The sequence below is a fragment of the Triticum urartu genome, chromosome 3A (assembly GCF_056163025.1).
Source record: "Triticum urartu cultivar PI428250 chromosome 3A, HENAU_Tu73, whole genome shotgun sequence".
Lineage (NCBI taxonomy): Eukaryota > Viridiplantae > Streptophyta > Magnoliopsida > Poales > Poaceae > Triticum > Triticum urartu.
In genome coordinates, this window is record NC_141875.1 from 130,936,041 (window position 1) to 131,008,129 (window position 72,089).

Here is a 72,089-nt window from a genome sequence, read left to right on the forward strand (position 1 = left end):
CAAGAGCTTCGTGATGAACTATAATATGCAAGGGATGGATAAGACAATTCCCGAGCTCTTCGCAATGCTAAAGGCAGCGGAGGTAGAAATCAAGAAGGAGCATCAAGTGTTGATGGTCAATAAGACCACCAGTTTCAAGAAAAAGGGCAAAGGGAAGAAGAAGGGGAACTTCAAGAAGAACATCAAGCAAGTTGCTGCTCAGGAGAAGAAACCCAAGTCTAGACCTAAGCCTGAGACCGAGTGCTTCTACTGCAAGCAGACTGGTCACTAGAAGCGGAACTGCCCCAAGTATTTGGCGGATAATAAGGATGGCAAGGTGAACACAGGTATATGTGATATACATGTTATCGATGTGTACCTTACTAATGCTCACCGTAGCACCTGGGTATTTGATACTGGTTCTGTTGCTAATATCTGCAACTCGAAACAGGGGCTACGGATTAAGCGAAGATTGGCTAAGGACGAGGTGACGATGCGTGTGGGAAATTGTTCAAAGTCGATGTGATCGCGGTCGGCACGGTGCCAGCGTTGAGCATGAACACTATATCTGGATCTTGTTTGATGCGAGATGGTTATTCATTTAAATCAGATAATAATGGTTGTTCTGTTTATATGAGTAATATCTTTTATGGTCATGCACCCTTGAAGAGTGGTCTATTTTTGTTGAATCTCGATAGTAGTGATACACATATTCATAATATTGAAGCAAAAAGATGCAGAGTTGATAATGATAGTGCAACTTATTTGTGGCACTGCCGTTTAGGTCATATCGGTGTAAAGCGCATGAAGAAACTCCATACTATGGACTTTTGGAACCACTTGATTATGAATCACTTGGTACTTGCGAACCGTGCTTCATGGACAAGATGACTAAAACGCCGTTTTCCGGAACTATGGAGAGAGCAACAGATTTGTTGGAAATCATACATATAGATGTATGTGGTCCGATGAATGTTGAGGCTCGTGGCGGATATCGTTATTTTCTCACCATCACAGATGATTTAAGCAGATATGGGTATATCTACTTAATGAAACATAAGTCTGAAACGTTTGAAAAGTTCAAAGAATTTCAGAGTGAAGCTGAAAATCATCTTAACAAGAAAATAAAGTTTCTACGATCTGATCGTGGAGGAGAATATTTGAGTGATGAGTTTGGTCTTGATTTGAAACAATGCGGAATAGTTTCACAACTCACGCCACCCGGAACACCACAGCGTAATGGTGTGTCCGAACGTCATAATCATACCCTACTAGATATGGTGCGATATATGATGTCTCTTACTGATTTACGGCTATCGTTTTGGGGTCATGCTTTAGAGACGGCCGCATTCACGTTAAATAGGGCACCATCGAAATCCATTGAGACGACGCCTTATGAACTATGGTTTGGCAAGAAACCAAAGTTGTCGTTTATGAAAGTTTGGGGCTGCGATGCTTATGTGAAAAAGCTTCAACCTGATAAGCTCGAACCCAAATCAGAGAAATGTGTCTTCATAGGATACCCAAAGGAGACTATTGGGTACACCTTCTATCACAGATCCGAAGGCAAGACTTTTGTTGCTAAATTCGGAGTTTTTCTAGAGAAGGAGTTTCTCTCGAAAGAAGTGAGTGGGAGGAAAGTAGAACTTGATGAGGTAATTGTACCTGTTCCCTTATTGGAAAGTAGTTCATCACAGAAACCGGTTTCTGCGACACCTACACCTATTAGTGAGGAAGTTAATGATGATGATCATGAAACTTTAGATCAAGTCGTTACTGAACCTCGTAGGTCACCCAGAGTAAGATCCGCACCAGAGTGGTATGGTAATCCTGTTCTGGAAGTTATGTTACTAGACCATGACGAACCTATGAACTATGAAGAAGCGATGGTGAGCCCAAATTCCGCAAAATGGCTTGAGGCCATGAAATCTGAGATGGGATCCATGTATGAGAACAAAGTGTGGACTTTGGTTGACTTTCCCGGTGATCGGCAAGCAATTGAAAATAAATGGATCTTGAAGAAGAAGACTGACGCTGACGGTAATGTTACTGTCTGTAAAGCTCGACTTGTTGCAAAAGGTTTTTGACAAGTTCAAGGGATTGACTACGATGAGACCTTCTCACCCGTAGCGATGCTTAAGTCTGTCTGAATCATGTTAGCAATTGCCACATTTTATGATTATGAAATTTGGCAAACGGATGTCAAAACTGCATTCCTAAATGGATTTCTAGAAGAAGGGTTGTATATGATGCAACCGGAAGGTTTTGTCGATCCAAAGGGAGCTAACAAAGTGTGCAAGCTCCAGTGATCCATTTATGGACTGGTGCAAGCCTCTCGGAGTTGGAATAAATGCTTTGATAGTGTGATCAAAGCATTTGGTTTTGTACAGCCTTTTGGAGAAGCCTGTATTCACAAGAAAGTGAGTGGGGGCTCTGTGGCATTTCTAATATTATATGTGGATGACATATTGTTGATTGGAAATGATATAGAATTTCTGGATAGCATAAAGGGATACTTGAATAAGAGTTTTTCAATGAAAGACCTCGGTGAAGCTGCTTATATATTGGGCATCAAGATCTATAGAGATAGATCAAGACGCTTAATTGGACTTTCACAAAGCACATACCTTAACAAAGTTTTGAAGAAGTTCAAAATGGATCAAGCAAAGAAAGGGTTCTTGCCTGTGTTACAAGGTGTAAAGTTGAGTAAGACTCAATGCCCGACCAATGCAGAAGATAGAGAGAAAATGAAAGATGTTCCCTATGCTTCAGCCATAGGCTCTATCATGTATGCAATGCTGAGTACCAGACCTGATGTGTGCCTTGCTATAAGTCTAGCAGGGAGGTACCAAAGTAATCCAGGAGGGGATCACTGAACAACGGTCAAGAACATCCTGAAATACCTGAAAAGGACTAAGGATATGTTTCTCGTTTATGGAGGTGATAAAGAGCTCATCGTAAACGGATACGTTGATGCAAGCTTTGACTGATCCGGACGATTCTAAATCGCAAACCGGATACGTGTTTACATTGAACGGTGGAGCTGTCAGTTGGTGCAGTTCTAAACAAAGCATTGTGGCAGGATCTACGTGTGAAGCGGAGTACATAGCTGCTTCGGAAGCAGCAGATGAAGGAGTCTGGATGAAGGAGTTCATATCCGATCTAGGTGTCATACCTAGTGCATCGTGTCCAATGAAAATCTTTTGTGACAATACTGGTGCAATTGCGTTGGCGAAGGAATCCAGATTTCACAAGAGAACCAAGCACATCAAGAGATGCTTCAATTCCATCCGGGATTTAGTCCAGGTGGGGGACATAGAAATTTGCAAGATACATACGGTTCTGAATGTTGCAGACCCGTTGACTAAGCCTCTTCCACGATCAAAACATGATCAGCACCAAGGCTCCATGGGTGTAAGAATCATTACTGTGTAATCTAGATTATTGACTCTAGAGCAAGTGGGAGACTAAAGGAAATATGCCCTAGAGGCAATAATAAATTTATTATTTATTTCCTTATATCATGATAAATGTTTATTATTCATGCTAGAATTGTATTAACCAAAACATGATACATGTGTGAATACATAGACAAACAGAGTGTCACTAGTATGCCTCTACTTGACTAGCTCATTGATCGTAGATGGTTATGTTTCCTAACCATAGACAAAGAGTTGTCATTTGATTAATGAGATGACATCATTAGGAGAATGATGTGATTGACTTGACCCATTCCGTTAGCTTAGCACTCAATCGTTTAGTATGTTGCTATTGCTTTCTTCATGACTTATACGTGTTCCTATGACTATGAGATTATGCAACTCCCGTTTACCGGAGGAACACTTTGTGTGCTACCAAACGTCACAACGTAACTGGGTGATTATAAAGGTGCTCTACAGGTGTCTCCGAAGGTACTTGTTGGGTTGGCGTATTTCGTGATTAGGATTTGTCACTCCGATTTTCGGAAAGGTATCTCTGGGCCCTCTCGATAATGCACATCACTTAAGCCTTGCAAGCATTGCAACTAATGAGTTAGTTGCGGGATGATGTATTACAGAACGAGTAAAGAGACTTGCCGGTAATGAGATTGAACTAGTTATTGAGATACCGACGATCGAATCTCGGGCAAGTAACATACCAATGACAAAGGAAACAACGTATGTTGTTATCCGGTCTGACCGATAAAGATCTTCGTAGAATATGTGGGAGCCAATATGAGAATCCAGGTTCTGTTATTGGTTATTCAGCGGAGATGTGTCTCGGTCATGTCTACATAGTTCTCGAACCCGTAGGGTCCGCACGCTTAACGTTTCGATGACAGCTATATTATGAGTTTATATGTTTAGATGTACCGAAGGTTGTTCGGAGTCCCGGATGTGATCACGGACATGATGAGGAGTCTCGAAATGGTCGAGACATGAAGATTGATATATTGGAAGCCTATGTTTGGATATCGGAAGTGTTCCGGGTGAAATCGGGATTTTACCGGAGTACTGAGAGGTTACTGGAACCCCCCGGGAGCTTAATGGGCCATAGTGGGCCTTGTGGAGAAGAGGAGAGGCGGCCAGGACAGGGCCGCGGCCCCCTCCCCCTAGTCCGAATAGGACAAGGAGAAGGGGACGGCGCCCCCCCTTTCCTTCCTCTCTCCCTCCTCTTTCCCCCTCCTCTCCTAGTCCAACAAGGAAAAGGGAGGGAGTCCTACTCCCGGTAGGAGTAGGACTCCTCCTGGCGCGCCCCCTCTAGGCTGGCCGCAGCTCCCCCTTGCTCCTTTATATACGGGGGCAGGGGGGTACCCTAGAGAGACACAATTGATCGTTTGATCTTTTAGCTATGTGCGGTGCCCCCTCCATGATAGTCCACCTCGATAATACTGTAGCGATGCTTAGGGGAAGCCCTACGTCAGTAGAACATCATCATCGTCACCACGCCGTCGTGCTGATGAAACTCTCCTTCAACACTCGGCTAGATCGGAGTTCGAGGGACGTCACCGGGCTGAACGTGTGCTGAACTCGGAGGTGCCGTGCGTTCGGTACTTAATCGGTCGGATCATGAAGACGTACGACTACATCAACCACGTTGTGCTAACACTTCCGCTTTCGGTCTACGAGGGTACGTGGACAACACTCTCCCCTCTCATTGCTATGCATCACCATGATCTTGCGTGTGTGTAGGATTTTTTTTGAAATTACTACGTTCCCCAACAATTTTCATCTGAGTTCTTATGCTCAAGTAACAATCTATTCACAATGTCAAGTATGAATCAGAAACTTCATTGAGAACTAGCAAACTATGATCTCGGTCATTGAAGCAATTGCAATTTATCATAACATCGTAAAGAGTCAATATAAGAGCTTTTCAGCAAGTCCACATACTCAACTATCATTTAGTCTTTCACAATTGCTAACACTCACGCAATACTTATGGGTATGGAGTTTTAATTGGACACAGAGAAAGATATGGGCTTATAGTGTTGCCTCCCAACCTTTTACCTCAAGGGTAATGTCAACAATAATAATTCATGCTAACTTACATCCAATTGGATATATATATCAGGATCTTTCCAACACAAGGCGCTTGCCAAAGGATAAAATGTAAAAAAGGAAAGGTGAATATCACCATGACTCTTGTATAAGGTAAGAGACAAAAGTAAAAGATAAGCTCTTCGCAGAGGGAAGCAAAGGTTGTCATGTGCTTTTATGGGTGGATGCACGAAATCTTAATGCAAAAGAACGTCACTTTATATTGCCACTTGTGATATGAACCTTTATTATACAGTCCATCACTTTTATTGCTTCCATATCACAAGATCGTATAAAGTTTATTTTCTCCACACTAATAAATCATACATATTTAGAGAGCAATTTTTATTGCATGCAACATGACAACTTACTTGAAGGATCTTACTCAATCCATAGGTAGATATGGTGGACACTCATGGCAAAACTGGGTTTAAGGGTATTCAAAAGCACAAGTAGTATCTCTACTTGGTGCAAAGAATTTGGCTAGCATGAGGGGGAAAGGCAAGCTCAACATGTTGGATGATCCATGGCAACATACTTTATCTTAGATATAAGAAAACATAACCCATTATGTGGTCTTCCTTGTCCAACATCAACTCTTTAGCAGGTCATATTTTAATGAGTGCTCACAATCATAAAAGATGTCCAAGATAGTATATTTTTATGTGAAAACCTCTCTTTCTTTATTACTTCCTACTAATTGTAACGATGACCAAAACTATGTTTGTCAACTCTCAACTACTTTTATTCATCATACTCTTTATATGTGAAGTCATTACTCTCCATAAGATCAATATGATCTCTTTACTTCTTTTTATTCTTTCTCTTTTCTTTTATTCCCTCACGATCATAGCAAGATAATCTAGCCCTTGACTCAACACTAATCTTTATTATATATAGCTCACGGACTCGATTACATAGAAGGATCATAAAGCAAAAATCAAAACTAAATCGTACTAAAACTTTATTCTACTAGATCAAGATATTACCAAAAGGATCGAAATAAGAAAAACGGTAAAGATAGGAGTGTGATGGTGATACGATACCGGGGCACCTCCCCCAAGCTTGGCAGTTGCCAAGGGGAGTGCCGATACCCGATACTCAGTTTTCCTTCCTCAGAGGTGGTGAGGAGGGTGATGATGAAGAGAACTGTGCCTTCAGCTTTTTCACATTGTAATTGAGAAGAGCAATTTCCTCCTTCAAATCATCGACCTCAGATTCCAGCTTCAAAATCTTGCTTTTCTGCCGAAAACGAGAAGGAATAGATCGGTTGTTAGACAGTTTAGCCCTCTTAGGGAGACTAGATTTCTTGAACTTCACGTGCATATCCCTAGGTTGAGGTAGAGGAACATCCTCCCCCTCTAAACTTGAATCATTGACCCTCCTCGAATGAGCATCCTCCTCATCATCCGTAGTTCGATCACAAGGAGATAGGTCCCCATAGGTCTTTGGGTCAGCAATGAGATGTGAGACATAGCTCTCTCCGTCGGAGTCCTGAGATGACATCTTGCTCTAAATCTACAACAGAAACATGTCGAAACAAAAAATAGAGGATATTTGCATGGTACGATGGTCAAAACCTTCGGGAGATTATATAATGAATTTTTACCGACTAAAAGAAGTATCGTGCAAGAAAACGGAGTCCGGAGAGCACACGAGATGCCCACGAGGCAGGGGGCACGCCCAGGGGGGTAGGGCGCGCCCTCCACCCTCGTGGAAGCCTGGTGTCCTTCCCGGACTACTTCTTATTTTCCTATTTTCTTAAATATTCCAGAACGGAGAAAAATTGCCATTAAAACTGTTTTGGAGTCGGTTTACTTACCGTACCACATACCTATTCCTTTTCGGAGTCTGAAATGTTCTGGAAAGTGTCCCTTATGTATTCCTCCGGGGTTATGGTTTCAATAACATTAGTTTCAACATTTATAGGATTACCTGAGATATAATGTTTGATTATTTGGCCGTTCACCACCTTTGGATTTGTGCCTTCGAAGTTGTTGATTTTTATGGCATCGGAACGATAAACCTCCTCGATAACGTAAGGACTTTCCCATTTAGAGAGAAGTTTTCCTACAAAAAATCTTAAACGAGAGTTGAATAGCAACACATAATCAGCTACATTAAACTCACGCTTTTGTATCCTTTTGTCAGGCCATCTTTTAACTTTTTCTTTAAATAGTTTGGCATTCTCATAGGTTTGGGTTCTCCATTCATCAAGTGAGCTAATGTCAAATAGTCTCTTCTCACCGGCAAGTTTGAAATCATAAATGAGCTCTTTAATGGCCCAATATGCCTTATGTTCTAGTTCGAGAGGTAAGTGACATGCCTTTCCATAAACCATTTTATACGGAGACATACCCATTGGATTTTTATATGCAGTTCTATAGGCCCATAAAGCATCATCAAGTTTCTTGGACCAATTCTTTCTAGATCTATTAACAGTCTTTTGCAAAATTAATTTGAGCTCTCTATTACTCAATTCTACTTGACCACTAGACTGTGGGTGATATGGGGATGCAATTCTATGATTAACATCATACTTAGCAAGAATTTTATGAAAAGCACCATGAATAAAATGTGAACCACCATCAGTCATTAAATATCTAGGGACTCCAAACCTCGGAAAAATAACTTCTTTAAGCATCTTAATAGAGGTGTTATGATCAGCACTACTAGTTGGAATAGCTTCTACCCACTTAGTAATGTAATCAACAGCAACTAAAATATGTGTATACCCATCAGAGGAAGGAAACGGTCCCATATATCAAAGCCCCAAACATCAAATGGTTCAATAACGAGTGAATAATTCATAGGCATTTCTTGACGTCTACTAATATACCAATTCTTTGACATTCATCACAAGATAAGACAAACTTACATGCATCTTTGAAGAGAGTAGGCCAATAAAAACCGGATTGCAATACCTTATGTGCAGTTCTATCTCCAGCGTGGTGTCCTTCATAAGCTTCGGAGTGACACTTGCGTAAGATCTGTTCCTATTCATGCTCAGGTATACAACGTTTGATAACACCATCTACTCCTTCTTTATAAAGGTGTGGGTCATCCCAGAAATAATGTCTTAAATCATAGAAAAACTTTTTCTTTTGCTCGTATGTGAAACTAGGTGGTATAAATTTAGCAACAATGTAATTAGCATAATCAGCATACCATGGAGCAGCACGAGAAGCATTTATGATAGCTAATTGTTCATCAGGAAATCTATCATCAATAGGTAGTGGGTCATCAAGAACATTCTCTAACCTAGACAAGTTGTCTGCAACGGGGTTCTCAGCTCCCTTTCTATCAATAATATGCAAATCAAATTCTTGTAGCAAGAGAACCCATCTAATAAGTCTAGGTTTAGCATCTTTCTTTTCCATAAGGTATTTAATAGAAGCATGATCAGTGCGAACAGTTACTCTAGAATCAACAATATAAGGTCTGAACTTATCACAAGCAAATACAACTACTAAAAATTCTTTTTCAGTAGTAGCATAATTTCTCTGGGCATTGTGTAGAGTTTTACTAGCATATTGGATAACATTTAATTTCTTATCAACTCTTTGTACTAGAACAACACCTACAGCATAATCGCTAGCATCACACATAATTTCAAAGGGTAAATGCCAATCAGGTGGCTGAACAATAGGTGCAGAAATCAAAGCTTTCTTAAGTATTTCAAATGCTTCTACACAATCATCATCAAAGACAAAAGGAATATCTTTTTGTAAGAGATTAGTTAGAGGCCTGGAGATTTTAGAGAAGTCCTTAATGAACCTCCTATAAAAACTGACATGACCAAGGAAACTTCTTATACCTTTAATGTCCTTGGGACACGACATCTTTTCAATATCATAAACTTTAGCTTTATCAACTTCAATACCTCTTTCAGAAATTTTATGCCCCAAGACAATACCTTCATTAACCATAAAGTGGTACTTCTCCCAATTCAAGACAAGGTTAGTTTCTTCACATCTCTGCAAAACTCGATCAAGGTTGCTAAAGAAATCATCAAAAGAAGTTCCATAAATGGAGAAATCATCCATGAAAACCTCAACAATCTTTTCACAAAAATCAGGGAATATAGCCATCATGCATGTTTGAAAGGTAGCAGGCATTACATAAACCAAAATGCATATGTCTATAAGCAAAGGTACCAAAAGGGCAAGTAAAAGTGGTCTTTTCTTGATCCTCTTTTGACACAGGTATTTGATAGAAACCAGAATAACCATCTAGAAAGCAAAAATGCGTATGTTTGGATAATCTTTCTAGCATTTGATCAATAAAAGGTAAAGGGTAATGATCCTTTTTAGTAGCTTTATTTAATTTGCGTAAATCAATTACAATTCTATAACCTGTAATAATTCTTTATGGGATCAATTCATCTCTATCATTGGGAACAACAGTAATACCTCCCTTCTTAGGGACACAATGGACAGGACTTACCCACTGACTATCAGCAACGGGATAAATTATACCTGCCTCCAGAAGCTTTTGTATTTCTTTTCTTACCACTTCTTTCATCTTAGGATTTAACCGTCGTTGGTGATCAACAACTGTTTTAGCGTCTTTCTCTAATTTTATTTTGTGTTGGCATAGAGTGGTACTAATGCCCTTAAGATCATCAAGAGTATATCCAATAGCAGCACGGTGATTCTTTAGAGTTTTCAATAATTTCTTTTCTTCATGCTCTAAAAGGTTAGCACTAATAATAACATGATATATCTTTTTCTCATCAAGATAAGCATATTTAAGAGTATCAGGTAATGGTTTAAGCTCAAACACGGGATCACCCTTGGGTGGAGGAGGATACCTTAGGATTTCAACAAGCAAGTTGTGTTTCAAAATAGGTCCCTGTTTAAAGAATACTTCATCTGTTTCCCTTGTTTCATTCATAAACATATCATTTTTATGGTCAAGCAAATATTGTTCTAAAGGATCATTAGGAGGCATGGCAATAGATGCAAGACCAATAACTTCATCTTTACTAGGCAATTCCTCGTCACAGGGTTGTCTACGAAATTTAGCAAAGTTAAACTCATGAGACATATCCCCCAAACCAATAGTAACAACATCCTTTTTGCAGTCTATTATAGCATTAACAGTATTCAAGAAGGGTCTACCAAATATGATGGGACAAAAGCTATCTTGTGGGGAACCAAGAATAAGAAAATCAGCAGGATATTTAATTTTCCCACACAAGACTTCAATATCTCTAACAATCCCAACTGGTGAAATAGTGTCTCTATTGGCAAGCTTAATTGTAACATCAATTTCCTCTAACTCAGCAGGTGCAATATCATGCATAATTTCTTTGTATAAAGAGTGAGGTATTGCACTTGCACTAGCACCCATATCACATAAGCCATGATAACAATGATCTCTTATCTTAATGGAAATAACATGCATGCCTACAACAGGTCTATGTTTATTTTTAGCATCAGGTCTAGCAATTCTAGCAGCTTCATTGCAGAAGTAAATAACATGCCCATCAATATTATCAGCCAAGAGATCTTTAACCATAGAAACACTAGGTTCAACTTTAATTTGTTCAGGGGGTTTGGGTGTTTTAATGTTACTTTTGTTGACCACAGTTGAAGCTTTAGCATGATCCTTTATTCTAACAGGGAAAGGTGGTTTCTCAATATAAGCAGTAGGAACGACATGATCATTATAAGTGATAGTCTTTTCTTCAACTTTAATAGGTGCAACTACTTTTACTTCAGTAGGAGGATTATATTTAAACCACTTCTCCTTAGGGAGATCAACATGAGTAGCAAAGTATTCACGAAAAGAAGCTACTATCTCAGAGTCAAGTCCATATTTAGTGCTAAATTCATGGAAAACATCGGTATCCATAAAAGATCTAACACAATCAAACTTAGGTGTTATACCTGACTCCTTACCTTCGTCGAGATCCCAATCTTCAGAGTTGCGTTTAATTCTTTCCAATAAATCCCATTTGAATTCAATAGTATTCATCATAAAAGAGCCAGTACAAGAAGTATCGAGCATGGAGTGATTATTGAGAGAAAGCCGAGCATAATTTTTTTGAATAATCATTTCTCTTGAGAGCTCATGATTGGGGCATGAATATAACATTGACTTAAGCCTCCCCCAAGCTTGAGTGATGCTTTCTCCTTCGTGAGGCCAATATATATATATATATAAAATTACGATCATGATGAACAAGATGCATAGGATAAAACTTCTGATGAAATTCCAATTTCAATCGGTTGTAGTTCCATGATCCCATATCATCACATAGCCTAAACCATGTCAATGCCTCTCCCTTCAAAGATAAAGGGAAGACCTTCTTCTTGATAACATCCTCGGTCATACCTGTAAGCATAAATAATCCAAAAACTTCATCCACATAGATTAGGTGCAAATCGGGATGTAATGTTCCATCTCCTGTAAAAGGATTAGCTAGCAGTTTCTCTATCATACCTGAAGGAATTTCAAAGCAAACATTTTCAGTAGGTTCAGTAGGTTGAGGAGCAACTCTTTGCTCTATTGGTCGGGGTGAAGATACCCCGAACAAGCCCCTTAGAGGATTACTTTTCATAGTAACAAGTGACAGTAAATTTCATCACACTATATAAATTTTCCCTTACCAAATTCCACCTACCAAAGGCGCTTCACTCCTTGGCAACAGCGCCAGAAAAGAGTCTTGATGACCCACAAGTGTAGGGGATCTATCATACTCCTTTCGATAAGTAAGAGTGTCGAACCCAGAGAGGAGCATAAGGAAATGACAAGCGGTTTTCAGTAAGGTATTCTCTGCATGCACTGTAATTATCGTTAACAGATAGTTTTGTGATAAGGTAATTTGCAACGGGCAACAAGTAATGAAAGTAAACAAGGTGCAGCAAGATGGCCCAATACTTTTTGTAGCAAAGGACAAGCCTGGACAAACTCTTATATAGAGAAAAGCGCTCCCGAGGACACATGGGAATTATCGTCAAGCTAGTTTTCATCACGCTCATGTGATTCACATTCGTTACTTTGATAATTTGGTATGTGGGTGGACTGGTGCTTGGGTGCTGTCCTTCCTTGGACAAGCATCCCACTTATGATTAACCCCTATTAAAGCATCCACAACTACAAAAGAAGTATTAAGGTAAACCTAACCATAGCCTGAAATCTATAGATCCAAATCAGCCCCTTACGAAGCAACTCATAAACTAGGGTTTAAGCTTCTGTCACTCTAGCAACCCATCACCTACTTATTACTTCCCAATGCCTTCCTCTAGGCCCAAACAATGGTGAAGTGTCATGTAGTCGACGTTCACATAACACCACTAGAGGAGAGACAACATATATCTCATCAAAATATCGAACGAATACCAAATTCAAATGACTACTTATATCAAGACTTCTCCCATGTCCTCAGGAACAAACGTAACTACTCAGAAATCATATTCATGTTCATAATCAGAGGGGTATTAATAAAGGATCTGAACATATGATCTTCCACCAAATAAACCAACTAGCATCAACTACAAGGAGTAATCAACACTACTAGCAACCCACAGGTACCAATCTGAGGCTTTGGGACAAAGATTGGATACAAGAGATGAACTAGGGTTTTAGAGGAGATGGTGCTGGTGAAGATGTTGATGGAGATTGAAAGTGCAACTATCCCTAGGTGGTTTTGGTAATTCATAACAACATATAGCTCATTGAGCTAATGCTATTCCAAGATGATTATTTCAGGAAAGCTCAATGATTGGCAATGGCATGGATGTGAAAGTGGAACCCTCAAAATGCTAAGGACAAAGGATTGGCTCAAGCTCAAAAGCTCAAGACTCTTCATTTTATATTTTAGTGATCCAAGATCACATTGAGTCTTTAGGAAAAGCCAATACTATTAAGGAGGGATGAGGTGTTGCTTAATGAGCCTCTTGCTTCATGTGCTTAGTGATATGCTCCAAAACCCTCAACTACTTTCCCATATCCACATATGACCTAAACCCTAAGCCAAACTCGGTCCTACCGATTCTTCCTATCCGGCGCCACCGAGTTTCACTTGTCATTAGCCACTGCCAAACCCTAGCAATTCGGTTCTACCGATAAGGATCTCGGTCTCACCGAGATGGGGTTGCAAACTCTCTGTTTCCCTTTCGTAACTTTTCGGTCTTACCGAAAGAGCGAATCGGTCCCACCGAGATTGCAATGTAAACTCAGTGTTTCCCCTTTGTAACTTTTCGGTCTCACCGAGTTCCACTCGGTCTCATCGAAAGAGCAAATCGGTCCCACCGAGTTTACCTGACCAACTCTCTGGTTAGCTAATTACCAAATTCGGTCTCACCGAGTTTGTGTAATCGGTCTCACCGAGATTATGTTATGCCCAAACCCTAACCATATCGGTCCTACCGAGTTGCATGTCAGTCCCACCGAAAATCACTAACGGTCACTAGGTTACATTTTCGGTCCGACCGAGCTTATTGATTCGGTCCCACCGAGATTGGAAAACTGTGTAACGGTTGGATTTTGTGTGGAGGCTATATATACCCCTCCACCTCCTTCTCATTCGATGAGAGAGCCATCAGAACACACACACCATTCCAACTCATATGTTCTGAGAGAGAACCACCTACTCATGTGTTGAGACCAAGACATTCCATTCCTACCATATGAATCTTGATCTCTAGCTTTCCCAAGTTGCTTTCCACTCAAATATTCTTTCCACCAAATCCAAATCCTATGAGAGAGAGTTGAGTGTTGGGGAGACTATCATTTGAAGCACAAGAGCAAGGAGTTCATTACCTACACACCATTTGTTACTTCTTGGAGAGTGGTGTCTCCTAGATTGGCTAGGTGTCACTTGGGAGCCTCCGACAAGATTGTGGAGTTGAACCAAGGAGTTTGTAAGGGCAAGGAGATCGCCTACTTCGTGAAGATCTACCGCTAGTGAGGCAAGTCCTGTGTGGGCGATGGCCATGGTGGGATAGACAAGGTTGCTTCTTCGTGGACCCTTTGTGGGAGGTTGCTTCTTCGTGGACCCTTCGTGGGTGGAGCCCTGTGTGGACTCGCGCAACCGTTACCCTTGGGTGGAGCCCTGTGTGGACTCGCGCAACCATTACCCTTCGTGGGTTGAAGTCTCCATCAACGTGGATGTAGGATAGCACCACCTATCCGAACCACGGGAAAAACATCCGTGTCTCCAATTGCGTTTGAATTCTCCAATCCCTTCCCTTTACATTCTTGCAAGTTGCATGCTTTACTTTCCGCTGCCAATATACTCTTTGCATGCTTGCTTGAATCATGTGATGATTGCTTGACTTGTCCTAAATTAGCTAAATCCTGCCAAGAACTAAAATTGAGAAAAGGTTAAGTTTTTATTTGGTCAAGTAGTCTAATCACCCCCCCTCTAGACATACTTTCGATCCTACAAGTGGTATCAGAGCTTTGGTCTCCATTTGCTTGATCTCCATAGCTTTTGGTGGTCATAGCCTTGGTTTGACAACCTAGGAGAGTATGGCGTCTAGCGAGGGAAATTATCACCGTAGAGGTCCTTACTTTGATGGTACTAATTTTGCTAGTTGGAAGCATAAAATGAAAATGCATATTCTTGGACATAACCCCGCCGTTTGGGCTATTGTGTGTGTTGGTTTGCAAGGTGACTTCTTTGATGGGAGAGAACCAAACCGTGAAGCTACCGCGGATGAGTTGAAGATGTTGCAATACAATGCTCAAGCTTGTGACATTCTCTTCAACGGATTGTGCCCCGAAGAATTCAACAAAATCAGCCGTCTTGAGAATGCAAAGGAAATTTGGGACACTTTGATTGATATGCATGAAGGTACCGACTCCGTCAAGGAATCCAAGTTGGATGTACTTCAAAGCCAACTTGACAAGTTCAAGATGAAGGATGGTGAAGGTGTCGCTGAGATGTACTCTAGGCTTGCTCTCATCACAAATGAGATTGCCGGCTTAGGAAGTGAAGAGATGACCGATAGATTCATCATCAAGAAGATTCTAAGAGCCTTGGATGGAAAATATGATACCGTGTGCACATTGATCCAAATGATGCCAAATTACAAAGATCTCAAGCCAACGGAGGTGATTGGAAGAATTGTTGCTCATGAGATGTCACTTAAGGATAAAGAGGAACTTCACAACAAATCAAGTGGTGCCTATAAAGCCTCATGTGAAGCCCCTACATCATCAAGTGAGAAACAAGACTTCAATGAAGAATTGAGCTTAATGGTGAAGAACTTCAAAAAGTTTTACAAGAGTAGAAGCAAGGATAGAAGCTCCAAGTCAAGGTCCTACAATGACAAAAGATCTTCCAGTCGAGAGCGAAACTGTTACAATTGTGGAAGACCCGGACACTATTCCAATGAGTGTACGGCTCCCTACAAGAGAAGAGAAGATTCTCCAAAAAGAAGAAGCAAAGGATCACCACCAAGAGAGAGAAGGAGTAGAGATGATCGTTATGAACGAAGATACTCATGGAGAGGCAAGGATTCGGAAAGGAAGGAAAAATCATCAAGGAGCTGCACAAGACGAAGACATCAAGCTCATGTTGGTGAATGGGTATCCGGCTCCGACTCCGACAGCCACTCCGAGAGAAGTTATCACTCGGACTCCGAAGATACTCAAGATGAAGGTGTTGCCGGTCTAGAACTTATGTCAACCAACTCCTACGACATATTTGACTCACCAAATGAAGGAATTGGAAGATGCTTCATGGCCAAAGGTCCTAAGGTAACACACCCCGAGTATGTTGATTTCAATAGTGATGAAGATGACTTGTTAGGTGATGATTTGCTTGTTGACAACTCTAGTGATGAATACTATGATGAAATGTCAATTAAACATGCTAATCAAGATAAAACGAATGACAATGATAAGGAGAAAATTGAGGCCCTAACTAAAGAGATAAACACTCTTAAGTTAGCTCATGAAACCATCTTCAAAGATCATCAAGAACTTTTAAGAGCTCATGAGAAATTACGCTTTGAAAAGCTCAATCTTGAGCAAGAGCATGAGTTCTTAAAAGCAATCAATGATGATCTCCGCAAGAAAAGTTCTTCTTACATTGCCAAGCGTTTGCTCTTATCCACTTACAGGCCTCAAGTCAAGTCTAACAAGAAAGATTCTTCCTCTAGTAGTAACAATGATCATGCTAAATCAAATATTGTTACTTCTAGTTGCTCTCTTGATTCCACTAATGATTCTCTTAGCCAAGTTACACTTGAGCAAGAAAATAGTTTATTGAAGGGAATTATAGAGAAAGGAGTGTACAAAAGCCTTACCGGGAGTAAGCAATTCGAGGAAATTGTGCGCAAGCAAGGAATGCACCAGAAGAATCAAGGTGTTGGTTTTGAGCGAAAGTTCAATGCCAATGGAGTTGAGTGGGAAGAAGATCAATACCCCAAGACAAAGTTTGTCCCTCAACAAGAGAAGTATACTTCTTTCAAGGGGACACAAGCTCAAGATGATCTTCCACCACAAGACTACAAGCAAAAAGGCAAGGACAAGCTTCAAGAGGAAATTGATGCATTTGAAGAAGCTCCGAATACCTTAGTCAAGTGGATTCCCAAGACTACTTCAAGCTCCACTTCATCAAGTACGACTACAACTCCAAGGATTCCCATCAAGATGATGTGGATCCAAAAGAAGAAGAACTAGAGAGTTCTTGAGGGTGACTCCGCCAACATACTTCACTCTTATCATTTTGGCAAGAACAAGTGCAATCAACTTCCACATCTTGCACTAGTTCAAGGAGTCACAAACCCTCTTGTTGGTAAGACAAGGGACAAGGTAACCTAAAAGTTTTCATGGACATCATCTTTTGTGTGCATCACTCTATGTCTATGGATATCCTTGTTTGTTCCTTGTGGGACTAACCCATGTAGGTATTGAAAGTGCAATTCACTCAAATGGATAGCTCCAAGAGATCTACATCAACATTGAGCATCCACATCTTCAATATCTACATGAAGTCATCATCGACAAAACCCAAGGTTAGTTCACCCCTCTTAGGGGGGATATCACATCTAGGGGGAGCTTTACTCTAAGACTTGAGCTAAAGCAACTTTAAAGATGTGAACACAACAATGCTTTATGTAAAAGTGGTAACCCCACTTGAGCTTAAACAATGAGTGTTACCTATGATCAAGTGATCTCACTTGACTCCTAAGTCAATATACTCATATATAGATGACCTAGTCATCGCAAATTGCTTGATAGATGCTAGAATTGGTTGTGCATGCCTTGTCACATATTTCATTTGCCATCTTATTGTGTGAGCATGCTGATTGCATATTTTACTCATTCGAGGACATCCACTTGTTGTTTTGATTGTTCGGCTTTATTTCTTTTTGCCAAGTGGATGGACAAGAATGCCTAAGAACCTCCTCTAGCTATCTATGCTTTTCTCGTCTCAAACTCTATTCATGCTGCATCACAAAATTTGATCAAGTCAGATTCGAACCACTCTGTGTGAGGAGCGCTCGGAGTCCCCGATTCGTCATAGACTTAAACTTCCAAAACCTCTTTATGATTCTCGGTCTGACCGATACTCCACTTTCGGTCCTACCGAGATCATTAAGTTGATCTAGGTTTTCGATCTCGGTGCAACCGATTTGAACCTTTCGGTCACACCGAGTTTCAGTAACTGCACGCAGTTATGAATCTCGGTGCCACCAAGTCGTTCCACTCGGTCACACCGACAGGGTCGGGCTATATATAGTCACGGGCAAAATTTGGAAATTTCTCCGAACCCCTTCGCCCGCGCGATAGCCTGCTCTGCCCTCGTGGTCTCCGGATCATCTTCTCGCCGCCAGCCGCCTCCAGTCGCTGGTCTCCATCGCCGTCAACGGGAATTCTGCCCCGCCGTTGCCGCCGTAGCAAGTCCCTGCCGAACTAGGGTATGGACTTATCTTTGTGCTACTCCTCAATCTGATTCCTAGCACATTGTGATCATATTGATTCTAGCCACGTTTGATAAACTTCTATCCAGTCAAAACGCCCGTAGATTAGGTTTGATTCGAAAATTCTAGGTTTAGGTTTCCGCCGAAACCATCTCAGACCCACCGAGTTGAAAAACTCGGTCCCACCGATTTGGCTTATGCCATTGCACAAGTGAGACTCGGTCTGACCGAGAATTACTTATTGGTGTGACCGATTTTTGAACTCTGTGAAACCCTAGCAGTCTCGGTGCCACCGAACTGTGACTCGGTCCTACCGAGTTCACTAGTTTAGGTTCCAAAACTGCTTCGGTATCACCGAGTTTGAAAATCGGTAGATCCGAGATGATTTCAGTAGGAAACTAAAACTAAGTTTTTGGATCATTCTTTTTGCAAAAATCTCTGCATTTTGTGATGCTCATTCTTTCTACCTCATCTATAATCTGTTCACAGGGTCAGCAGTCAATTTGCAGCATGTCTGATCATAGTGATAGCCAAAATCTATCAGAACTGCAAGTGGTGATGAGTGAGGGCACTAGTCCCTCCAGCTCTTCTGATGAAGGCAGCAGGAGCACTCCTAGCAACTTGCCAAAAGCTGCCACGAGACAGAGAAAGAAGAGGACTTCTGATTCCGAAGATGAAGACTATGTGGCAGAGGAAGAGGCCACTTCCAAGAGAGTTGAGCCAGCTCAAGGCACTAAGCCAGGCCTGAAAATCAAAAGGCCAGCAGGCAGGCAGCCCATGTCAAAGGCCAGAATGTCAACTGAGAAGCCCATAGAGCCAGTTGCAGCTGAGAGCAAGAAAAGAAAGGAAAGGGTGAAGAAGACTGTGGCTAGAGTGCTTGGCAAAGCTTCCATCATGGAAGAGGAAGAAGAAGAAGAAGTAGCTGCACCAGCACCCAAGGCACCCAAGCTAATGGGAGATGCCATAAAATCAGGGGGAGCTGCTTCCAAGGCCAAGCCAGCTCCAAAGCCAAAGCCAAAGAGGAACACAAGAAGCATTCCTGCAGCTGAAAAGAACAAGGCCCCAGTGCCTGAGACTGTTGCTGAAGAAGAAGAAGAAAATGTCCTAAGGAAGCTAAAGCCCAAGATCCCAGACCACAACGATGCTCATCCTGTGGCTGAGGACATGAAGCTCAGGAGAGATTCAGGGCTGAGAAAGTGTAGAGAAGCAGACCCGTATGCTTCAAGGAGAAAGACTGCCGTGGACTACAGGTTTCACACCAAGGAGCAGCAGGATTTTTATGAGACAGTGCTGTTAGATAAGAAGCCCATTGTCTGTGATATGCGATGGGTTGATTGGACATACATCAAGGACAATGAGGAGCACTATCCTGGAGTGCAAGACAGCTTCATAGCTTGTGGAGTAGCTGACTTTGTTGGGCAGAAGCTCACAAAGTGGAACGAGGAACTCATCTACTCCACAGCTCACTTTTATCCAGATGGGAGGATCACATGGATGTCTGAGGGTACAAGATACCAATCCACAGTTGCTGAGTGGGCACAGATCATTAATGCCCCAGAGGAGCAAGATGATGACTTGGATATCTATGCCAAGAAGAAGATGGACCACAACTCAATGTCAAATATGTACAAGGAGATCCCAAATGAAGCACTTGATACCTTCAAGTTTGGCTCAGTACATTACCTTCTGTCAGGGCTCCCGACGATCAATTGGATACTAAGGCACACCTTACTGCCCAAGTCTGGAGATCACAAGATGATCAGAGGCCATGCTATCAACTTGCTACATGTGTTTGATGTGCCTCAGAAGTTCAAGGTGATGAGCCTCATAGTGGAAACAATCAAGAGGACTACAGCAGACCAGAAGAGGAGGTGCGGATATGCCCCTCAGATTCAAGAGCTCATCAACTCCAAGATGGGCACGGGCATATATTTATTGGACAAGGAACATTTGCCCATCCGTCCAGATTTTGAGAACAATGAAGTTGTGATAACTGAGAACGAGCCATCGTGTGCACAAGCATATGCAAAGAAGGAGAAGGCGAGGAAGGAGAAAGCTGCCAAGATGCCTACTTAAGAGGAGGCATCTGAATACTTCTTGAAGACCAAACAAGAGCAGCTTGGTTACTTGATTGCATCCACGCTGAGGATTGAGCAAAGTCTGGCCACCCTCACTCAGAATCAGCAGAGCCTAGAGAGAATCATGGAACAGAAGTTCTATGACTTGGATGTCAAAGTAACGGAAGTCCAGTCTGCAGTGGAGCAGCTCCAGGAGGACATGCAGGAGAGGAGAGGCAGGACTACTACTCATGCCTTTGCCAGAGTGCCAAGAGGCCCGAGGTCATCTGCCGTGCCAGTTGCTGACACAAGAGCCACCACCTCAGCACCAGCCACAGCCTCAATTCCACCAGCTCCAGCATCTACTTCAGCTCCAACTCCAGCGTCTACTTCAGCATCTACCGAAGCCTTCGTCCTTGGAGTGATCCGGACTCCACCACCACCAGAAGATCAAGCCTGAGCGTCGATCTAGTGCTATGCATTTTCTAGGAACTTTTTGGTAACTTGTTGCCAAAGGGGGAGAAGATGTATAGATCATAGGCTTCGAGAGAGAGAGTGTTGCTTTTCTCTCTTGCTTTATTTGGTGGTTGTTTTTTGAACTTGTTTGCTTTTGAGTGCTTGAGATACTACGTCATTATTTGTGAGACATTGATGATCATGTGTTTGATCATAAGCTACACTTAATGCTTGCTTAATGCTATTATCTTATCTATCTTATGTGATCATTCATTATTCTTGGTGATAAGTGCATGTATTTCATTCTTATCATTTTAAGCGCTCCACCAAGATGTATGTGACATGGAAGAGTAACCCATGACTCTAACTCTTTGTGCATTTGCAGTCCAAAGCAAATTTTAAATATGCACAAATTTAGAGGGAGCTCTTACTTATCACATACTTCTCAAAGCGACGATATATTTCATGCTTATTATCATTTGTCGAAGCTTTGATCTATATGTTGTCATCAATTACCAAAAAGGGGGAGATTGAAAGTGCAACTATCCCTAGGTGGTTTTGGTAATTCATAACAACATATAGCTCATTGAGCTAATGCTATTCCAAGATGATTATTTCAGGAAAGCTCAATGATTGGCAATGGCATGGATGTGAAAGTGGAACCCTCAAAATGCTAAGGACAAAGGATTGGCTCAAGCTCAAAAGCTCAAGACTCTTCATTTTATATTTTAGTGATCCAAGATCACATTGAGTCTTTAGGAAAAGCCAATACTATTAAGGAGGGATGAGGTGTTGCTTAATGAGCCTCTTGCTTCATGTGCTTAGTGATATGCTCCAAAACCCTCAACTACTTTCCCATATCCACATATGACCTAAACCCTAAGCCAAACTCGGTCCTACCGATTCTTCCTATCCGGCGCCACCGAGTTTCACTTGTCATTAGCCACTGCCAAACCCTAGCAATTCGGTTCTACCGATAAGGATCTCGGTCTCACCGAGATGGGGTTGCAAACTCTCTGTTTCCCTTTCGTAACTTTTCGGTCTTACCGAAAGAGCGAATCGGTCCCACCGAGATTGCAATGTAAACTCAGTGTTTCCCCTTTGTAACTTTTCGGTCTCACCGAGTTCCACTCGGTCTCACTGAAAGAGCAAATCAGTCCCACCGAGTTTACCTGACCAACTCTCTGGTTAGCTAATTACCAAATTCGGTCTCACCGAGTTTGTGTAATCGGTCTCACCGAGATTATGTTATGCCCAAACCCTAACCATATCGGTCCTACCGAGTTGCATGTCAGTCCCACCGAAAATCACTAACGGTCACTAGGTTTACATTTTCGGTCCGACCGAGCTTATTGATTCGGTCCCACCGAGATTGGAAAACTGTGTAACGGTTGGATTTTGTGTGGAGGCTATATATACCCCTCCACCTCCTTCTCATTCGATGAGAGAGCCATCAGAACACACACACCATTCCAACTCATATGTTCTGAGAGAGAACCACCTACTCATGTGTTGAGACCAAGACATTCCATTCCTACCATATGAATCTTGATCTCTAGCTTTCCCAAGTTGCTTTCCACTCAAATATTCTTTCCACCAAATCCAAATCCTATGAGAGAGAGTTGAGTGTTGGGGAGACTATCATTTGAAGCACAAGAGCAAGGAGTTCATTACCTACACACCATTTGTTACTTCTTGGAGAGTGGTGTCTCCTAGATTGGCTAGGTGTCACTTGGGAGCCTCCGACAAGATTGTGGAGTTGAACCAAGGAGTTTGTAAGGGCAAGGAGATCGCCTACTTCGTGAAGATCTACCGCTAGTGAGGCAAGTCCTGTGTGGGCGATGGCCATGGTGGGATAGACAAGGTTGCTTCTTCGTGGACCCTTTGTGGGAGGTTGCTTCTTCGTGGACCCTTCGTGGGTGGAGCCCTGTGTGGACTCGCGCAAGCGTTACCCTTGGGTGGAGCCCTGTGTGGACTCGCGCAACCATTACCCTTCGTGGGTTGAAGTCTCCATCAACGTGGATGTAGGATAGCACCACCTATCCGAACCACGGGAAAAACATCCGTGTCTCCAATTGCGTTTGAATTCTCCAATCCCTTCCCTTTACATTCTTGCAAGTTGCATGCTTTACTTTCCGCTGCCAATATACTCTTTGCATGCTTGCTTGAATCATGTGATGATTGCTTGACTTGTCCTAAATTAGCTAAAATCTGCCAAGAACTAAAATTGGGAAAAGGTTAAGTTTTTATTTGGTCAAGTAGTCTAATCACCCCCCTCTAGACATACTTTCGATCCTACAGAGATTGACCCCCTCCCGATGAGAGGATCGTTGGTGATGACGATGGCGATGATTTTCCCCTCCCAGAGGGAAGTTTCCCCAACAAAATAGCTCTGCTGGAGCCCTAGATTGGTTCCGCCTCATGGTGGCGGAGTTTCTTCCCGAAAGCTTGCTTGTGATTTTTTCGAGGGAAAGAGACTTCATATAGCCAAAGATGGGCACCGGAGGCCTGCCAGGGGGCCCACGAGGCAGGGGGCGCGCCTAGGGGGGTAGGGCGTGCCCCCACCCTCGTGGATGGTGGGTGGCCCCCCTCTGGTACTTTCTTTGCTCAGTATTTTTTATTAATTCCAAAAATAACTTCAGAGAGTTTCAGGACTTTTGGAGTTGTGCAGAATAGGTCTCTAATATTTGCTCCTTTTCCAGCCCAGAATTCCAGCTGTCGGCATTCTCCCTCTTCATGTAAACCTTGTAAAATAAGAGAGAATAGGCATATGTATTGTGACATAACATGTAATAATAGCTCATAATGCAATAAATATCGATATAAAAGCATGATGCAAAATGGACGTATCAGTACCCTTCTTCCCCAATGAGGTAGAGCTTTTGGATCTGAGATTTCCCCATTCTTTTGAGCTCTATCCTCCTCCCCCACAAGACAAGGGTTTAGATAGCTTCGGGCCCCGAGAAACATCATCCGGTAATAGCCCTGCATGCTGTTTGTGGCTAGGTCTCATTATGCTCATGAGGGAGTCGCCGCATAAACCGACTCTCCTGATTGTCTCTAGCCTTAAAGATTACCCTCCCTCTTGGGGTGCCCTGTCCCTCCTTATATAAGTTGAAGGGGTGGGTTACATGTAGAGTCCTAGTCGGATTAAGACTCAACCTATTCTGACTTCTCATCACGGGCTTCTCCCCGTGGTCTTCTTAACGTCTTGGGCTTATTAACCCCAGGCGACTCTGTCTGCCAGTTTACAACTGTCTGCCAGGTCATAACTGTCTGCCAGGTTATAACTGTCTGCTGGGTTATAACTGTCTGCCGGGTTATAACTGTCTGCCTGGTCATAACTATTTGTCAACTTACAACTATCCACCGGGTTAAAGATTATCTGCCGGCTTACAACTGTCCGCCGGGTCTCGTTAGCCGGGTCTCACCAGTCGGGTTAGGATCTGAGATGACTTAAGCCTCAGGGTGGCTTATCCTTATGAGCCGGGTCTTGGTTGTGGGGAATATCCCCAACATTAGCCCCTAGTTTAGCTTTGAATTTATTCGTGCTAAACTCTTAAAATAAGAATATGTAAAAAGGACCGGCTCACTCAATAAATACCAGTTAATCAACTCCTGAAAATTATGAATCTCTGTCATATCAATAAACTGACGTTGGCTCCTTGGAGAAAAAGTAACCCTTATTATCTTCAACTGTCTTGACTTGATAAAATTCGTCTGACGTTGTGCCAATTTTCAATACTTCTTCCTCGTATCCATATTACCTGTAGCCCCCAAGTCTTAATTAGGGAATGTAGTAATAGCTTAAGACTTGCTTCAATATGAATGTCGCAACCTTGAATAAATTCGGGTTTTTCATCTCAATCACTAGTCAAAACTGAATATTCCACATATGTAGCCCCCAAGTGCCGGGTTGTCATGCTTGCAGCAACCTGGGACTTGTAATTGCCTTATGCTCATAAAAACTTCAACCAGTGTAGCCCCCAAGAGCCGGCTCAACAAGACTTTATATATACTTCATAGACAATAACATCACATGATGTAACCCCCACCATGGGGCTCAAATCCACGTCCACAAGGTTAAGAGCCTTGTGCTCTACCAACTGAGTAATGGACCCTTCAATATAATGGAGTAAGGCTTGTGTATTTTGAATTTTTGACAGGAGCAATTGGTAGCCCCCAAGGGCCAGCTCATTACAATGTGATGAGTCGAGTCTTCAATAAGGCAAGTAAAAAATGACCTTGCATTAGCCCCAAGTGTCATGGTGCATGCTTTCAGCGACATGGGACTTCCATATTTGATTTAATCATGATCTGAATAATGTAGCCCCAAAGTGTTGGGTCATAAGCCTGCAGCGACTCGGGACTATCTCTTCCATTGTAAGTAAATCATATCCACTGTCTGTATGATATTGCTGAATGCCTTGCATATCAATATCAAACCATACTCCTTGGTGCAAGCTGGTATTCTTGGGTGAGGAAATAATAGCCATTACTCTGAAGCGGCTTTGTAAACCTCAATCATAATACTGGTTATTGATAACCATAATAAAAATCCAGCCATGTTATCTATTAAAGATTTGAATAATATAACCTGGTTTGAAAACCGGTTCCTACAATATAAACCAGTATATCCATGCATATATGATGCATGCTATGATGATGCAATGATGATGCAATATATGATGATGATGTATGTGTATGACAACAGAGTAAAAAATGTCAGCTTTTGAAGCTTGAATCTTACTTCAATGAAACTAGCATGATAGCCATTGGAGTATCCTCGCTTTCTGTAAGCCGGCTCTCACTTGACCCAATCGATGTTTTAACTTGGATAAGTTCAGGGTCCATATGGATTGACTTATCGAGAGTACACAGAGTTCATAGTAGCATCATGCAAACATGCAGGTTTAACCAAGTTTCAATGAAGGTGGCTTCATAACCTTGGGTCATCCTCGCTATCCGTAAGCCGGCCCTCGCATGACAAACCGCCGTTTTAACCGTAACGAGTTCAGGGTCTTATTTAAAAGATTGACTGTTAAGAGTACGGCGGGTCATTCAGGATTACCTGGTGGAGAAGCATCTTGCATATAGGCAGGATAACCCGGAAATTTTTGGTGAATGCACCTGGCATTCCAAACCAATTAAAAGGTTATGTCCTCTTTGGTGAATACACCTATGTTTGAATAGGATAACCCGAAAACTTTGGTGGATACTTCTGGTGTCCCAAGCCAGTCAAGAGGGTAGTAACGCTATGTTCTCTTTGGTGAATACACCTATGTTTGAACAGGAAGCCCCCAAGTGATCTTTACAGCCCAGCCTATAAGCCGGATCAAAGGGTATTCATAGCTATGTTCAGTGAGTAGGAAGCCCCCAAGTATCAATAATATGATAAGCCAATAAGGCAAGATGCCCATGTTTGAATCACGCATCATGGAAGTAAGTTCTCTTTGGCAACCTTTAACTTTTCCTGAGAACTCAAACTTGCGAGAGATTAATTCTTTTTGAGCCGGAATTCTTAAACCGGATATTGAGAGCTTCAAAACTTTGTGAGAGATAGATTTCCCTTGAGCCAGATTTAAACCGGATATTTGAGAGCTTCAGTGAGAGACATATTTCCCTTGAGCCGGATTTTAAACCGGATATTGAGAGCTTCAACGCTTTGTGAGAAACAGATTTCTCTTGAACCGGATTTTAAACCGGAATCCTTCATTTTAAGCTAGAAATTTTCTGACGGCCTTTAAATTTTCATCAATATAGCAGTAGCCTCCAGGACCGGGTTATCTTCCCTCCAACGGCCCGAGGTTCTTAATTTTGCTAAAACTAGCAAGATTTGCTGAGTCATATCATTGTAGCCCCCGAGTCTTAAGGCGACTCGAGGAGTTGGCTTGAGACTCTTCATATTTGACGGTGATATGAACCGGCATATAGTTGAACAGCGGATTGCTGGAATATGTTGAATCTCGATGGGTTATAAATGACCCTATCCATTGATCCATCCGGTGTAGGCAAGGGCCATAGCTTGATGGTCTCCTTTGCAATTTTGAATTCTACATAAGAATTTGCACAAACAAGAGTAACTATTCTCAAAGAAAATAAAAATGTAGCAATAGAAACTTGACGGGATGGATTTCACCTGATATGTTTGACCAAAAAATTATCAGCCGTAGGGTTGTAGCAATGATGACAGAGGTGGCGGGTAAAAGCGTAGTACCGGGCGGCTCAGAAGTGATCCTCCGGGTCATGCTGACCCCCTTTTTTCGTGGCCTCTAAGGTCTCTGTTTACCCCACCGGGTCACCTCTTCTTTCACAAGAGGTGAGCCACGGCAACAATGTTTGAGGCCAGGGCTAGCTCAATCCAGCAACTTGTGGCAGTAGAAGACGCGTCGGCGGATCATGGCCAGCGGTTCAACAGCACGGAGCGGCGGCTGAATCCCACGATGGCTCGCCGGTGACGAAGACGAGGGCGGCTCGGAGGCCGCGTGGGTGAGGTAAGGCCCCGCTGGTGAGGCGGAATGAGACCCGGGCGGCTCAGACGTGCCGGCTCAACGGCGGCTCGGAGTGGGCCAACCAAGGCGGAGGCAGTTGACACAGGAAACCAGCGCGGGGCGCGAGGTGACGGAAAAGAAATGAAGTACGGCTGCAGCTGGCAGGGTCGAGCGGCGGCTCGGAAGAAACAAGGTGCGGCGGCGGCTCAGGCGAAGCGAGGCCTTGGCAGCGACGACAGAGACCGGCAACTCGGGTCCGCACCTGACGGACGGAGGTGACAACAATGATGAACCGCAAAAGAAGAGGCCCATGGTGTGGGAGTGAAGAGGAGACGGATCTTTGCAGCGGCTTAAAAACCCGACAGTGGAAGAATCCCGTGAGGCAAGGTGGAAGGCGATCCCTGACGGCTCGGCATGCGCCAGCGGTGGCAGCTGTAGCGTGAGGCCGGGCGGCTCATAGTGCCGTCGGACAGGTCGACTCTCAGGCGCTGGTAGAAGTGATGGCGACTTGGCGATTCCACGGTTAGTTTGTTTGATGAAGCTGGTCGAGGGGGAAAATACTGCTGCGGAGGTCAGGTTATAGCGAGGCAGAGCTGCCCGGCGGCTCGGGAGACGGGCGCGTGGGCACTGCTCCTGGCGACGGGTCGGAGCCCACGGGCGAGTGGTGGCGGGCGGGTCAGCGAGCCCCGATGAGCAGTGGCAGGCGAGTTAGCGAGCCCCGGCGAGGGTCGGCCCACATAGGCAGAGGTGAGCAGCGGTCAAGCAGCGGCTTAGGGAGGACTTCACCGAGGAGAGACGATGGCAGGCCGGCTCACAGCAATGGAGGTAGCGGAGATGGCGCGGCATCGGTGGGTCGACAAAGTAAACCATGTCGGAGGCGAAGAAACGGTGGCTCAACGCGGTGGAGAGGTGGCTGACAGTGCCGACTTTGGAGTGAGGGGTGGTTTGGTGCATGGGCCGCGGTGGTGGAGCCAGCGTGGATGAGTTTCACGCAGGGCAAGGCAGCAACGGTAGTGCCCTAACTTTTTTGCACGGGTCGGCTCGGCGCGCGGCCGTATCCATAGCAACAGATACGAGGCAGGGCGGTTCCAAACAAGGCCGTGGAGGTGACGATTTGGCGACGGCAGCTCACGGGCCACTACAATTTGTTGGGGAACATAGTAATAATTTAAAATTTTCCTACGTGTCACCAAGATCAATCTAGGTGATGATAGCAACGATAGAGAGGGAGTGCATCTTCATACCCTTGAAGATCGCTAAGCGGAAGCGTTACAAGAACGCGATTGATGGAGTCGTACTCGCGGCGATTCAAATCGCGGAAGATCCGATCCAAGTGCCGAACGGATGGCACCTCCGCATTCAACACACGTACAGCCCGGGGACGTCTCCTCCTTCTTGATCCATCAAGGGGAGAGGAGAAGTTGAGGGAGAGCTCCGGCAGCACGACGACGTGGTGGTGGAGCTTGCGGTTCTCCTGCAGGGCTTTGCCAAGCACTACAGAGGAGGAGGTGTTGGAGGAGGGAGGGGATGCGCCAGGGGAAGGGGTGCGGCTGCTCTCTCTCCCCCTCACTATATATAGGGGGAAGGGGGAGGAGGAGGCGCCCTAGGGTTTCCCTAGGGGAGGGGCGGCGGCCACAGGGGAAACCCTAGATGGGTTTGAGCGTCCCCACCCCTAGGAAACTTGCCCCCCAAGCCGGGAGGGGTGGCTGCCCTAGGGGAGCCACCCCCACCTCTCCAGGTTACATGAGATGGGGTGGGAGGGGCGCTCAACCCCTTAGTGGGCTGATGTGCCCCCTCCCCTTGGCCCATAAGGTCCCCCAACGCTTGCCGGGGCCTGCAAAACCCCTTTCGGACACACTGGTCGTCACCCGGTACCCCCGGAACAATTCCTAACTCCAATACCCTTCGTCCAATATATCGATCTTCACCTCTGGACCATTCTAGAGTTCCTCGTCATGTCCAGGATCTCATTCGGGACTCCGAACAACCTTCGGTAACCATATACTATTTCCCATAACAACTCTAGCGTCACCGAACCTTAAGTGTGTAGACCCTACGGGTTCAGGAACCATGCAGACATGGCCGAGACACCTCTCCGGCCAATAACCAATAGCGGGATATGGATACCCATATTGGCTCCCACATGTTCCACGATGATCTCATCGGATGAACCACAATGTCGGGGATTCAATCAATCCCGTATACAATTCCCTTTGTCCATCGGTATGTTACTTACCCGAGATTCGATCGTCGGTATCCTCATACCTCGTTCAATCTCGTTACCGGCAAGTCTCTTTACTCGTTCTGTAACACATGATCCCATGACTAACTCCTTAGTCACATTGAGCTCATTATGATGATGCATTACCGAGTGGGACCAGAGATACCTCTCCGTCATACAGAGTGACAAATCCCAGTCCCGATTCATGCCAACCCAACAGACACTTTCAGAGATACCTGTAGTGCACCTTTATAGCCACCCAATTACATTGTGACGTTTGATACACCCAAAGCACTCCTACGGTATCCGGGAGTTGCACAATCTCATGGTCTAAGGAAATGATACTTCACATTAGAAAAGCTCTAGCAAACGAACTACACGATCTTGTGCTATGCTTAGGATTGGGTCTTGTCCGGCACATCATTCTCCCAATGATGTGATCCCGTTATCAACGACATCCAATGTCCATGGTCAGGAAACCACGACCATCTATTGATCAACGAGATAGTCAACTAAAGGCTTACCAGGGACATGTTATGGTCTATGTATTCACACATGTATTACGGTTTTCCGTTAATACAATTATAACATGAATAATAGACAATTATCATGAACAAGGAAACATAATAATAACCATTTTATTATTGCCTCTAGGGCATATTTCCAACAGTCTCCCACTTGCACTAGAGTCAGTAATCTAGTTCACATCGCCATGTGATCAACACTCATAGTTCACATCTCCATGTTACTAACACCCAAGAGTTTACTAGAGTCAATAATCTAGTGCACATCAACATGTGATTAACACTTAATGAGTTCTAGGGTTTGATCATGTTATGCTTACGAGAGAGGTTTTAGTCAACGGGTCTGCAACATTCAGATCTGTGTGTTCTTCGCAAATCTCTATTTCATATTGTAGATGTTGCTACTATGCTCCACTTGGAGCTATTCCAAATTGTTGCTCCACTATACGTATCGGGTTTGCTACTCAGAGTCATTCGGATAGGTGTTAAAGCTTGCATCGACGTAACCCTTCATGCCGAACTCTTCATCACCTCCATAATCGAGAAAAATTTCCTTATTCCCAAGGACAATGTTGACCGCTATCCAATGATCCACTCCTGGATCACTCTTATACCCCCTTGCCAGACACATGGAAAGGCACATCATGGTACATAGCATGGCATATCGTATAGAGCCTATGGCTAAGGCATAGGGGACGACTTTCGTCCTTTCTCTTTCTTCTACCGTGGTCGAGCTTCAAGTCTTAACTTCACACTTTACAACTTAGGCAATAACTCCTTCTTTGACTGATCCATCTGGAACTCCTTCAAGATCATGTCAAAGTATGTGCTCTGTGAAAGTCTTATCAGGCATCTTGATCTATGTCTATAGATCTTGATACCCAACATGTTAGCAATTTTACATAGGTCTTCCTTTGAAAAACTCCATTCAAATAACCCTTTATGATTTCCATAAATTCTACATCATTTCTGATCAACAATATGTCATCCACATATAGTTATCAAAATGTTGTAGTGCTCCCACTCACTTTCTTGCAAATACAAGTTTCTTGCAAACTTTGTATAAACCCAAATGCTTTAATCACCTCATCAAAGCGCATGTTCCAACTCCGAGATGCTTGCTCCAGTCCATAGAAGGATCGCTGGAGTTTGCATACCTTTTAGCATCCTTAGGATCGACAAAACCCTCTGGTTGTATCACATACAACCTTTCCTCATGGAAACCATCAAGGAAACTTTGTTTTGACATCCATCTGCCAGATTTCGTAAATGAAAAATGCAGCAACTGCTAACATAATTCTAACAGACTTTAGCATCTCTATGATTGAGAAAGTCTCATCACAGTCAACTCCTAACTTGTCGGAAACTTATTTGAGACAAGTCGAGCTTCATAAATGGTGACATTACCATCATCGTCTGTCTTCTTCTTAAAGATCCATTTATTCTAAATGGCTTTCCGATCATCGGGCAAGTCCACCAAAGTCCATACTTTGTTCTTATACATGGATCCTATCTCGGATTTCATGGCTCCTAGCCATTTGTTGGAATCCGGGCCCACCATCGCTTCTTCATAGCTCATAGGTTCATCGTTGTCCAACAACATGACCTTTAAGACAGGGTTACCACTCAGAAGTTGTACACACCCTTGTCGACCTACGAGGTTTGACAGTAACTTGATCTAAAGATCCATCATGATCATCATTAGCTTTCTCTTCAACTGAGGTAGGTGCCATAGAAACATCTTTTGTGCTGTGCTACTCTCTGGTTGAAGTAAAGGTTCAACAACCTCATCAAGTTCTATCTTCCTCACACTCAATTCCGTTGAGAGAAACTCTTTCTTGAGAAAGGACCTGTTCATAGCGACAAACACCTTGCCCTCAGATCTGAGATAGAAGGTATACCGAATCGTCTTGTTTGGGTATTCTATGAAGACACCATTTTCTGCTTTGGGTTCTAGCTTTTCTGGCCGAAGCCTATCGACATAAGCATCATAGCCCCAAACCTTAAGAAACAAGAACTTAGGTTTCTTGCCAAACCATAGTTCATATGGTGTCATCTTCACGGACTTAGGTGGTGCCCTATTTAAAGTGAATGTAATTGTCTCTAGTGCATAACCCCAAAATGATAGCGATAGATCGGTAAGAGACATCATAGATCACACCATATCCAATAGGGTGCGATTACGACGTTCGACACACCATTACGCTATGGTGTTCCAGGTGGCGTCAACTATGAAACTATTCCACCTTGTCTTTAGTGATTGCCAAACTCATAACTCAGATACTCTCCCCTTGATCAGATCATAGGAAATTGATCTTCTTGTTATGATGATTCTCAACTTCACTCTGAAATTGCTTGAACTTTTCAAATGTTTCAGACTTATGCTTCATTAAGTAAATATACCCATATCTACTCAATTCATCGGTGAAGGTGAGAAAATAATGATATCCACTGCGTGCGTCAACACTCATCGGACCACACACATCAGCATGTGTGATTTCCAACAAGTCACTTGCCCGTTCCATTGTTCCAAAAAACGGGGTTTTAGTCATCTTGCCTATGAGGCATGGTTCACATGTGTCAGGTGATTCAAAATCAAGTGACTCCAAAAGACCATTAGCATGGAGGTTCTTCATGCGCTTTACACCAATATACCTAAGCAGCAGTGCCACAAGAACGTGGTACTATCATTATCAACTCTACATCTTTGGGCATCAATGTTATGAACATGTGTATCACTACGACCGAGATTCAATAAACCATTCACATTGGGTGCATGACCATAGAAGGTATTATTCATGTAAACATAATAACCATTATTCTCTGACTTAAATGAATAATCGTATTGCCATAAACATGATCTAATCATGTTCATGCTCAACGCAGACACATATGCAAACAACATTTATCTGGGTTCAACACTAATCCCGTAGGTAGAGGGAGTGTGCGATGGTGATCACATCAACCTTGGAAACACTTCCAACACACATCGTCACCTCGCCCTTAGCTAGTCTCCGTTTATTCTGTAGCTTTTGTTTCGAGTTACCAATATTAGCAACTAAACCGGTATCTAATACCCATTTGCTACTAGGAGTACTAGTAAGGTACACATCAACAACACATATACCAAATATAGTTTTGTTGAAGTTACCAGCCTTCTTATCTACCAAGTATTTGAGGCAATTCTGCTACTAGTGACCGTTCCCCTAATAGAAGCACTTCGTCTCGGGTTTGGGTTCTTGGGTTTATTCACTGGAGGGGCAACTGGCTTGCCATTCATGAAGTTTCCCTCCTTCCCTTGCCCTTCTTTGAAACCAGTGGTCTTGTTAACCATCAACACTTGATGCTCCTTCTTGATTTCTACCATTACGACCTGAAGCACGACGAACAGCTCCGAGATCATCATCCCCTGCATGTTATAGTTCATCACGAAACTCTAGAAGCTTGGTGATAGTGACTGGAGAACTTTTGTCAATCACTCTTTTATCTGGAGATTAACTCCCACTTTATTCAAGTGATTGAAGTACCCAGACATTCTGAGCACCTGCTCACTGGCTAAGCTATCCCCCTCCATCTTGTAGGCAAAGATCTTGTTAGAGGTCTCAATGAAGGAAATATGCCCTAGAGGCAATAATAAAGTTATTATTTATTTCCTTATATCATGATAAATGTTTATTATTCATGCTAGAATTGTATTAACCGGAAACATAATACATGTGTGAATACATAGACAAACAGAGTGTCACTAGTATGCCTCTACTTGACTAGATCGTTAATCAAAGATGGTTATGTTTCCTAACCATGAACAAGGAGTTCTTATTTGATTAACGGGATCACATCATTAGGTGAATGATCTGATTGACATGACCCATTCCATTAGCTTAGCACCCGATCATTTAGTATGTTGCTATTGCTTTCTTCATGACTTATACATGTTCCTGTGACTATGAGATTATGCAACTCCCGTTTGCCGGAGGAACACTTTGTGTGCTACCAAACGTCACAACGTAAATGGGTGATTATAAAGGTGCTCTACAGGTGTCTCCAAAGGTACATGTTGGGTTGGCGTATTTCGAGATTAGGATTTGTCACTCCGATTGTCGGAGAGGTATCTCTGGGCCCTCTCGGTAATGCACATCACATAAGCCTTGCAAGCATTGCAACTAATGAGTTAGTTGCGAGATGATGTATTACGGAACGAGTAAAGAGACTTGCCGGTAACGAGATTGAACTAGGTATTGAGATACCGACGATCGAATCTCGGGCAAGTAACATACCGATGACAAAGGGAACAACGTATGTTGTTATGCGGTCTGACCGATAAAGATCTTCGTAGAATATGTAGGAGCCAATATGAGCATCCAGGTTCCGCTATTGGTTATTGACCGGAGACGTGTCTCAGTCATGTCTACATTGTTCTCGAACCCGTAGGGTCCGCACGCTTAAGGTTTCAATGACAGTTATATTATGAGTTTATGAGTTTTGATGTACCGAAGTTAGTTCGGAGTCCCAGATGTGATCACGAACATGACGAGGAGTCTCGAAATGGTCGAGACATAAAGATTGATATATTGGACGGCTTTATTCGGACACCGGAAGTGTTCCGGGTGATTTCGGAGAAAACCGAAGAGCCGGAGGGTTACCGGAACCCCCCCGGGAGAAGTAATGGGCCATATGGGCCTTAGTGGAGAGAGAGAGGGGCAGCCAAAGGTGGGCCGCGTGCCTCCTCCCCCCTGGTCCGAATTGGACTAGGAGAGGGGGGGGGGCGGCGCCCCCCTTTCCCTCTCCCTCCCCACTTCTTTCCCCCTCCTAGTAGGAGTCCTACTCCTACTAGGAGGAGGACTCCTCCTTGGCGCGCCATAGAGGGCCGGCCGGCCTCCTCCCCTTGATCCTTTATATACGGGGGCAGGGGGCACCCCTTGACACACAAGTTGATCCACGTGATCATATTCTTAGCCGTGTGCGGTGCCCCCTTCCACCATAGTCCTCGATAATATTGTAGCGGTGCTTAGGCGAAGCCCTGCGACGGTAGTGCATCAAGATCGTCACCACGCCGTCGTGCTGACGGAACTCTTCCCCGACACTTTGCTGGATCGGAGTCCGGGAATCGTCATCGAGCTGAACGTGTGCTAGAACTCGGAGGTGCCATAGTTTTGGTGCTTGATCGGTCGGGCCGTGGAGACGTACGACTACATCAACCAAACGCTTCCAGTGTCGATCTACAAGGGTACGTAGATCACACTCTCCCCTCTCGTTGCTATGCATCACCATGATCTTGCGTGTGCATAGGAATTTTTTTTGAAATTACTACATTCCCCAACAGTGGTATCAGAGCCTAGGTTTTATATGTTGATGTTATATGCACGAGTAGAACACAAGTGAGTTGTGGGCGATATAAGTCATACTGCTTACCAGCATGTCATACTTTGGTTCGGCGGTATTGTTGGACGAAGCGGCCCGGACCGACATTACGCGTACGCTTACGCGAGACCGGTTCTCCCGACGTGCTTTGCACATAGGTGGCTTGCGGGTGACAGTTTCTCCAACTTTAGTTGAACCGAGTGTGGCTACGCCCGGTCCTTGCGAAGGTTAAAACAACACCAACTTGACAAACTATCGTTGTGGTTTTGATGCGTAGGTAAGATTGGTTCTTGCTTAAGCCCGTAGCAGCCACGTAAAACTTGCAACAACAAAGTAGAGGACGTCTAACTTGTTTTTGCAGGGCATGTTGTGATGTGATATGGTCAAGACATGATGCTAAATTTTATTGTATGAGATGATCATGTTTTGTAACCGAGTTATCGGCAACTGGCAGGAGCCATATGGTTGTTGCTTTATTGTATGCAATGCAATCGCGCTGTAATGCTTTACTTTATCACTAAGCGGTAGCGATAGTCATGGAAGCATAAGATTGGCGAGACGACAACAATGCTACGATGGAGATCAAGGTGTCGCGCCGGTGACGATGGTGATCACGACGGTGCTTCGAAGATGGAGATCACAAGCACAAGATGATGATGGCCATATCATATCACTTATATTGATTGCATGTGATGTTTATCTTTTATGCATCTTATCTTGCTTTGATTGACGGTAGCATTATAAGATGATCTCTCACTAATTATCAAGAAGTGTTCTCCCTGAGTATGCACCGTTGCGAAAGTTCTTCGTGCTGAGACACCACGTGATGATCGGGTGTGATAGGCTCTACGTTCAAATACAACGGGTGCAAAACAGTTGCACACGCGGAATACTCAGGTTATACTTGACGAGCCAAGCATATACAGATATGGCCTCGGAACACGGAGACCGAAAGGTCGAGCGTGAATCATATAGTAGATATGATCAACATAGTGATGTTCACCAATGAAACTACTCCATCTCACGTGATGATCGGACATGGTTTAGTTGATTTGGATCACGTAATCACTTAGAGGATTAGAGGGATGTCTATCTAAGTGGGAGTTCTTTAAGTAAATTAATTGAATCTAAATTTATCATGAAACTTAGTGCCTGATAGCATCTTGCTTGTTTATGCTTGATTGTAGATAGATGGCTCGTGCTGTTGTTCCGTTGAATTTTAATGCGTTCCTTGAGAAAGCAAAGTTGAAAGATGATGGTAGCAATTACACGGACTGGGTCCGTAACTTGAGGATTATCCTCATTGCTGCACAGAAGAATTACGTCCTGGAAGCACCGCTGGGTGCCAGGCCTGCTGCTGGAGCAACACCAGATGTTATGAACGTCTGGCAGAGCAAAGCTGATGACTACTCGATAGTTCAGTGTGCCATGCTTTACGGCTTAGAATCGGGACTTCAACAACGTTTTGAACGTCACGGAGCATATTAGATGTTTCAGGAGTTGAAGTTAATATTTCAAGCAAATACCCGGATTGAGAGATATGAAGTCTCCAATAAGTTCTATAGCTGCAAGATGGAGGAGAACAGTTCTGTCAGTGAGCATATACTCAAAATGTCTGGGTATAATAATCACTTGATTCAATTGGGAGTTAATCTTCCAGATGATTGCGTCATTGACAGAATTCTCCAATCACTGCCACCAAACTACAAGAGCTTCGTGATGAACTATAATATGCAAGGGATGAATAAGACTATTCCCGAGCTCTTCGCAATGCTGAAAGCTGCGGAGGTAGAAATCAAGAAGGAGCATCAAGTGTTGATGGTCAACAAGACCACTAGTTTCAAGAAAAAGGGCAAAGGGAAGAAGAAGGGGAACTTCAAAAAGAACGGCAATCAAGTTGCTGCTCAAGAGAAGAAACCCAAACCTGGATCTAAGCCTGAAACTGAGTGCTTCTACTGCAAGTAGACTGGTCACTGGAAGCGGAACTGCCCCAAGTATTTGGCGGATAAGAAGGATGGCAAGGTGAACAAAGGTATATGTGATATACATGTTATTGATGTGTACCTTACTAATGCTCGCAGTAGCACCTGGGTATTTGATACTGGTTCTGTTGCTAATATTTGCAACTCGAAACAGGGACTACGGATTAAGCGAAGATTGGCTAAGGACGAGGTGACGATGCGCGTGGGAAACGGTTCCAAAGTCGATGTGATCGCAGTCGGCACACTACCTCTACATCTACCTTCGGGATTAATATTAGACCTAAATAATTGTTATTTGGTGCCAGCGTTAAGCATGAACATTATATCTGGATCTTGTTTGATGCGAGACGGTTATTCATTTAAATCTGAGAATAATGGTTGTTCTATTTATATGAGTAATATCTTTTATGGTCATGCACCCTTAAAGAGTGGTCTATTTTTGTTGAATCTCGATAGTAGTAACACACATATTCATAGTGTTGAAGCCAAAAGATGCAGAGTAGATAATGATAGTGCAACTTATTTGTGGCACTGCCGTTTAGGTCATATCGGTGTAAAGCGCATGAAGAAACTCCATACTGATGGACTTTTGGAACCACTTGATTCTGAATCACTTGGTAGTTGCGAACCGTGCCTCATGGGCAAGATGACTAAAACACCGTTCTCCGGTACTATGGAGAGAGCAATAGATTTGTTGGAAATCATACATACAGATGTATGTGGTCCGATGAATATTGAGGCTCGTGGCGGATATCATTATTTTCTCACCTTCACAGATGACTTAAGCAGATATGGGTATATCTACTTAATGAAACATAAGTCTGAAACGTTTGAAAAGTTCAAAGAATTTCAGAGTGAAGTTGAAAATCATCGTAACAAGAAATAAAGTTTCTACGATCTGATCGTGGAGGAGAATATTTGAGTTACGAGTTTGGTGTACATTTGAAACAATGCGGAATAGTTTCGCAACTCATGCCACCCGGAACACCACAGCGCAATGGTGTGTCCGAACGTCATAATCATACTTTACTAGATATGGTGCGATCTATGATGTCTCTTACTGATTTACCGCTATCGTTTTGGGGTTATGCTTTGGAGACGGCCGCATTCACGTTAAATAGGGCACCATCAAAATCTGTTGAGACGACGTCTTATGAACTATGGTTTGGCAAGAAACCAAAGTTGTCGTTTCTAAAAGTTTGGGGCTGCGATGCTTATGTGAAAAAGCTTCAACCTGATAAGCTCGAACCCAAATCGGAGAAGTGTGTCTTCATAGGATATCCAAAGGAGACTATTGGATACACCTTCTATCACAGATCCGAAGGCAAGACTTTTGTTGCTAAGTTCGGAAACTTTCTGGAGAAGGAGTTTCTCTCGAAAGAAGTGAGTGGGAGGAAAGTAGAACTTGATGAGGTAACTGTACCTGCTCCCTTATTGGAAAGTAGTGCATCACAGAAAACTGTTTCAGTGACACCTACACCAGTCAGTGAGGAAGCTAATGATGATGATCATGAAACTTCAGAACAAGATACTACTGAACCTCGTAGATCAACCAGAGTGAGATCCGCGCCAGAGTGGTACGGTAATCCTGTTCTGGAAGTCATGCTACTAGATCATGATGAACCTACGAACTATGAAGAAGCGATGGTGAGCCCAGATTCCGCAAAATGGCTTGAAGCCATGAAATCTGAGATGGGATCCATGTATGAGAACAAAGTATGGACTTTGGTTGACTTGCCCGATGATCGGCAAGCAATTGAGAATAAATGGATCTTCAAGAAGAAGACTGACGCTGATGGTAATATTACTGTCCATAAAGCTCGACTTGTCGCAAAAGGTTTTTGGCAAGTTCAAGGAATTGACTACGATGAGACCTTCTCACCCGTAGCGATGCTTAAGTCTGTCCGAATCATGTTAGCAATTGCCGCATTTTATGATTATGAAATTTGGCAGATGGATGTCAAAACTGCATTCCTGAATGGATTTCTGGAAGAAGAGTTGTATATGATGCAACCAGAAGGTTTTGTCGATCCAAAGGGAGCTAACAAAGTGTGCAAGCTCCAGCGATCCATTTATGGACTGGTGCAAGCCTCTCGGAGTTGGAATAAACGCTTTGATAGTGTGATCAAAGCATTTGGTTTTATACATACTTTTGGAGAAGCCTGTATTTACAAGAAAGTGAGTGGGAGCTCTATAGCATTTCTGATATTATATGTGGATGACATATTACTAATTGGAAATGATATAGAATTTCTGGATAGCATAAAGGGATACTTGAATAAGAGTTTTTCAATGAAAGACCTCGGTGAAGCTGCTTACATATTAGGCATTAAGATCTATAGAGATAGATCAAGACGCTTAATTGGACTTTCACAAAGCACATACCTTGACAAAGTTTTGAAGAAGTTCAAAATGGATCAAGCAAAGAAAGGGTTCTTGCCTGTGTTACAAGGTGTGAAGTTGAGCAAGACTCAATGCCCGACCACTGCAGAAGATAGAGAGAAAATGAAAGATGTTTCCTATGCTTCAGCCATAGGCTCTATCATGTATGCAATGCTGTGTACCAGACCTGATGTGTGCCTTGCTATAAGTCTAGCGGGGAGGTACCAAAGTGATCCAGGAGTGGATCATTGGACAGCGGTCAAGAACATCCTGAAATTCCTGAAAAGGACTAAGGATATGTTTCTCATATATGGAGGTGACAAAGAGCTCATCGTAAAAGGTTACCTTGATGCAAGCTTTGACACTGATCCGGCCGATTCTAAATCGCAAACCGGATACGTGTTTACATTAAACGGTGGAGCTGTCAGTTGGTGCAGTTCTAAACAAAGCGTTGTAGCGGGATCTACATGTGAAGCGGAGTACATTGCTGCTTCGGAAGCAGCAAATGAAGGAGTCTGGATGAAGGAGTTCATATCCGATCTAGGTGTCATACCTAGTGCATCGGGTCCAAACAAAATCTTTTGTGACAATATTGGTGCAATTGCCTTGGCAAAGGAATCCAGATTTCACAAGAGAACCAAGCACATCAAGAGACACTTCAATTCCATCTGGGATCTAGTCCAGGTGGGAGACATAGAGATTTGCAAGATACATACGGATCTGAATGTTGCAGACCCATTGACTAAGCCTCTTCCACGAGCAAAACATGATCAGCACCAAGGCTCCATGGGTGTTAGAATCATTACTGTGTAATCTAGATTATTGACTCTAGTGCAAGTGGGAGACTGAAGGAAATATGCCCTAGAGGCAATAATAAAGTTATTATTTATTTCCTTATATCATGATAAATGTTTATTATTCATGCTAGAATTGTATTAACCGGAAACATAATACATGTGTGAATACATAGACAAACAAAGTGTCACGAGTATGCCTCTACTTGACTAGCTCGTTAATCAAAGATGGTTATGTTTCCTAACCATGAACAAGGAGTTGTTATTTGATTAACGGGATCACATCATTAGGTGAATGATCTGATTGACATGACCCATTCCATTAGCTTAGCACCCGATCGTTTAGTATGTTGCTATTGCTTTCTTCATGACTTATACATGTTCCTGTGACTATGAGATTATGCAACTCCCGTTTGCCGGAGGAACACTTTGTGTGCTACCAAATGTCATAACGTAAATGGGTGATTATAAAGGTGCTCTACAGGTGTCTCCAAAGGTACATGTTGGGTTGGCGTATTTCGAGATTAGGATTTGTCACTCCGATTGTCGGAGAGGTATCTCTGGGCCCTCTCGGTAATGCACATCACATAAGCCTTGCAAGCATTGCAACTAATGAGTTAGTTGCGAGATGATGTATTACGGAACGAGTAAAGAGACTTGCCGGTAACGAGATTGAACTAGGTATTGAGATACCGACGATCGAATCTCGGGCAAGTAACATACCGATGACAAAGGGAACAACGTATGTTGTTATGCGGTCTGACCGATAAAGATCTTTGTAGAATATGTAGGAGCCAATATGAGCATCCAGGTTCCGCTATTGGTTATTGACCGGAGACGTGTCTCGGTCATGTCTACATTGTTCTCGAACCTGTAGGGTCCGCACGCTTAAGGTTTCAATGACAGTTATATTATGAGTTTATGAGTTTTGATGTACCGAAGTTAGTTCGGAGTCCCAGATGTGATCACGAACATGACGAGGAGTCTCGAAATGGTCGAGACATAAAGATTGATATATTGGACGGCATGAGCCTGAAATACCAATTTCAGCTCTTGGAACATCTCATATGTTCTATGGCGTTCAAAACACTTTTGGAGCCCCAACTCTAAGCCCTAAAGCATGGCGCACTAAACTATTAGGTAGTCATCAGATCAGGTCTGCCAGATGTTCACAACATCCACAGACGATGCCAGAGGGGTTGGCACACCGAGCGGTGCATCAAGGATAGAAGCCTTCTGTGTAGCAATGAGGACAATCCTCAGACTACAGCGCTAGTCCGCACAATTGCTTAATCTTTCAACTTAGTCTTTCTCTAGGAACGTATTAAAACAGAGAGCTAAAGTGCAAGCTATTAATATAGAACATAATTTGCAAAGACAATTTTGACAATGTTCATGATAATTAAGTTCATCCAATCAAATTGTTTAATGAACTCCCACTCAGATAGACATCCTTCTAGTCATCTAAGTGATACATGATCCGAATCGACTAGGCCGTGTCCGATCATCACGTGAGACAGACTAGTCATCAACAGTGAACATCTCCATGTTGATCGTATCTACTATACGACTCATGTTCGACCTTTCGGTCTCTCGTGTTCCGAGGACATGTCTGTACATGCTAGGCTCGTCAAGTCAACCTAAGTGTTTTGCATGTGTAAATCTGGCTTACACCCGTTGTATGCGAACGTTAGAATCTATCACACCCGATCATCACGTGGTGCTTCAAAACAACAAACCTTCGCAATGGTGCATAGTTAAGGGGAACACATTTCTTGAAATTTTAGTGAGGGATCATCTTATCTATGCTACCGTCGTTCTAAGCAAATAAGATGTAAACATGACAAACATCAAATGCAAATCATAAAGTGACATGATATGGCCAATATCATCTTGCGCCTTTGATCTCCATCTTCGAGGCGCGGCATGATCACCTTCGTCACCGACATGACTCCATGATCTCCATCATCATGATCTCCATCATCGTGTCTTCATGAAGTTGTCTCGCCAACTATTACTTCTACTACTATGGCCAACAGTTAGCAATAAAGTAAAGTAATTACATGGCGTTTTCATTGACACGCAGGTCATACAAGACAACTCCTATGGCTCCTGCCAGTTGTCATCCTCATCGACATGCAAGTCGTGATTCCTATTACAAGAACATGATCAATCTCATACATCACATATTCCATTCATCACATCCTTTTGGCCATATCACATCACCTAGCATACCCTGCAAAAACAAGTTAGATGTCCTCTAATTGTTGTTGCATGTTTTACGTGGCTGCTATGGGTTTCTAGCAAGAACGTTTCTTACCTACGCAAAAGCCACAACGGTGATATGCCAATTGCTATTTACCCTTCATAAGGACCCTTTTCATCGAATCCGATTCGACTAAAGTGGGAGAGACAGACACCCGCTAGCCACCTTATGCATCAAGTGCATGTCGGTCGGTGGAACCAGTCTCACGCATACGTAGGTGTAAGGTCGGTCCGGGCCGCTTCATCCCACAATGCCGCCGAATCAAGATAAGACTAGTAACGGTAAGAAAATTGACCAAATCATCGCCCACAACCACGTTCTGTTTGACTCGTGCATAGAATCTATGCATAGACCTAGCCAGGGGCGGATCTGGAGCTAATCTTACCCTGAAGCACCACTTAACTATGGCATAAATTTTTCAAGCGAGGATGCAATGAATAAAGAAATGTTTCAGATCTTGTAACACGAATTACAGAACATAATATAAGTCAGTTTATAAAAAACAAAATGTAAGAGGTAAACGGCTTTATAAAACAGTAAAACAAATGACAATTTACTTCAAAAGGATGTCTTGCAATCTCAGATTCCAAAACACCTCATCACACACCAAGACTCAATAACCTACAGTATAAAAACTAGTATTGAATTTTCAAGTAGAAGTGTGGAACATAATAAAATGCACAAATGAAAGTACGTTAATTTGCTTTTTTTTACGAATTACCTTTAGTAAACTCTTTTCCTTCTAGCCATGAAATACTCAACCACTTGATCATTGGTGACCTTTTTCATCTCTTCTTTCTCCACATAACAAATAACATCATCACTCAAGCTGTCATCATTGAGGCGACTGCGCAAGTCAGTTTTGACCAATTTCATTGCTGAAAAGCACCTCTCAACTGTAGCAGTAGCAATAGGCAACACAATTACTAGTTTCAACAACCGATAAAATAAAGGATACATAATATGTCTCCTTGTTTGCACCATTTTTTTGAAAGCTCGGTGATTGTTGCTATGTTGGAAAAGCTATCATCTGTGCGCACATCAGCAATATAGAGACGTAGATCCTTATCAAGATCCCTCAAATCCCCGGAATCAAAATCCTGAGGGTATAGTTTAGCCAAACTCATGAGATTATCCATATTGAAATCACGAAATGAGTCTCTTGGACTCAAAGCGGCTGACAAAACAAGCAAATTAGAGGATGCCTCACTGAACCTGCAGTCAAGCTCTTGAACTAGCCAATCAAAAACATCGTTGAAGCAATCAACCTAATAGTGATGTTTGTTGGTAATTCCAGTTACCTGCCTTCTCTTTTTTTGGATTAACATATGCTTCTTCCATGTCCAACTCTACAATATCATGTTTCTCACAAAACACATGAACATCACCTAGCATAGATTCCCATCCATCTTCTCTAAGTTCATTCAAAACTGTTCTAGTTGACTTGACACATTTCATGGCATTTACTATGTCTTGATCCTTCCGCTGCAATGCTAATGACAATGTGTTGGTAGTACTGAGTATTGTCAACATGAGATGCAAGTAGAAGACAAAGTCAAAAGATTGAAAGTACACTAGAAGACCGATTGCTTGGTCTCTATTTGTTCTGTCAGTGTCTTGTTCTTCAATAAATTCAAGAACTTTAATAACTGACCTGAACATGGCAACCAAACTCTTAAGTGTTTTAGCATGTGAACCCCAACGAGTGTCTCCGGGTCTTTGAAGACACTGCTCTTGATTCTGACCTGTTCCTGTTGTAAGCTGCCCACACCCTAAAGCCTTGCTCACTTCTTCAAGATTTATATCTCTAATCATGTCTCTTCTCTTGGAAGAACCACCCACAACATTTAACAAGGTAGAAATCATACCGAAGAAATTACTAATTCCTTTATGCTTTCTTACAACAGCCACAACAACTAACTGGAGTTGGTGAGCAAAGCAATGAACATAATAAGCTGTGCTACTTTCTCTCATGATTAATGATTTCAGACCATTAAACTCACCTCGCATGTTGCTGGCACCATCATACCCTTGTCCTCTAACTTGATTGTAGCTCAGCTTATATTTTGCAAAAAGAGAATCAATTGAACTATTGAGGTACGAAGAAGTTGTTTCTTTCACATGAACAAGACCAACAAAGCTTTCTTTAGAATCTCCGGAACTATCAACATACCGCAAGGCCACGGCCATTTGTTCTTTGCAAGAGGCATCTCTGGACTCATCAACAAGCAAGCAAAACACATTATTCTGAACTTCTTTGAGAATATATTGGACTATCACATGGGAAAAACCTTCAGCAATATCTTTCTGGACTTGAGGAGCAGCCATAACAGCATTCTTTGCAGCATCTTTTCCCATAGCCTTGCCAAGAACTGGGTCATGCTCAGCTAAGAAATCACGAACTTCCAAGAAATTACCTTTATTGTGCGAGTTCTTTGACTCATCATGGCCCCAGAAAGGCAACCCTTGCTTCAATAATAGTCTAGCCGTGTTAATTGCGGCATTCAGTCGAGTAAAATATGCAACCTTCGAAGCTTCACCTCGAAATTTCATAGCAACATCAATCTGTTCATCTCTTTTTAGTAGAGCGGTACATTTTTTCATTGCTTGATCATGGACACTACCTGGCTCGCCAACATGATCTTTTAGCCTTGATGGTACGCTCCAGGTATCCCAACCATTCAGAACAAATGCCTCATACCCAGCTTCTTTCTTGTGGCCATGATCCCTAAATAAGAAACAACAAAAGCAATATGCTTTTTTCTTCTCTTTGCTGTATTCAAGCCAACTCTCATGATCATCAAACCATTCAGGATTGAACCTTCTCCTCTTAGTCCCAAAGTTAGAATATGGAAAATCGATATCTTTTGGCTGACAAGGTCCATTAAGCAAATACTTTCTTCTTACCAAGTCTTTCAAATATGGATGATAATGTTCTATCAATTTCCTCTTGCCTGGATCATATTGAATCTCCTCCTCCCAATTCATGTCTTCTGGAGCATCTTGTGATGGTGCCTTTCTTTTGAGAAGAAACTTGTCCATTGTCTGCATTTAACAAATAAAATTACAACAAAGAACAAAAATTGATCTACTAGCTACAAGTTAATACATGCAATTGTTTGCAGCTTATAAAAGCATTTATGAAGAACGACACACAAATGGGGTACCAAGCAGAATGCGAATCAAGTATGACTAATTGACTACAATTAGGTAAAATACTCAAAGTGATGTTCCTACTTCGCTAAGGCAATAATAAGGCCTAAAACAGAGGGGGTCCGAGGAGGAAATTTTTTACGGCGTGCGACATAGTCGGCTAGTCGCGTCTCGCGTTGGAGGAGTTCGGCGTCCGGCGTCGTGCCGTTGATCGGCGGCCTTCTGGTTGCCGGCGCCTGGCTGGCCGCTGCTGCACGAACACTGTCCGCCCAGCCACCAGGAACAGATCATGGGAGATGAGAAGACTATAGGATTGGGATCTGGGGTCGCTGTTTTTTTTTCTCGAGTAGAAAACTGAAAAGTCACGATCACGTACTAGAAAACCGAACACCCAGCCGCGCAGCCGTACCTGAATCCGCGAGTTGGGCTGCGAGAGCGTACGCGCGTGCCTCGGAGCTGGTGCGGCCTGGTTCATTGGTTTCATGGGCCACCCTGATGCACACTCGATGGGCCACCCTGTTGCCTCGGGCCATATACCTTATAATTAGCACTAAATTTCTTTGGACCCTGTAGCCTATGCTACAGGGTTGGCCCATTGGGCTCCGCCCTGGACCTAGCTCATGATGCCACTGTTGGGGAACGTAGTAATAATTTAAAATTTTACTACGTGTCACCAAGATCAATCTAGGTGATGCTAGCAACGAGAGAGAGAGGGAGTGCATCTTCATACCCTTGAAGATCGCTAAGCGGAAGCGTTACAAGAACGCGGTTGATGGAGTCTTACTCCCAACGATTCAAATCGCGGAAGATCCGATCCAAGTGCCAAACAGACGGCACCTCCGTGTTCAACACACGTACAGCCCGGGGACGTCTCCTCATTCGTGATCTAGCAAGGGGAGAGGAGAAGTTGAGGGAGAGCCCCGGCAGCACGACGGCGTGGAGGTGGAGCTTGCGGTTCTCCTGCAGGGCTTCGCCAAGCACTACGGAGGAGGAGGTGTTGGAGGTGGGAGGGGCTGCGCCAGGGGAAGGGGTGCGGCTGCCCTCTCTCTCTCTCCCTCAGTATATATAGGGGGAGGCCGGAGGAGGAGGCACCCTAGGGTTTCCCTAGGGGAGGGGTGATACGTCTCCAACATATCTATAATTTATGAAGTATTCATGCTATTATATTATCCTTCTAGGATGTTTTATATGCATTTATATGCTAATTTATATGATTTTTGAGACTAACCTATTAACCTAGAGCCCAGTGCCAGTTTCTGTCTTTCCTTGTTTTTGAGTATCGCAGAAAAGGAAAACCAAACGGAGTCCAATTGACCTGAAACTTGACGGAGGTTATTTTTGGACCAGAAGAAGGCCATGGAGTAAAAAAGTTGGGCCACAAGAGTCCCGGGCTGCCCACGAGGGTGGGAGGCGCGCCCACCCCCTAGGCGCGCCCCCTACCTCGTGGACAGCCCGGAGACCCCCTTGACTTGTTCCCGACGCCAAAAGCTCTTATGTATACAAAAAACCCCAGAACATAACCTAGATCGGGAGTTCCGCCGCCGCAAGCCTCCGTAGCCACCGATGGCCATCTTCATCATTCCGGCGCTTTCCATGACGAGGAGGGAGTAGTTCACCCTCGGGGCTGAGGGTATGTACCAGTAGCTATGTGTTTTATCTCTCTCTCTCTCTCGTGTTCTTGACTCGGCACGATCTTGATGTATCGCAAGCTTTGCTATTATAGTTGGATCTTATGATGTTTCTCCCCCTCTATCTCTTGTAATGGATTGAGTTTTCCCTTTGAAGTTATCTTATCAGATTGAGTCTTTAAGGATTTGAGAACACTTGATGTATGTCTTGCATGTGCTTATCTGTGGTGACAATGGGATATCACGTGATCTACTTGATGTATATTTTGGTGATCAACTTACGGGTTCCGTAACATTGTGAACTTATGCATAGGGGTTGGCACACATTTTCGTCTTGACTCTTCGGTAGAAACTTTGGGGTACTCTTTGAAGTACTTTGTGTTGGTTTGAATAGATGAATGTAAGATTGTGTGATGCATATCGTATAATCATACCCACGGATACTTGAGGTGATATTGGAGTATCTAGGTGACATTAGGGTTTTGGTTGACATGTGTCTTAAGGTGTTATTCTAGTACGAACTCTTGAATAGATCGATCCGAAAGAATAACTTTGAGGTGGTTTCGTACCCTACCATAATCTCTTTGTTTGTTCTCCGCTATTAGTGACTTTGGAGTGACTCTTTGTTGCATGTTGAGGGATAGTTTTATGATCCAATTATGTTATTATTGTTGAGAGAACTTGCACCAGTGAAAGTATGCACCTTAGGCCTTGTTTCAACGCATTGCAATACCGTTTTCACTCACTTTTACCACTTGCTACCTTGATGTTTTTATATTTTCAGATTATAAATACTCATATCTATCATCCATATTGCACTTGTGTCACCATCTCTTCGCCGAACTAGTGCACTTATACAATTTACCATTGTATTGGGTGTGTTGGGGACACAAGAGACTCTTTGTTATCTGGTTGCAGGGTTGTTTGAGAGAGACCATATTCAACCTATGCCTCCTACGGATTGATAAACCTTAGGTCATCCACTTGAGGGAAATTTGCTACTATCCTACAAACCTCTTCACTTGGAGGCCCAATAACGTCTACAAGAAGAAGGTTGTGTAGTAGACATCAAGCTCTTTTCTGGTGCCGTTGCCGGGGAGGTGAGTGCTTGAAGTATATCTTTAGATCTTGCAATTGAATGTTTTAGTTTCTTGTTTTATCACTAGTTTAGTTTATAAAAGAAAACTACAAAAAATGGAATTGAGGGTGCCTCATATGCTTCATCTTTCTAATATCTTTCATGAGAATAAGGATTCCGGTAATTGTTCTCAATTGCTAGAGGAAGAATGCATTAAAATGTTTGGCACTAAATCTTTGAATGATGAGCATGATTGCAATTTTGTTAGTATGAACTCTTTGAATATCCATAGTACTAATGATGGTTGCACTAGTCATCATGAAAATGTCTCTTATAAGCATGTCAACTTTTGTGGAATACATAGAGCTTGCAAGCACACACCAAATAGGGAAGATAGATTTTGCAAGAGGCATAAGTATTTGGAAACTAAATGGTTGCAAGAAAGGCTAGATGATTATGCTGAAAGATTCAATATTTATCCCCATCCGTGTGAACTTTGCAATGAACATGGTCATTTAAAGCTCCAATGCTATTTGTTTCATGATCAAATCGTGTCCAAAAATTGTGATAACTTGATTACCCTTGAGCATCATAAAGAGCTTAGTCTTCTTTTGGGGTATGAAGAAATGAAACGTATAACTGAGGGTATTCCAAAATATAATCTTGATAGATTTCATGATTTTGATCTAGAAGAAATTTTTATGTATTGCACGGTGAATTGCATTGAAAATCCTTATATTGCCAATTACATAAAGACAAGAAAACAAATAGAAGACGAAGAGAATACTAATGAAAGGGAAGATACTTCCTAATATCCTCCTATTATTTCTTATGATGAATCAGGTAACGAGGAGGAGTTTTCTATTCAACCAATCTCATTAATAAGGAGCTCAAAAAAGAGGGTTAAACCCACACATGATGTCAAGAAGAAAAAGAAAAGACAGAGAAGCAAAGGTAGAAAGGTATCCCTCCCAAATGATGTTGCTCCTATTACTCATTATGACGATGATAATTGCTATACTATTGGTGCTATCCATACTATTAATGATGAGAGTGATCATGATTATGATATGAAAAGGCCCAAGCTTGGGGATGCTATGTTTGATGAGAATGACATGTTTGAGAATTTATTTGCTGCAATTAATGTTTGTCCCAAGCTTGGGGATGCCATGTTTAATGAAGATGATATTTTTAGTCCCCCAAGTTTTGATATGCAAATTTATTATGATGATAACATGCCTCCTACTTATGATGATTATATTGATGAAAGTGGGTTTGGAAGAGTGTCAACTTTAGGAAGTAATGATCCCACTATATTGGAGGGTGTTGAATCTTATTGTGACAATTATAAAAGTGGATTTGGAGAGGTCATGACTTTATTTAGTAACGATTCCACTATCTTGGGAGAGGTTTCAATCGATTATGATGAGAACAAAGTTGCTACTTATGATAATTATTGTGATGAAACTTATGCTATAAAAAGTAGTGATGATTATATTTATAAAACTTGTCATGATTATGATTACCCTTTTTCTGAACATTACTCTTTTAATATGGAAAAAATTTATAGTATTCGAGTTTCTTATGATACTCCCACTATTCCGAATAAGAAGAATTTTGCTTATGTGGACAGTAGTGAAAAGTCTATGCTTGTGGCTCATGAAAAGAATGCTTTATGTGATAGTTATATTTTCGAATTCATTCATGATGCTAATGAAAATTATTACGAGGGAGGAACATATGCTTGTATGAATTGCAATAATATCAAGTTTCCTCTCTATGTGCTTAAAGTTTTGAAGTAATGCTTGTTTTTCCTTCCTATGCTAGTTGATTTTTGTTCTCATAAGTTGTTTGCTCACAAAATCCCTATGCATAGGAAGTGGGTTAGACTTAAATGTGCTAGTCATATTCTTCATGATGCTCTCTTTATGTTTCAATTCTTATCTTTTATGTGAGCATCATTGAAATCATCATGCCTAGCTAGGGGCGTTAAACGATAGCGCTTGTTGGGAGGAAACCCAATTTTATTTTTGCTCCTTGCTTTTTGGTTCTGTTTAGTAATAAATAATTCATATAGATTTTGTTAATATGCGTTTTCATGTTTTAAATTAGTGTTTGTGCCAAGTAGAACCTTTGGGAAGACTTGGGTGAAGTCTTTATGATCTTCTTGTAAAAAACAAAAACTTTAGCGCTCATGAGATTAGCTGCCATTTTTTACTGGAGAGTGCTATTTAGTTGATTATTTTTGCAGATGATTACTAGACAAATTCCTCACGTCCAGCAATTTATTTCAGAATTTTTTGAGTTACAAAAGTATACGTTTGATACAGATATTACTACAGACTGTTCCGTTTTTGACAGATTCTGTTTTCTGTGTGTTGTTTGCTTGTTTTGATGAATCTATGAGTTGTATCGGAGGGTATGAACCATAGATAAGTTGGAATACAGTAGATATTACACCAATATGAATTTAGAATGAGTTCACAATAGTACCTAAGTGGTGATTTATTTTCTTATACTAACAAAGCTTACGAGTTTTTTGTTAAGTTTTGTGTTGTGAAGTTTTCAAGTTTTGGGTAAAGATTAGATGGACTATGGAATAAGGAATGGCAAGAGCCTAAGCTTGGGGATTCCCAAGGAACCCCAAGGTAATATTCAAGGACAACCAAAAGCCTAAGCTTGGGGATGCCCCGGATGGCATCCCCTCTTTCGTCTTTGTTCATCGGTAACTTTACTTGGAGCTATATTTTTATTCACCACATGATATGTGTTTTGCTTGGAGCGTCATTTTATTTTATTTTGTTTTGCTTGCTGTATGAATAAAATACCAACATCTAAAATTTTTTAAATGAGAGAGAGTCTTCACATAGCTACATAATTATTTAACCACTCATTGATCTTCACTTATATCTTTATGGAGTAGTTTGTCATTTACTCGTGTGCTTCACTTATATCCTATGAGTAAATGGTTTAATGATTTGAATGTCATAAATCTGAAATTATATATGCTTCATATGGCTTTCCCATGGGGAGTAGTGCCTTCACATATAGGAAGTAGAGGTGGTAAATTTTTTGAAGGTTAGCAAACATTGTATTGGTCACTTGAACAATTCATGAAAGAATATTGAAGGAAGAGAGATTTCACATATAAATATACTATCTTGGACATCTTCTATGATTGTGAGCCTCATTAATTATTTTCAAACATGAGAAAATTAGTTGAAGTTGGACAAGGAAGACAACATAATGAGCTATGCTTGGGTATATTTGTATAGAAGTTATATTGTTATGGATCCTCTACCATGTGGTGCTTGCTATTTAGAATCCTTTGCTAGCCAAAATATCTGTACTAAGCAGGAATACTGGTTGTGCATCCAAATTCCTTGAACCAAGTTTCTTCCATGAGTGTCTACCATATCTACCTATATGCGCTATTTACCTGCCGTTCCAAGTAAATTTGCATGTGCCAAACTCTAAACCTTCAAATACTAATCTATTTTGTATGCCCAAATCGCTCATGTAGCGATGAGAGGCTGTCAGTATCTTCCATGCTAGGTGGGTTATTCTCATGATGAGTGGACTCCGCTCATCATTCACGAGAAAATGGCTGGTAACTGGGATGCCCAGTCCTATGATCAAAAGATCAAAAACAAAATCGCAAATAATTTAAACAAAACTCCCCCAGGATTGTTGATAGTTGGACGGCACCCGTTGTTTCAGACAAGCTGTGAGTGTGATTGTTGGTGGAGGGGGAGTAAAATCTTTACCTTTCTGTTTGGGAACTGCCTATAATGTATCTAGTATGGAAGATATTGGGAACTCTTGGTCATTATGTTGACAATGAAAGCATACCTCTCAAAATTATTTTCATCTCTGTTTTAAAGCTTCGAGCTCTGGCACCTCTGCAAATCCCTGCTTCCCTCTTCGAAGGGCCTATCTTTTACTTTTATGCAAGAGTTAGTAGTATTCCTTCTCATTCCGACCTACTCTTTAGTTGTCAAGCATCATGTGATGGAAAGATCTAAGCATATATGGCCATTAAAATATATTTGATCATGAATTATTATTGTTGACAATTATCTATATGATAAATAAGTTGGGAGGCGAAACATTAAGCCCCTATCTTTCTCTGTGTTCGATGGATGCTATTTGTTCTAAAAATATGCTTTGAGTGGTAGCAATCATGGAAGACTATATGTTAGTTGAGTATGTGGGATTTGCTAAATCAAAGCTCTTAGATAGACCCTTCCTGAAAATAAGATGAAATGCAATTGTTTGATGACCGAGAACTATTTTTTAGTTTTCAAGAAAGTTTATGATCTATACTTTAACATGTGAATAGCTTGTTACTTGATCATGAGAAGCTTTATGATATGAGCTACTGTTATGACATATAAGGATGCTAGAAAAGGTGATTGAAATTATCATTGATCAAACTTGTTCACCTGCTAGAATTCACACTTCATAAATTATTTCTTTTATGATTTACCTACTCGAGGACAAGCAGGAATTAAGCTTGGGGATGCTGATATGTCTCCAATGTATCTATAATTTTTGAAGTATTCATGCTATTATATTGTCCTTCAAGGATGTTTTATATGCATTTATATGCTATTTTATATGATTTTTGGGACTAACCTATTAACCTAGAGCCCAATGCCAGTTTCTGTTTTTCCTTGTTTTTGAGTATCGCAGAAAAGGAAAACCAAACGGAATCCAATTGACCTGAAACTTGACGGAGCTTATTTTTGGACCAGAAGAAGGCCATGGAGTAAAAGAGTTGGGCCAGAAGAGTCCCGGGCTGCCCACGAGGGTGGGAGGCGCGCCCACCACCCTGGGCGCGCCCCCGTACCTCCTGGACAGCCCGGAGACCCCCCTGACTTGTTCCTGACGCCAAAAGCTCTTATATATACAGAACCCCCCAGAACATAACCTAGATCGGGAGTTCCGCCGCCGCAAGCCTCCGTAGCCACCGAAAACCAATCTAGACCCGTTCCGGCACCCTGCCGGGGGGGGGGGGGGACCCTCACCGGTGGCCATCTTCATCATCCCGGCGCTTTCCATGACGAGGAGGGTAGTTCACCCTAGGGGTTGAGGGGATGTACCATTAGCTATGTGTTTGATCTCTCTCTCTCTCTCTCTCTCGTGTTCTTGACTCGACATGATCTTGATGTATCGCAAGCTTTGCTATTATAGTTGGATCTTATGATGTTTCTCCCCCTCTATCTCTTGTAATGGATTGAATTTTCCCTTTGAAGTTATCTCATTGGATTGAGTCTTTAAGGATTTGAGAACACTTGATGTATGTCTTGCATGTGCTTATCTATGGTGACAATGGGATATCACGTGATCTACTTGATGTATATTTTGGTGATCAACTTGCGGGTTCCGTAACATTGTGAACTTATGCATAGGGGTTGGCACACATTTTCGTCTTGACTCTCCGGTAGAAACTTTGGGGTACTCTTTGAAGTACTTTGTGTTGGTTTGAATAGATGAATCTAAGATTGTGTGATGCATATCGTATAATCATACCCACGGATACTTGAGGTGACATTGGAGTATCTAGGTGACATTAGGGTTTTGGTTGATGTCGGTGTGGAACGACACCTATGGGATCACAAGAATCCCTACTACGGTTGCCGGGGCGCAGGGTTGCGAGGAGAGCAGGGCTAGTAGACAGCAGAAGGATCGTTTACCCAGGTTCGGGCCGCGAGGATGCGTAAAACCCTAGTCCTGCTTTGGTGGGCGTATTTCTGAGAGTTCTTGAGCTCCCAAACTAGCTGTGGTCAGCGTGTGGTTCGAAAGAGCCGAATCCCCCTCCTCGTCGCCTCGGGCCTCCTTTTATAGGAAAAAAGGGGTTGCCACTGTGGCACACAGGAGGTGGAAAGGTCTACAGTGGCACGAGGTTATCCCTCGTATTACAGGACAAGGTGCATTTAATGCATCGCTTAGGTGTCCTCTTACTTTATCGGGGACGGGGACGAGGCCCGTCCCGTCCGTCGCCGCTCCTCCTTGCTTCGACACGCGCCTCGGCCGGGGATGCGTGCGGTGCCATGTAGGCAGGCAGGCAGCTGAGTTGGCGCGGTGGTGGATCCTTCACGAAGATCTGCATGCCGCCACGCAGGCGCTCGATGAGTTGGCCTGGGAGCTGCATGTTGCCATGTAGGTGCCCGCCCAGCTGGTTGGGCTGGCAGCTGCATGTGAATGGCGGTGGAAGCTTGGTTGACGTGGGCTTGGCGGTGGCCTTGCCGGCGTCTTTGGCGAGGGCCTTGCCGGGGGGCCCGGCAAGGGTCTCGCCGTGGCGTGTTGTCGTCCCCGGCAAGGATCTTGCCGGGGGTCTGGTGGCCTTCCTTGGCAAGGATCTTGCTGAGAATCGTCGTCTTCTAATCTGATCTTGAATATGTCTTCACGAAGATCTTCGTGCCACCATAGGGGTGCCATCCCGAGCCCTGGCCCCACGCTGATGATGGCACTGGGGGCCGTGGGCTCAAGGGTGGCCCGCTCTGTTGGTGCGGGGAGAGCTGTCTCGGCAAGAGCCTTAACAGGGCCGCTGAGGCCACCCGGCAAGGGTCTTGCCGGGGGAACTTGCTTCGTCCCTCTGCTCTTTGTGGTTTTGGCCTTCGCATTGCTTTGATTGTCTTGGGCTTCGATCTTACCTTGGCTCACCTCCCTCGTTCTGCTTGGTGTGACCGTGGGTGCGGCTCTAACTGCCCGTGCACAAAAAAGGGGTACAAAGATGCGCCCCTATTTTTGTACACCAACAGGAGCCCCCGGGCCTGGGCCACACATAAGCGCAACACGTTGTTGGGCCAGGCCCAAAACGGTGCGCGGGCAGGTGGGGCGGTTTTTACCGTGGTAAGATTCTTCATGCGCTCCGCCTCCCACAACCCGCGCGTGTGGTGCGGCGTGGAGGGGTGTGCGTGACGTGGGCGGCATGCGTGGGACGGTTTCCACACGCATGCGTCACATCGCAGTAAAGAGGCGGCTCGCGTCTAAAAAGAGGGAGGCGTGGAGGCGCGGCTCATTTACTGAGCAGGGTCGGGGTGCGGTCTTCAAGGCGTCCACTCCGCATGATCACGGGGTGGGGAGAGGTCGCCTCACCCGTCCCCTCAGTCCTGCATGTATGCCATGCATCCTTGTGGTGGCAAACGGTGGAGGCGAGAAACCGGGCCGCCGCTGGTTGGGCGGCGGGTCGGTCTTGATTCCCCGCACCTACGGTGTCTGGATTGGCCGAGCGGGGCGGCTAAGCCTCAACCCCGTTCCTTTATAAAGAGGAGAAAGGGGGAGACGGCACCCCACATTCTTCCATCCTCTATCTCTTTCTGTTTCTGCTCCTTCATCTCATCCGCCATGGAGAAAGGGAACCCTGGTCCTTCGACGGTGGCGGCGAGGGTCGCCGCTCGACAGCGCGTCCCTCTCTGTCCTGAACCCGTGGTGGTGGAACTGACCGCGAGGGGAAGGGGGAGGGGGTGAGGCCGTGGGCGAGGCCGGGGCAGAGGCCGTAGCGCTCAGGGAAGAGGAGGACGGGGTGGCACGCCGGCCTCGCCCCTGCCAATGATGCCCTTCCCGATGGAGGGCCACGTTGAAGACCAGCCTTGCGAGTCCTTCATCAGGCTCCGCCGGCCCCCACGTCATCGTCTTCGTCTCCCCACTCCATTCGCTCGGGTGATGGAGCGTGCCCCGCCCCAGACCCTCAGGTTGCACATGAGGGGCTGCGGGAACGGGGGCACGCGGGTCGACGTTGACTTCCCGGCTCCTCGAGTTATGTATCTCTGCCGTGGATGGAAGATGTTCGCCCGCATCCACAGCCTGACGGTGGGGCTCGTCCTCTACTTCAAGTAAATGGAGGACGACCTGCTCTCTGTCAAGGTCTTTGGAGACTTGGGAACTCGTCTGAAATGATGCGTGGAGAGCTCCTCTAATGGAGATTCTAACGAATGGAGCTCATCCTCGAGCGAGAGCGACGAGGAGGACAGCAGGGCGGACAGCGGGGACGAGTCTGACTAGGCGTCGGACACCCCGCGCCTGGGCGGGTGCGACAGCAGCAGCATCTACACCTGGCCGCTCCTCCGGCAGAAGCTGGCCGGGGGCAAGGCTAGCTCCTTGAACCTTGCGGGGCTGTCTCCTTGGGCGGCTGGCGTCGGGAGGCTGCGGAAGAGGAAGAGGGCGGGCGGGAAGGCCGTCAACTCGGAGTACGCGGGCACCGACGCCTTCATCGCGTATTGCCGGTCCTGCCGCCCCGTCTTCCAGCTCCTTTTCCAACACCGTCATCACCGGCCCGCCCATGGGTGGCCACCGAGATGTTCTCTTGGTGCTTTCTGCTGCTCGTAGCTCGCCTAGGCGCCCCTTTTGCCCTTTCGCCTCCTTGACCTGCCTCCTGAGGAGAGGGACAAGAAAGGGATTATGGACATCTTATCTCTTTTTTAGTTTGTAAGCCTGCGGGCCTTTGTTAAATTTAAAACTTTTAATCCCCTTGCTCATGTTTTTCATCTCCACGAACTGTACCTATATGGGATGTTTTAAATGAAAAAGGGATGCTTGCCGGGTTTTTCGTTCGTAGGTAAATCCCGCGACAAGGAGCGAATCCTTGTTATTGTTTTAAGATAAACGTTTTTCGCCCGGCAACAGGCCTTGCCGCCCCCCATTCCACTCGACTGTTCTCGCGCTCTTGGCGGAGGCAGGGTTGAAGTGGGCTATAGGCTCCTAGTCCCACCCCCTTGCCGCCGCGGCTACGACCAAATCCGGACCCAGGAAATAATCCCTAGGTATAGGAAAAAGGGGAGCACGGTAGGCTAGAGATAAAAACGAGGTTTCACATGCCCCAGTCCGGTTCCAAAATGCATGACAGAGGATAAAAGACTTATCTGGATCCGCAACCCTTGGCAATCTCATCTTGCCGCGGTTGGATCCTTGTGCTTGCAGCCCCCGGCAACTTTGACTTGCCGGGGTCGGGGCACTGGTCCGTTTCCTTCTTTCCGAGTAGCTCAGCAGAAGTGCTCACGTGCCCTGCGAACCAAAGGAGGACAGAAAAGGAACAGACAGACGCGCACTCGACCTCTAGGCTAGGGGTTAGTCGCCGCTAAGCACTATCAACCCTAACCAAGGAAGAGACTCGACCTAGCATGCATGCTATAACTTAGGGCGCCAACGCTTCATTTATTTATGCTCAGGGTCTGCGTACAAAAGGTGGCTTGCTGGGAGGCCCGGCAAGCCGCGCCTTATGGGTAAAACTTGCGAAGATGCTCGATGTTCTAGGAGCTGCTCACTGGGACGGCATCTTCGGTCTCCAGGCGGACTGCGCCGGGCCTGGTGACTCGCATTACCCGATAAGGGCCTTCCCACTTTGGCATCAACTTGTTGGAATTCTTGGCCGACGGAACGCGCCGAAGAACAAGGTCGCCTTCCTCAAGGCTTCGGGCATGAACCTTGCGGCTATGATAGCGGCGCAAGGCTTGCTGGTAGCGTGTCGCTCTCACAGCCGCCCGAAGACGATCTTCCTCAAGGAGTGTCACATCATCTTGGCGCAATGGCTCTTTCTCAAGCTCATCATAAGTGAGCACTCGAGGTGACCCGTATATGAGTTCCGTGGGGAGAACTGCTTCTGCCCCGTATACCAGGGCAAAAGGTGTCTGGTCAGTGGCTCGATTTGGCGTCATTCTGATCAACCAATGAACCGCCGGTAACTCATCAATCCAGCGCCTTCCACTCTTGTGCAACTTGTCAAAGGTCTTCGTTCTCAGGCCTCGCAACACTTCAGCATTTGCCCTCTCTACTTGGCCGTTGCTCCGTGGATGTGCCACGGAAGCAAAACAGACCTTGTTGCTGAGGTCTTGGATGTACTGCATTAAGGTGTGGCTTGTGAACTGCGTGCCGTTGTAGGTGATGACTCTGTTTGGCACACCAAAGCAGCAGACCAGTCCTTTAAAGAACTTGATGGCTGACTGAGAAGTCACCTTACTCACTGCTTCCACTTCCGGCCACTTTGTGAACTTGTCGATTGCAACGTACAAGTACTCAAAGCCCCCGACAGCGCGTGGGAAAGGGCCAAGTATATTGAGCCCCTAGACCGAGAATGGCCAGGAGAGAGGGATTTATTTGAAGGTCTTGAGCCGGCTGATGAAGCTTCTTTGAATGGAACTAGCACGCTTCACACTTGGTTACTAGTGCCGTCACATCCTGGAGGGCGGTGGGCCAGAAGAAACCTTGCCGGAATGCCTTCCCGGCAAGGGCCCTTGACCCTATGTTGGAGCCACATATGCCTCCATGTATCTCCGCCAACAGCTCCAGTCCTTCCTCCCCGGGGATGCACTTGAGTTTCACACCGTTTGGCCTCCTCCGGTACAAGACGCCATCGACGAATTGGTACAGGGCGGACCGACGGGCTACTTTCTCTGCTTCTTCCTGCTCCTCAGGATGCTCCCCTGTTTGGAGGAAGTGGACGGTATGATGTGCCCATGCCGGAGCCTGGGGCTCGATGGCAAGGACCAAAGGCATTTCTTCCGCCATGAGAGCGACTGTCTCTACGGCCAGGGCTTGACGCCCTGTCAGAGCCAGTCGCTCTTGGGCAGGCTTAGCATCCATGGCAGCACCCTTGCCGGCAGCCCCAGGGGGCTCGGTAGGAAAGTACTTGCCGGGACCTGATTTCCTCCGCTTGTTCTGCCCCGCCGATGGTTCAACAGATGGTTGAGTTAACCGGACCAAAAAGGTACCTGGTTCCACAGGTAGCTTGAATGCGGCACACTTTGATAGGTAATCGGCGACGTCATTCTCCGCTCGGGGGACGTGCTCCGTCTGGATACCGTCAAAGCGTTCATCCAGCTTCCTCACCTCATCTACGTAGGCTTCCATCAATGGGCTCTGATAATCCTTGTTGGCCTGCCTGACAACGAGCTATGAGTCGCCCCTGACGATGAGCTTCTTAACCCCGAGGTCTGCCGCGATCCTGAGACCGGCAAGCAATCCCTCGTACTCGGCGGTGTTCTTGGTGGACATCTCCCTGGGGAAGTGCATCTGGATCGGGTACTTGAGGTGTTCTCCGGTGGGTGCGACGAGTAGTACACCGGCACCGGCGCCTTGCAGCGCGAAAGCCCCACCAAAGTACATGATCTAGTCGCGGTCTGCTTCCTCGCCGGGGAGAGTGGTCTCCTGGACTTCTTCGTTGGGGGTCGATGTCCATTCTGCGATGAATTCTGCCAGGACTCTGCTCTGAATTGTCGAGGTACTTTCAAACTTCAAACCGAAACTTGACAGCTACAAGGCCCATTCTACAATCCTTCCGGTTGCGTCCGGGTTGTGCAGTATCCGTTGCAACGGGAGGCAGGTGACGACAGTGATCTCATGGGCCTGGAAGTAGTGATGCAGCTTCCTCGAGGCCATAAGGAGGCCGAAGAGAAATTTTTGCACGTCGGAATACCTCGACCTAGCCCCCTGCAAGAGGGAGCTGACAAAGTAAACCGGGTGCTGCATCATATTCTTCTTTGGGACCACTTCACTCGACTGCGAGGGCATTGCTTTGGTGGCACCGGACTCCGCCGGGGGAATCTTTGGCTTGCCATCCACTGGTTCTGCCGCCATTGCTGCCTCCTCGTCGACCTCCCTCTGTGCCACCAGTGCGGCGCTGAACACTTGATTCGTCGCCGCCAGATACAGCAGCAACGACTCTTGTGGTTTAGGCGCAACCAGTATCGGCGTGGAGGAAAGGTATTTCTTCAGATCCTGCAGTGCTACCTTGTCTTCTGGTGTCCACTCTATTGGGCCTGCCTTCTTCAAGATTTGGAAGAAGGGAAGGGCATGCTCGGCGGACTTGGAGATGAACCGGCTCATGGCGGCAACGCAACTGTTGATCCGACGCACATCCTTCATCCACTTGGGCGCCTCGATTTGTTCAATAGCCTTGATCCTGTCTGGGTTTGCCTCGATCCCACGCTACGACACAAAGAATCCGAGAAGCTTGCTGGACGGAACGCCGAAGACGCACTTCTCAGCGTTCAGCTTGAGGTTGATCTTGTGCAGGTTAGCAAATCTCTCTTCCAGATCTTGCACAAGAGTTGGCCCGTCCTTGGTTTTGATCACTATGTCATCCATGTAGGCCTCCATATTTCTATGGAGCTGAGGTTCGATACCAATTTGGACTGCTCTTGCAAACGTTGAGCCGGCACTCTTCAACCCGAAAGGCATCCGTAAAAAGCAATATGTACCACATGGGGTGAAGAATGTCGTCTTCTCTTGTCATGAAGATTTGGTGGTAGCCTGAGTAGGCGTCCAGGAATGATAACAGATCACATTCGGCCGTGGAGTCGACAATCTGGTCGATGCGCGGCAACGGGATGGGGTCCTTAGGGCAAGCCTTGTTAATATCTGTGTAATCAATACACAGCCTCCATTTCCCATTCGCCTTGCGCACCACTACTGGATTGGCCAACCACGTCGGGTGGAGCACCCCTCTCACCAAACCTGCCGCTTCCAACTTCCTGATCTCCTCTGTGATGAACTCCTGCCTTTCCAGAGCCTGCTCTCTGACCTTCTGCTTGACGGGCCGCGCATGGGGGCCAACAGCTAGGTGGTGCTCAATCACCTCCCTGGGAACACCGGGGATGTCGGATGCTTGCCATGCAAACACGTCGACATTTTCCCGTAGGAAGGTGACGAGCGCGCCATCCTATTCGCTGTCGAGGGTGGAGCCTATGATGAAGGCCCCTCCCGTGCCATCCTCCCCGACGGGCACCTTCTTGGTCTGCGGCGGCTCCGCTCCGGCTCTCTTGCTCTTGTCGGTAGAGCTCTCTGGCACGTCCTCAATGGTAGCACAACACTCTGAGGAGGCGCGCTTGCCGGAGTGGGTGCGAGAGGTCTTGCCGGGCTCCTTTTTCCCTCCCGGGCCGTCAGCGGCAGGAGCAGGTGCCTTGACGGCAGCTGCTGCAACTGCTTCCCAGTAGAGTTGGTCGTCGTAGATCAGTGCGTCCTTCTTGTCAGAGGGGACGGAGATCTCGGCCACGTCGAAGATGATCCTCTCCGTCCCGTAGTTTAACTCTCCTCCAAATGTCACGGGCAGTGTGACCTTTCCCTTTGGCTAGGTCCTCCCTGGATTGACCCCTTGAAACATGCCCATTTCCTCAAGGTCTCCATCAGGGATTTGCAACCTTTTGATCACGGCAGGCGAGATCAGGTTCAGGCTGGCCCCGCCGTCAACCAACATCTTGTTCACCCTGAGGTTGCGTATTGTTGGCGAGACCAACAATGGCAAACACCCGACTGCGGTAGTGCGGTCAGGGTGGTCCTCGGCGTCAATGATGAGGGGCATGCTGGACCACTTCAGCGGCTTCTGAGCATCGAACGACGGCTCTGCTGGTGTAATCTCACGCGCCCACTGCTTGAGTCGGTGGTGAGAGGTATGCAGCGAGGCGCCGCCATCGACGCACATGGCCTCCGTAGCCTTCTGGAACCCTTGCTCGTCGTCCTCGCCGTGACCGTCGTCTTCTTATTTCTTGTCGCGGCCCCGGGCGGGCCTCCCTTGCTGGTTGTCCTTGCCGGGGCGGCCTCCTTGGCTGCCACGCTTCTTGCCGGATCCCTCAGCACCGTCCTGGTCCTTCTCCTTGTCCCGCCTTTCGTACTTAGCCTTTTGCTTCTCAGCAAGCAGCTCGACTTGTCGGCAGTTCTGGAGGTCGTGGCCCTTGGTGCGGTGGATATTGCAGTATTGCTTGCCGGAGCTTCCTGGCTTGTCGGTAGCCACTAGGGCCCGACAGGCGGGGCACCCGGCAATTTCGTTGCCGGGGGCGTCTGCCTTGACCTTCTTGCCGGCACCGGTATCGTCAGATCCCTCAACGGCAAGCACGGCCTTGGCTTTTCGTTTCCCGTTGCGATGTCAGCTCATCTTCATCGGGGTGGCAGCGTCTTCACCAGTAGAGTCGGTTTCCGTGCCGGCGTCTTCGCTGGGGTACTTCCTTCCCTCTTCAGCCCCGGCGCACCTATCGGCCAGAACGTAGAGCTCGGCCACATCTTTAAGCTTGGTCATCGCCAGCTCCTCGCGCATCTTGCGGTTGCGTACGTTTTGGTGGAACGCGCTAATCACAGCAGCAGGATGAACATCGGGGATGTTGTACTGCACCCAGCTGAATCTCTAGATGTACTTGCCAGGGTCTCCCCTTCCTTCTGGGGAATGATATGCAGATCACTGGCCTGGCCATGAGCTTGGTGGGCTCCTGTGAAGGCGCCAACGAACTCATGGCACATATCTGACCAGGAAGAAATGGAATCCGCCGGCAAGTGCATCAACCAAGACATCACATTAGGCTTGAGCGCCAGCGGGAAATAGTTGGCGAGCACCTTGTCGTCGTGAGCCCCAGCGGCCTGCATCACGATGGTGTAGATGCTGAGGAACTCGGACGGATGGGTCTTGCTGGTGTACTTCTCGCCGACATCGGGCTTGAACGTGCGGTGGGACGGCCACTGGAACTGCCTCAGCTCACGAGTAAAAGCCGGGCAGCCCACCTCGTAAGGTAGGCCGCCGGGGCCCCCGGTGCCGGGTGGTCCGTAGCGGGTCCCGCTCGCTTGTCCAATTGGCGGCGCGTTTTGCGTCGGCGCTCGACGGTGGTTCAAGCGTCTTCATGAGCTCGCTCCCGAAGGACCTGGCGCTGGTCGCAGAGGGTCCGCGGGTCGGACGATGCTATGGAGATGTTGTCACAAGCGTCGTTGCGACGGGCCGACGCCTGCGGCGGCCGGTGAGGAGGATGAGAGTGCACCGTGGCCGTAGCTCCCCCGGTCCTCCCAGTGCCATCATGTAGTGGCTCGGTGGAGCGCCGTCCCGAGGGCCCCGCTGGTCGTGGATCGTCTTTGTTTGCGACGGCGACGAGTCTCCGGATGGTGGCCCTCCACTCGTCAAGCTTCTCCACAGCAGGAGGGAAGTCGAGGAGCAGCTGTGCGCGTGCCAAAGCTTCCGCTGGCGTGGGCGGCGGCGATAGCTAAGTGGATCGCGGCGCGCTTCGACTTCTAACTACGTTAGAAGGAGCTCCGTCACGACCTAGTGGCTGCGCGCCATTTTCACCAGCGCTTTGGCGAGCGTGCTGAACCCCCTCATCTTGCCGATGACGCACAGGGCTCTTCCCCCGGCGGTGCCCAGGGTCACTGTCGGTGTCAAAACCGGCGGATCTCGGGTAGGGGGTCCCAAATTGTGCGTCTAGGCCGGATGGTAACAGGAGGCAGGGGACACAATGTTTTACCCAGGTTCGGGCCCTCTTGATGGAGGTAAAACCCTACGTCTTGCTTGATTAATATTGATGATATGGGTAGTACAAGAGTAGATCTACCACGAGATCAGAGAGGCTAAACCCTAGAAGCTAGCCTATGGTATGATTGTTGTTCGTCCTATGGACTAAAACCCTCTGGTTTATATAGACACCGGAGAGGGCTAGGGTTACACAGAGTCGGTTACAATGGGAGGAGATCTACATATCCGTATTGCCAAGCTTGCCTTCCACGCCAAGGAAAGTCCCTTCCGGACACAGGACGAAGTCTTCAATCTTGTATCTTCATAGTCCAAGAGTCCGGCCAAAGGTTATAGTCCGGCTATCCGGACACCCCTTAATCCAGGACTCCCTCAGTAGCCCCTGAACCAGGCTTCAATGATGACGAGTCCGGCGCGCAGATTGTCTTCGGCATTGCAAGGTGGGTTCCTCCTCCGAATACATCACAGAAGAATTTGAATACAAGGATAGTGTCCGACCCTGCAAAATAAGTTCCACATACCACCGTAGAGAGAATAATATTTCCGCAAATCTAACTTGCTGACTTGTTTTGGCAACACGACATTATGCCATGGCCCGGTGATTATTCGAACCGTTTCCTTTAACTAGCCCCGCACATAACGCGAGGCAGTTTTTTGACACGTCTTGTCAAAGCAGAGATCGTGTCCCCTTATTACGGGATTCTCATCAATACGGGCGTGGGTAACCCAACTGCGCCATCGATTACGACACTTGGGGGATAATCGAGTTTTATCAGGCTAGTGGGGACGCTTAGTTTCATTCGCCCATATAAAGGGATAAGGATTCACCTTTTCATCCATGCCTTCTTCCTCCTTTGCTCATCTGTTTTCGCACACTCGAGCTCTAGCGCCCAAGTCCGCACTTCCCACCTCAACCTTCTCCAACCATGTCCGGAGCGGGAGGAAGGTGGATGGTCTCCTCCGTCACGGATGGAGACATCAAGAAGCTGAGGAGAGCCGGATACCTGCCCGACGACATCGCGCACCGGCTCCCAGATGAGGGGCAGCTCATCCCCACCCCCAGGCCCCATGAGAGGGTAGTGTTCCTCACCCATTTCCTTCGTGGACTGGGATTCCCTCTCCACCCATTCGTCCAGGGGCTCATGTTCTATTACGGCCTGGATTTCCACGATCTGGCCCCGAACTTCATCCTCAACATCTTGGCATTTATCGTTGTGTGCGAGGCCTTCCTCCGCATCAAGCCCCACTTCGGGTTATGGCTGAAGACCTTTAATGTCAAGCCGAAGGTTGTGGGCGGCTGCCAGGCGGAGTGCGGAGGCGCCATGGTGGGCAAGATGCCCAACGTTACATGGCTCGAGGGCTCCTTTGTGGAAAACATAAAGGGGTGGCAATCGGGGTGGTTCTACATCACCGAGCCGTGTGACCCTGCATGGGCAGTGGCCCTCGAGTTCCGATTTGACATCCCCATGCGGCTCACCTCCTGGAAGGAGAAGGGCCTGTCCTGGGGTAGTTCAGGAGAGCTGACCGGACTCCAAACATGCATTCAAAACATGGTGAACAAGAAGCTCAAACTCATCAACGTAGTCCAGGTCATGCTCCACTGCCGGATCCTCCCGTGCCAACAACGGGACTTCAACTTGTGGGAGTTCGACCTGGCGCAGCACCGAACTCTGAACAGGCTCTTTGACACAACTCACGAAGATGTCTGGAGGGTGCTGTTCAAAAGCGCTGAGGTCCCCCCTCCTATTACTGAGGATCGCGGATTCAGCACGAAGCGCCAAGCCAGTGCGGTAAGATGCTTTACCTTTCACAGGATACTTATTTTTTATAGATTGACTCCATGCGGGATTTAAACTCCCGTATCTTTGACAGGACTGGCAAGAGATGGCCGAACAGATCTACTGTCCGGATCCTTTGCCCGAAGGCCCAGCAGACGCTCTTCTAGCGAAGATGCGGACTCCGGCTCCTTATACGGTGCCGGAGAAGACCAAGAAGGCCAAGGGAACCCGAAAGAGTTCCCGACGCCAGGCGTCGTCGGACTCACCGTCCGAGGACTCTATGGCGCAATCCTCCCCGAAGACGAGGAGGCAGAAGAGGATGCTCCCCCTCCAGACGGGGGAGACAAGAAAAGGAAGGCCGCCCCAACTGCGGAGGCCGAAGGGTCCAAGAAAGGGAGAACTCTCCTTCCCGACTACTCTACCACCGCCGCCGACGGCGAAGACGAGTGGCTGCCCAGGGCCAAGCCCCTGGGGAAGTCGTAAGTATTCGGATACCAGAGTAAGTCATAGTATTCCTTTGCCGTACTACTTCACCTAACGCCGAAATATGATTATGCAGGCCGCCCTGAGCTCGTATCGATGTATCATCGGACGGCTCCCTGGGCTCGTCGGACATGGATAGCGATCCAGTCCCGATCGCCACCTCCCCCTATCCTGTGGACGACGCCGAGGTGCTATCTCACGAGGCACCGGGTCGAGGGGAGACAGTCCCGGAGGCGCCTCAAGGCGGCCTCCCAGACTCCGGGAGCCGAGGGGACAGGGCCCTTGAGAGCTCCGAGTTTGGCCCTCAGCCAAACACTGCGCCGGAACCTCCAGTGGTTCCGGGCTCGGGCAGGCGGCCTCCTTCTAAGAGGGGCAAGATGCCTGTGCCGGTGACCTCTGTCCATCCAGAGGCGCCGGACAATCTTCTGGAAGCGCTTCGCAGCGCTTCCATCGACGAGGAGCACCGTACTATTATGAGTGCGATGGTCCAGAAGGTCCAGTCCGCCAAGAGCGGATTGACTGAAGCCTGTGCCAGCCTTCTAACAGGCTTTGAGGTAAGTGTTTTAAAATATAGGAAAAATATTACCGCATAGACAGTAGCCCCTGACGCTTTGTTCGGCGTTCACAAAGAAAAGCCGAACAGAGGATCAAATAATATCGCAGGAGTCTAATATAAGTATGTCAATATGCGTATGTAGGCCTCATTGCTGGCGTCCGCCGCACTGACTGCGGAGGTTGCCATACTGAAGCAGGACCTCGAGGGGTCCAAGAAAGAGCTCGGCCTTGCCAAGAGGCAGCTCGAGGAGAACAAGGGTAAGTAATACCCTGTCTATAGATATGTATATATAAAAGAAGACGCGATTGCAAAATGACAGGATCATCGTATATTTGCCATGGGCCACGACCGAGGTGGCGACCCTGAAGCAAGCGCTAACCAAGGCTGAAGATAAAGCGGACAAGGAGCGCACCGAGCTGGAAAAACAAGAGGCTCGTGTGGGCGAGGTGCAGCAAGAGCTCCAGGCTCTCGTGACGAAGCACGAGGCGTTGGAGCTTGACTCGAAGACGCGAGAGTCTGAGCTTGCCACGGCCCTCGAGACCGCAAAGAGTGCCAAGGCCGAGGCCCAAAAGGCCCTCCAGGAGATTGACGCGATGAAGAAAATAGCGGCGGGTAAGGCATTCTATATGCAAAGCAAGAATGTGAAAGTAAATTACCGATTACTTACCCGAATTCGGAGCTCTCCAGGAGCATTCACAAATTTTCCCCGCAGCGTGTCGGGTGCCGCACAGTTTTACCAGGCTGAGGAGGGAAGCTCAACGGAGAAGCTATTCTGGTCTCAGTATACTGGGACCGAACACCCGATGCCTCTGAGCGACCAGCTAAAGCAGCTGGTTGAGATGCACAAGGCGGCCGAACAGGCCATGAAGGGCCTTATAGTCTGGCTGTGGCCTGGCGACGCCCTTCCGAATAGCTACTTCGGCCTGGTGAGGCGGCTTGTGGATGCCTGCCCGCGGCTGGAGGTCGTCAAGCGGTCCTTCTACATCGAAGGTGCACGCCGGGCTTTTGCCCGTGTGAAGGTGTAGTGGGCCAAGCTAGACGCTGTGAAGCTGATCAAGGAAGGGCCGCCGCAGGGCAAGGAGCATCGCACCCCCGAAATTTATTATGAGGGTGTCCTGAAGGGTGCCCGTCTTGTAGCGGACGAATGTTCCAAGGATGCAATATTTGAGTAAACTTGATCGTCTGATCCTGTATGATGAAAACTTGTTTCATATGCGCTATGCAACGCTTGTGTGAATTTAAAATATTACCTTCTGTTTGGCTGTTTATCCAATCTGAGAGATGGCTAGTCCTCGGCTTCTGCCCCCATGCCACGAGTGCTGGGGTGTTTGGGATAAACCTGAGCACTCTTGTTCCCATGTTTGGGTCCTTCGAGGGAGGTGCTCAGCACAACGAACAAGGCAACCGGACTAATAATGCTTTATCAGTCTCACTTAGCCATAGAATTCTATAATTTTAAATTCCGGCGAAGCCCCTGGTATTCAGAAGGCCGAATTCGGGGCGCGATACACGCCTTTAAGCCGGACAGGGCCGGCCCCTCGCCCTAAGCGGCATAAGTCTTTAGGGACTCGAAAACCTCGCCGAACAGCGACCAGTCTCTCGCCTTATCATGACAGTCAGTTTTAGCTTTCTCTACTGAGGTGCTCAGCCCGGCAGAACCGGGGCACAATCGCAGTAGTTCTCCTAGCGCTACCTTAGACGATAGAGCGGAACGTAAGGTACCAAAACATAGGAGCCGGGCAAACCCAACATTTGACCAAAGACATGATTCGGAGCTGATGCATATAATGCTATAAGTTCGGGGTGCCGCACTTGTGAAAGTGTTTGGACTTTTCACACCATATTGTGGGGTACGTAAGCCCCTGGTGTATTGGCCGTACCAAAGTGTACGATTGCAAGGCGTCGTTAATGAACACACACACACACACACACACACACACATATATATATATATATAACAAGAATGCAATAATAGTCATGATGTTATGCATTGTTTATTCAAAAAGGTGCGTTAAAGCAGAATGATACAGATAGTGCGATAAGCAAAGAGTGGGACTATGTCCCTTCCAAAGGCAAGCTGAGGAATAGTATTAAATCAAATATTTCGCTCGGTATTGTAATCCACCTGGGAATTCCGTGGTGTGACGTAGCTTTCTGCCTCCTTGGTTGCTGCATCATGTGTTCGGCAATAGTGCTGCCGGACAGGGTTTCCAGAGATTAAGGTCCTGAAAAAAGAGAAAAATAACCAAACCGGAAACCCCTAGTGTGGTTTAAGCCGCGTCTTGGGGCGTGCCGCAGTGTGCCCCCTCCCCACCTGTGCCCATGGTATTTTTAATGCGTAATTATGTACGCGTGGCATGAGCTTCGCCATTTGGCTGGGACTGGGGTGGGGGCCACATTGCTACGCGAGCTCAGATCGCGCTAGGCGGTCTATTTGCCGATTGCTCCGAGCGCACTTGAAGGTGTCCGGGTCTTAAAACGCCGAACTGGTGGATTGCCTTGAGAGGCTGTTTTGCGCTTCTACTGCGAGGGCCGCAGTGTGCTCCTCTGTTCAAAGAGAGCGCTCTGTGTTTCCATTGACTGTAATAACCCCGCGAGGTCCTGGCATCTTGAGCTTGAGGTATGCATAATGCGGTACCGCCTTGAATATCGCAAATGCGGTTCGCCCGAGCAGTGCATGATAACCACTGTGGAACGGGACTATATCGAAGATTAACTCTTCACTTCGGAAGTTATCCGGGGATCCGAAGACCACTTCCAGTGTAATTGAGCCTGTACAACGGGCCTCTACGCCTGGAATGACGCCCTTAAAGGTCGTTTTTGTGGGTTTGATCCTTGAGGGGTGTATACCCATTTTGCGCACTGTGTCCTAATAAAGCAGGTTCAGGCTGCTGCCGCCATCCATAAGGACTCGAGTGAGGTGAAATCCGTTGATGATTGGGTTCAGAACCAGTGCAGCGAATCCGCCATGACGGATACTAGTGGGATGGTCCCTGCGATCGAAAGTGATCGGATAGGAGGACCACAGGTTGAATTTTTGGGCGACTAGCTCCAACGCATATACGTCCCTGAGCGCACGCTTCCGCTCCCTCTTGGGGATGTGGGTTGCGTATGTCATGTTCACCATCCGCACTTGTGGGGGAAACCTCTTCTGTCCTCCGGTGTGTGGCTGCCGGGGCTCTTTCTCGTCATCGCTATGTGGCCCCTTGTCCTTGTTTTTGGCAATTAACTTGCCGGCCTGCTTGAATACCCAACAGTCCCTATTGGTGTGGTTGGCTGGCTTGTCGGGGTTGCCATGTATCTGACACGAGCGATTGAGTATGCGGTCCAAACTAGACGGGCCCGGCGTACTTTGTTTGAATGGCTTTTTCCGCTGACCGGGTTTAGAGCCTTTGAATCCGGCATTGACTGCCGTATCCTCAGTATTATCGCTCTTAATGCGGCGCTTATGTTTGTTGCGACGTGACCTACTATTGCCGTCCTTGGTATCCGAGGTACCATGGTTCTTTGACATATTGTTACTACGAGCCAGCCAACTATCTTTTCCCGCACAGAAGAGGGTCATGAGCATCGTGAGGGCTGCCATAGATTTCGGCTTTTCCTGACCAAGGTGCCGGGATAGCCACTCGTCACGGATGTTGTGTTTGAAAGCCGCTAAGGCCTCTGCATCTAGACAGTCGACAATTTGATTTTTCTTTGTTAGGAACCGAGTCCAGAATTGCCTGGCCGATTCTTCTGGCTGCTGAATTATGTGGCTCAAGTCATCGACATCTGGTGGCCGCACATAAGTGCCCTGAAAGTTGTCGAGGAATGCGGCTTCCAGATCTTCCCAACAACTGATGGACTCGGCTGGCAAGCTGTTAAGCCAATGCCGCGCTGGTCCCTTGAGCTTTAGTGGGAGGTATTTGATGGTGTGTAAGTCGTCACCGCGGTCCATGTGGATGTGGAGAAGGAAATCCTCGATCCATACTGCGGGATCTGTTGTGCTGTCGTATGATTCAATATTTACAGGTTTGAAACCTTCTGGGATTTGATGATCCATTACTTCGTCTGTGAAGCATAAGGGGTGTGCGGCGCCTCTGTATTAGGCTATATCGCGACGCAGCTCGAATGGGTCTTGCCCGCTGTGTTCGGCCCGGCCGGATTTGCTTTTGCTGTATCCGGCGTGACGTTTATCGTCTCGCAGAGTGGCGTGCCCTTGTGATCCGTAGATCGATCTGGCATGCTTTGCTTTGTCCTCCAATATGTCTCGCAGGTCTGGCATATCTCCCCATGCCTTTTTATTTGAATGGCGTCGGGGTGGAGGCTGAGTTTTTGGCTGGAATGCCTCTCTATCGCGGCCACGAGGTGGCCGATCAGCCGTATCATACGCTTCTTCCTCCAGTCGAGGTAGCAACCTGCACTTTGGGTAACTCTTGGAGGGGCGCTCGAGTTTATATTCCTCGGCCGCGAGGACTTCAGTCCATCTGTTAGCTAGCAGATCCTGATCAGCTTGAAGCTACTGCTGCTTTTTCTTAAGGCTATTTGCCGTGGCTATAAGCCGGTGTTTGAAGCGCTCTTGTTCGACGGGATCCTCTGGCACAACGAATTCGTCGTCGCCGAGGCTTGCCTCATCTTTGAAGGGGGCATGTAATTATCATCCTCCTCTTCTCCATCTGCCGCTAAATCTCCTGCTCTAAATCTTGCTGGAGGGGATTGTTGTTGTCTTCGGCACTATCCGGAGTATTATTATCTCCTGTGCTGGTATCACCACTTTTGCTTTGACGGGACTTAGAGCGGCGCCGCTGACGTCGGCGCTTGGGTTGCTTCTTGGAGGGGTCATCCTCCGCTATCTCTTCGCCATTGCCTTCTTTGGGTGTATCCACCATGTATATATCGTATGATGAGGTGGCCGTCCAGTGCCCTGTGGGCGGTGGTTCCTCTTCGCCTCCCGCATCGTCGTCCATACCGTCAATGTCTTCGGAGTCGAAGTCGAGCATGTCGGTTAAGTCATCGATAGTGGCTACTAAGTGGGTGGTGGGTGGGCCTCGAATTTCTTCGTCGTCTGCATCCCAGTCCTGTCGGACATAGTTCGGCCAGGATCCTCCTAACAAGGAGAGAGGCCTTAATGAGTTCAGTATGTCGCCAAAGGGAGAGTGCTAAAAAATATCCGCGGAGGTAAACTCCATGATCGGCGCCCAATCAGATTCGATAGGAACGGGCGCAGGCGGTTCGGAGTCCGTGGCCGGAGAAGGATCCGGCAGTTTAACAGCACGGGCTCTCGTGCAAGGTAAG

General features: G+C 45.8%; 1 protein-coding gene and 1 pseudogene across 1 annotated transcript; both read right to left on the bottom strand.

Annotated features, from left to right (window-relative positions):
- Positions 1–43,642: 43,642 nt before the first annotated feature.
- LOC147978918 (uncharacterized) lies at positions 43,643–44,581 on the bottom strand (annotated as a pseudogene).
- Positions 44,582–44,807: 226 nt separating this feature from the next.
- On the bottom strand, positions 44,808–46,547 carry LOC147978919 (uncharacterized). Its single transcript, XM_087514946.1, has 3 exons — positions 46,482–46,547; positions 44,923–45,964; positions 44,808–44,839 (listed from the first exon to the last, which is right to left on the bottom strand). The coding sequence occupies exons 1-3, from the start codon at positions 46,545–46,547 to the stop codon at positions 44,808–44,810; spliced, it is 1,140 nt and encodes a 379-aa protein (XP_087371072.1).
- Positions 46,548–72,089: the final 25,542 nt, after the last annotated feature.

Excerpts from the sequence above, each read along its gene's own strand:
- LOC147978919 (XM_087514946.1), bottom strand. The coding sequence starts at position 46,547 with ATGAACCAGGCCGCACCAGCTCCGAGGCACGCGCGTACGCTCTCGCAG. Across the intron at positions 45,965-46,481 it reads AGCCCAACTCGCGGATTCAG|ACAATGGACAAGTTTCTTCT; the intron begins GTACGGCTGCGC and ends TGTTAAATGCAG. Across the intron at positions 44,840-44,922 it reads TGGTGCCAGCAACATGCGAG|TTAGTTGTTGTGGCTGTTGT; the intron begins GTGAGTTTAATG and ends CACCAACTCCAG.